Source organism: Bidens hawaiensis, unplaced genomic scaffold, assembly GCF_021521415.1.
Source record: "Bidens hawaiensis isolate Kalapana, Puna unplaced genomic scaffold, B.hawaiensis_p1.1 tig00003182_1, whole genome shotgun sequence".
Lineage (NCBI taxonomy): Eukaryota > Viridiplantae > Streptophyta > Magnoliopsida > Asterales > Asteraceae > Bidens > Bidens hawaiensis.
In genome coordinates, this window is record NW_027491173.1 from 2161213 (window position 1) to 2233301 (window position 72089).

Below are 72089 nucleotides of genomic sequence, written 5' to 3' on the forward strand. Positions count from 1 at the left end.
TGGAGTATGCGTTTTTGGACAAGGAGAGGAAGTTGCCGGTTATTATTGCATCTGCGTTGACGGAGGTCGAGAGAGAGAAGTTGTTGAGGGTGCTGAGAGAGCACAAAGAGGCCGTTGCATGGAAGATTATCGACATTAAGGGTATCAACCCTTTGGTTTGCACTCACAAAATCCTCATGGAGGATAATTATAGGACTGTCGTTCAGCCGCAGCGGCGGCTTAATCTGAAGATGCAGGAGGTCGTGAAGAAGGAGATTATCAAACTCCTTGATGCAGGGATCATTTTCCCCATTTCTGATAGTTCTTGGGTTAGTCCAGTCCAAGTGGTTCCTAAAAAGGGTGGCATGACTGTTGTCACCAATGAGAGGAACGAGCTCATTCCCACTAGGACTGTGACCGGTTGGAGAGTCTACATTGATTACCGCAGACTGAATGATGCCACTAGTAAAGACCACTTTCCTTTACCTTTCATTGATCAGATGCTGGAGCGTTTGGCAGGTCAGCAGTATTACTGCTTCTTGGATGGTTTCTCCGGGTATTTTCAGATTCCGATTGCTCCCGAGGACCAGGAGAAAACCATGTTTACCTGCCCATACGGAACGTTTGCCTATAGACGTATGCCGTTCGGACTGTGTAACGCTCCAGCCACATTTCAGAGGTGCATGGTGGCTATATTTCATGACATGATCGAGGACTCCATGGAGGTATTCATCGTTTTGGGGCATCGTATTTCGAGTGCAGGAATAGAGGTCGACTGAGAGAAGGTTGAGACCATTTCTAATCTTCTCCCACCCACCTCTGTGAGATCCATCCGGAGTTTCTTGGGTCACTCTGGGTTCTACCGTCTGTTCATTAAAGATTTTTCTAAGATCGCGAGACCCATGACCAAACTTCTGCAGAAGGATGCCTCGTTTGTGTTTTCTGAGCAGTGTATCGAGGCGTTTGATCTTTTAAAAGACAAACTCGTTAACGCCCCGATCATGATTGCTCCTGACTGATCGCTTCCTTTTGAGTTGATGTGTGATACCAGTGACTTCGCAGTCGAAGCGGTTCTTGGATAGCGGAAGGATAAGCACTTCCATCCGATTTACTATGCTAGCCGGACCTTGAATGGTGCACAGGAGAGTTACACCACCACCGAGAAAGAGCTTTTAGCTGTGGTGTTCGCGTTTGATAAATTCAGGTCCTATCTAGTTCTGTCCAAGACAATTGTGTACATGGATCATTCTACCATTCGTTATCTCTTTAGCAAACAGGATGCTAAGCCGCGTCTTATCCGATTGATCCTGTTGCTTCAAGAGTTTGATATTGAAATCCGTGATAAAAAGGGGGCCGAGAATGTGGCGGCCGATCATCTTTCGCGTCTTGAGGGAGCTGAGTTAGGAGGGCCGGGGGTCAGGATTAATGACCACTTTCCGACAGAGAGTCTCATGTTTGTTTCAGCTCAGGATGAAGGTTTTTCATGGTTCGCCAACTTCGCGAACTATCTTGCAGACGGGTACTACCAGAAGATGTCTTACCAGCAAAAGAAGAAATTCTTTGCTGATGTCAAGTTTTACATATGGGACCACCCGTATCTCTTTCGGATAGGTGCTGACCAGTTGATCAGGAGGTGTGTTGACGTTAAGGAGGGATGGCAGATTCTGAGCCATTGCCATGTTGGACCGACAGGAGGTTTTGACGGCAAAAAAGGTCTTTGATTGTGGTTTTTATTGGCCTTCGATTTTTAAGGATGCACACGCGTTCGTTAGGAGTTGTGATCATTGCCAGTGTGTCGGCAACATTTCGTCGTGAAATGAAATGCCCCATAATGCTATTCAGGTTTGTGAGGTTTTTGATATGTGGGGCATTGATTTCATGGGGCCGTTTCCATCTTCGCGTGGGAACAAGTACATAATCGTGGTTATGGATTATGTTTCAAAATGGGTTGAGGCCAAGGCCTTACCCACTAATGATGCCCGAGTTGTACTCCATTTTCTCAAGATCCTTTTTGCTCGTTTTGGTGTCCCGAAGGCGTTGATCAGTTATAGAGGTACTCACTTCTGCAATGTGCAGATGGAGAAGGCATTGCGACGATATGGGGTCACCCATCGGCTTGCAACCACCTACCACCCACAGACTAGTAGGCAGGTGGAAATGAGTAATCGGGGGATCAAACGTATTCTTGAGAAAACAGTTGGTTCGAATCGTCGGGATTGGTCTGACAAGTTGGATGATGCGTTGTAGGCCTTCCGTACAGCCTACAAAACTCCGACCGGTTCCACACCGTTTCGGATGATTTATGGGAAGGCCTGCCACCTGCCTGTTGATGGAGCACCATGCGTCGTAGGCCCTACAGAGGGTCCATTTTTATATGTCCGCCGCAGAGAGCACTCGTTTCCACCAGTTGCACGAGTTAGAGGAGCTGAGAGATCACGCCTACGCACAGTCGTTTAGGTATAAGGAGCGGACGAAGGAACTGCACGATAGGAAGTTGAAGGGGGACAAGAAATTCAAGTGTGGGGATTTGGTCTTATTGTATAATTCCCGATTGAGGTTATTCCTGGGAAAGTTGAGTTCCCGATGGTCGGGACCGTTCACGGTCACTGAGGTTTTCCCGTATGGCACTATTGAGAGAGAGGATAAAAGCGGGAAGTTTAAGGTGAACGGTCATAGACTGAAGCACTACATTGGTGAGCCGATAGCTGGTATTCTACCTTGACTCGCTCACCGAGACGTAGACGTGCTGGATGAATCACTCGAGACTGCCCGAGTTGTAGAGTTTGTATTTCTGTTATTTGTGTGTGTTATTTTTTTATATGTTTTTGTCTATTTCAGGATGTTCCAAAATGAAACCGCTCGTACTCAATCTCCATTCAAGTCGGTCGATTTAAGAGGTGTTCTATTATTAATATAAAAAATAAAAAAAATAAAAATTATAAAAACCAAAAACACAAAAATACGTTTATTTCTTTATGTTTTTGTTTTCCGTTTTGTACGCCGCTACATGCGAGAGAGTTTGAGTTTTTGCAGGTTATATTATGCGCATGGTAGCTACGATGGCGTTTTGGAACAGGTTCTCCCGAGGTTGCGGCCACGAATGAAATAATATACGGTCGCTTGGTTGCTACTCAGCTATTGAGGATTCTGCACACAAACCAAAGGAGTAACCCGTTCTTTGTTTTATTTTTGTATACTATATTTTTATTTTTTGTTTTATTTTTATTTTATTTTATTTCTTTTCCTTGTTCTCATCGAGGACGATTTCGTTCTAAGTGTGGGGATGGGGTTTATTTTACTTAGTTGTAGAAAATTTTTGAAAAAATAAATAAATAAATAAAAAACAAAAAAAAATTGTAAATTTTGAAAAAAAAAAATTGTTGTTCCTTGAAATTTGTTTTCTCTACGTTAAACAGGAAATGATATTATTACCGAGTAGTGTTTGTTTCATAACTTCTTGGTGTTTTCAATATATATATATATATATAATATATATATATTTAATATATATATATATATAATAAATAAGAAGAGTGCCCATTAGACCCGCACGTAATGTTTTGTAACCGAATGGTTTAGACTCAGTAATCGATGTGCTGGTAGGCTCAACCTCCAAGAATGAAAGGGCGGTTTGGTTGTTGACTTGACTATATAAAACGGATTGAAAAGGCGGGTCATGCTCAAGCCTTATGTTTAGTTTGATCGTAAAAATTAAAAATTTTATAGAAATTGGAATAGACTAATCATACGATGCTTGGATAGGTTTAACATTAAGGTATGCCAACGTAGCCTGTGATATAAACATAAATTTCATGCTTCTAGTTTTAGTGGTAAACACTTCATAGGCGTAAGGTTTTATAACCTTAAATCCTGTATTGATGGGATGCCCCGGGGGACGATCACCATGGGTCTTTATGCGATTTATCATCTGGGTATTCACATCTCCTAAGTGGAGTTATGAATATTAAAAGAGCACAAAGAGCAAACCCGAAGTTTATCTGCCAAACATAAGTCAATAAACATGATCACCTCGTACTTCAAAGTACAAATACACTACTGACTTGATCATCCATGTTGTTAGTCATATAGGGTCCCCTTGCTTGCGCCCTATTACCATTAAGAAACGGGCCACAAGGGACACGTCATATGTAAGCCCTACAGATGAATTTGTGCATACTCACCCTTGGAGATGAACTCTGGGGTATTGCTTGATAACATGGGTATGTCATGTAGTGGGGAACACTTACTAGTTAGCTACTGAAACATACATTAATCATATCTAATGGCTGCTAAGTAGACCTTAATGCTTAAGCTTAGGTGGATAAACAATACCCTTGATTGTCTTTAGCTATTCTTAAAAACATTGTACATCATGTTTTGATCAACTAGATATAAGGTTTAAGTCAAATTGGTGGCTCGGGTCCGGTATGGTTCTTAATTGTGGGTCCCACTGTCATTCAAACCGATAAAATTGTCACGCCTTATTTTCCTCGGTAAGTATTGGGGGCATGGGTTTAAGTGGACAGCAATACCGGCAATCAACCTAATCTAACTTATTAGGTGAAATTTGGAAGAAATATTTGGGTAATGGGTCACTTGTTCTAATACTTTAAAAAAATGTATATAATAATAATAATAAATAAATAATTAAAACCAAGAGTGGTCGGATAAACTTGGTTATGATCCTGTGTAAAATTATTTTTCAGGGACGAAAAAGTCTTAAGCGTGGGGATGTTTGATGTGTTGTAAAACACACTTATTTTCCGCACCTTTTGTCTACGTTATTATATTATATTTTATGTATTTTAACTTGTTTTATATAGGTTTTACATAGTTTTAATTATCTTGTAGGTTTCGGGTTAAAGAAAGAAAAACCGAGCTTCGTGAGCAGTTTAAAGGCCTTGGATGCATACGATGTCAAGTAAAATCACAAGCCCGGCCCATATTCATCTTGGAAAACCCCATTCCTTTCATTATATTATAATACAAAAAAGAAAAAAAAAAACCCAAAGCCTTGGACAGAAGTTGCGATCAGCAGAACTAGGGCAAGAGAAAAAGATTTTTTGTGCAAGGTTCTTGGACTTGTGGCGGCTAGGGAAGGAAGAAGGAGTCAAGAACACGCCTCGGGATCATTCACCATCATTTGTTGCAGCCGAGAACAGCCCCAAAACATCTTATATCCTTTCGTTCATTACTTTGTTCAATCACTTTATTTTTCTTGTTCAATTGATACATAGTTTTGCAATTGATTGAGAGATTGAATTGTTTATGATTAGTATTTATCATTGAATGATTGTTATGATGATTGGAATGGTTTATGTTATGTTTTTATTAATCAATAGCTGTTGTCCAAAAATTATGCTAGGCTAAACTTGTTGGTTCTACCTAGGAATGATGATAATTGATAGAGTTTGATGAGTTTTATGGATTGTTTGATTAATAGACTTTAATTGTTATTGTAAAGTTTGATTTAGACATGAAATAGGTTTTGCTTAAGGGCTGGAAATTTTGGTAATTCATTGCTTAAACTCCTTGCGTTGGTTGATTAGTTTTGTATTGATTGATCGGTGCTTGTTTGATTCTAGACTTTGTGTTTAGGGTTTGTTTGCGGTAGGTACAACCGTAGGGTTTTGTTGCATGAATTTGTGGTTAAAGTACAGCAGTTACGCACCTTCTTAGAGACCGAGAGGTGATAAGAAGTTAGGGTTGTCTCATTGCCTTTGCATGCTATAATAAGAATTGCGCGAGAGCGAGTTCGTTTCTTGTCCGGTTTAGGTGTTTTGAGCGACTAGTTGATCTATTTTGGTTTAAGTTGAATTGTTCCTCTATCCTTGGTTGTGTAGTATTCAATACCATTAGGGTCGAGTGTTGGTGAGACCGAGAGGTGAGTCAACATTAGAACATGTTAACAATTGTTTCCCGGTTTGGTTGTTCTAGCCGATTAAGAGTAGTTAGGGTTTGTTGAGTGAGACCGAGAGGTAATCCAGTGAGCCTGAGCGATCCTTAGTCATGTCATCTTTAGGGACCGGTTTCTAGATATCATCCAATCCATTTGCTTGTTAGGCCTGCAGTTTGATTCAGACCTAGGAAGACGTTTTTCTCCATCCAAAGTTAACACAGTCAGTTTTCTGTTAAGTTTTCTATTTTTGGTAACTTGTGTCAGTCAGTCCAGTTAGTCCAGTTAAGTCATTTTATAAAAACCAAAATTAAACATTAATGAATTATTATTCTTAGGTTGGTCTTGTCTAGGGTTAGTGATCATTAGCGTTCTTACGTGTCTTTGTGTTCGATACTCGGACTTCCTAGGTCTATACTACTTGCGACTGGTACACTTTTCGGTTGTGTGTGGTTAGGATTTTCGTTTTAATTTTAAAGCTTAGTTGTGAGGGTCAGTTATAGATATATCATTGCGGTGATCGATATGATGGAGATCTTCAATTCATGCATCCTCAAGATCTTCAGGACATAGTTGATGCAGAATTCCCCATTGACTCCTTGGATGCTGTTGAACTAGACATGATCAAGCAGAAGGCCGCTCTTGTCAAACTGCAAAAAGAAAAATCTAACACAAGGAGCAGGAGGAGGAGATAGTAGAATAGTTACTTAATGATGATTTATCTAATTCTGTTTATCTTTGTAATTTTTGTTTCAGTTGAATTTTGATGTAAAAATTTAATGTGTAATGCCCACGAGGCAGAATTCCTATTTATGTAATGAAATGACATGTTCTTGAATGATATATCTTTGATGTCTGATACATGTGTAACTCTATACAGGTGTGTTTTGGTGCATCTGAGCTTGTTCCAATGTAGGGGGAGATTATTGGGTCGGATTTTTGATAAGGAAGATTGGAATCTTCTCAACCTCCTCAGAAAACGGCTAAGTATGGACTTCGAGCAAGCCTAAACTATCGAGCATGGTTTTACTACTTCGAGCAAGGTCTTCATAACCTTAAATGGTTAATTCTTCTAAGTGTTAAGGCTTCGAGCAAGCTACACTTCAACGAGCAAGAGTATTCTTCTATCGAGCATGGATTGCCAATGGAGCAAACAGCTTGATCATACAAGTTTTAACCAAGTGTTACTAGCATAGGATGGTCGAGCACATGGGGACAAGCATGGATGCAATAAGAAGATGTCATGTGTTCAAAGCATGGACTTCGAGCACAGTTCAATTCCCCGAGCAAGATTTACATCCGAGCATGCTAAAGATTGTTCAATAAGTCTTAAGGACAAGACTGAAGACATCAAGAAGAATGAGCTTGCTCGATGGACTAGTTCGAGCAAAGCAAGGATTGGTCAAGAGGAATGAAGCTTGCTGGAGGAGAATATCTTCACTGAAGATATTTTAAGTAAAGTATGCTCGAAGACACTTGATATAACGTTTATTATACGTAAATCCCGTGTATATTTTATATAATATTTTATTAGTTTTGGTCGGTTTCTTGAAAGATTTGTATACTACTAACTTAGTTTTATGTTTTAGGTTTCGGGTTATAATTCCAGTGAAAAAAGGGCAAAAAACGAGCAAAAACAAACCGAACTGGAGAACCGACGCGTCAGGAAATGAACTGGACCGAACCAGGAATGAACCGGACCAGCATAGTGGACCAGACCCCCCCTAGGGCCGGTGCGCCGCGCGACGAGGGAGGGGGAGTCCGCCGCGCGGGGCGGCGGGTGTTTGACGGTGCCAGATTCCAGAAACTTCCATGTTTAACCGTCTACCTATTTTTGGACCCTTGTTGCCTATATAAAGACCCCTAAACTCACCATTAATCATACCTTAACCCCACATCCGAATTTGGTGAATCCCGAGGCAACCGAGAAGAGTTTTCAGCAGCTTTGGAGTCGAAGAATCAGCTGGTGTTGAGCGCATTGGTTGAAGACGAAGAACACGGGTTTTATCTTTTGTTTCTTTCGTTTTCGTTTATTTTACACCATGAATTCTTGTTTGTTTGTTTCGTTTAATTTTAAGATGCTAGGCTAAACGTTATAGACTGCCTAGGCTTATGATAAACCTATCTTGACGTTTTGATTTGATTTGGGATTATTTACGTTATGGTTTTTATGATTTAGTAAAAGATTTGCTTATAATTAAATGATGCGTATGATTGCTTAGGATTGTTTGATGAGTTTTATTCCATAGTTTTCCTTGATTATTGTTTGTCATCTGATAGGATTGCTATTAGGTCAATTACTTTGTGTTCTTGATTATTTTATGATTTGATTTCATGATAAGATCATAGGAATAATATTGTTAAATAAACCTAAGTGAGCTGCTAACCTAAAATCTGTAAAGTGCTAGGTTATTGATAAGTATTTACTATTTAATCTTGCTAGACTTAGTTCTTCGTAAGGAGACCGTCTAGGGTTGATTATTTATTATTGTTTATCAAATCAATTAATCATATTAAATTGCCTTTGATTTCCGCGCTGTATGGTAGGATTTCGTTTAAAAGAACTAAATTGTAAACAAATTGGGTGACCGTAAGCGGACTTGATTTTTAATACTTGTGTGCATTAAAACATGTTAGAAATCCATAGGTTTTCTCTTGAGAAGGGTCAGGGGTCCTATTTGGTTTTTCTTTTAAGTGTCTATTTTACGATCCCAGTCCATAACTAAATATTTTCCCAAGTCAATTCATTACCGAAATTTAGGGGAGTCTAGCCTAGGTAGTTTTCTCATCATCATCTTATTTTCATAACAAACTTTGTTTTCGTTTAATTTACTTGTTTTCTTAATTAGTTTTAATTATAGTATTAATTTAGTATTTTAAATAAAAACCCCCTTAAACAACTATACATAATAAGTCGTGTTTTGTAGTCGAGTCTAATTAGCTAGTAAACGTAATTTAAAGAGTCTCGTGGGTTCGATATCCGGACTTACTTAGCTGTACTAGAGTCGACCGGTTCACTTGCCGGTTAGTAGTTTAGTTAAGTTTAAGAGTCTAGAATTTATTACTTAGTGTCTAGATTAGCGTAATTTTAGTCAATAATATTAAACTACTTTAAGCACATCAACACTCATCGAGCATACCCTACATAGTGAGTATGCTCGAGCAAGATTGTTACCTTGCTCAAGGACTCTTACACTTGTATTTATTTTGTCTTTCATTATGTAATGATTAGGAACTTCTAAAAGGAATGTCAGGGTCTATAAATAGGGTCCTAGGTTTCCATTTAGGGACGGATAACGACGCACGCAATACGAGAAACATTCCAAAGAATATTCTATTTATTTCCTTGTACCACCGCCGTCACGAAACCCTAGACATTCCTTTCACTATTGTATTAAATGATATATTAAATGCAGTGAATCTTTGTCTTTGATTGTGTTCTTATTGATTACGTGTTATTGTTTCGTGTTTGCTATATCACACCTTCGTTCCCACTTGTTGAATATCTTGATTCTGCCGGGATATTCAATAGGCCTTTGGGTAACTGAGTCAGTGTGTTCTTGTCAACCTTTCTAAGGTTTCACCCGACTCACGGTCCTAACAACTTTTGACCTGATTTTCATTAGACGTCCTTTATCGAAAGAAATAGCAGAAAGCATACTTCATGTTTCAAATCCCTTTCAAATTACGTCCTTTGACACTAACCTAGTTAATTTGTCTTGTTAAATCAGAACATGTGCAAGGCACATGAGGGTAGTATTGTAACTTTACTCTCTATTTAATAAATAAAAGTAAAATAACACCCAAACTCTTTCAACTCTCTCTCTCTATCTCTCTCTCTCTAAACCACCATCAACAACCCCCTTCTCTCTACACCACAGAACCACCACCGCACTGTCGCAGCTGCAACCACCGACGACAGTGGTTCCCTATACCCAACCGTTTTGACGGAGGATGAAGCCGTCGAGTATTTTCCGGCGATGTGAAGGTTACGGCAACACACCCGAAACCCAGATACGAAGAAAACAGTGGTAGCCGACGATTTGAAGACCACAACCCCATTAAAGATCTTTAATTTTTCTTAAAAAAGTGTTTTCACACTGTGATTTGTTCTTCAGATCTAATCCATTCTTCCGATCTATTCCCCACAGTGGCGGTGGCGGTCGTAGATCTATGTACGTCGAGGAAAGAGAAAGAAAGAGATAGAGAAAGTTTAAGGAGAGAGAGAGGGGGTGGTGATGTTGCTATGTTACCAGAATAAATAACGACGCCACTAGTGGCGGTAGTGTGGTGGAGCAGAGAGAGTGAGTGAGGGGTAGTATTAACCCTAATATGGTTGCTCAAATTGGGGATTTATGATGTACGACCTAGAATGAATATGTATCTGAATTGAAAGAAAAATATAGTGGTGTCGATCGATTTTAACTTGGGGTTAGGGTTTCGGTAGGGACTGAACTTGGGTTGGAATTCTGATGAAAGGAAAGGGGTGGTGGCAGCGCCTGATAGAGAGGGGGAGAGACAGGTGGAAGCAGTAGGTAAGCAAGAGGTTGTATGATGGTGTTTTTGGTTGTTGCAGGTGGTGGTCGAGGGAGAGAGAGAGAGAGAGAGAGAGAGAGAGAGAGAGAGGTGGTGGTGAATGCTATTTTAGTTTTTTTCCCAAACTTAGTAATATACACAAATAGTCCCTTAAGGAGTAGAAAGACAAATATACCCTCGTGTGCCTTGCACATGACTATATTTAACAAAAAAAATTAACTTGGTTAATGCCAAAGGACGTAACGTGAAACAAATTTGAAACACAAAGTATGTTTTCTGCTATTTCTTTCGATAAATGACGTCTAATGAAAATCAGGTCAAACGTAAAGGACGTCTTTTGCCATTTTGTCTTATTTAAATTAGACAAAATTACAGAGATTGTCCTTTATGTATGTCGCAAATTTCAGTGCTTGTCCTTTATCTTTAAAATTGATCGGATTTATACTTAACGTTTCCCAATTGCCCTTTAGCCTTAACCTAGTTAGTTTTTATCGTTAAATGGAGCGGCGGTAGCGCTAGTGGCAGTAGGTCCGGTGGTGGCGACGCTAGGGTTAGGTGTGGCAAATCCAGTGGTAGGCTATGATAGTTGCAGTTATGGTGTTCAGTGGTGATGTTGAATGATGGTATGTGGTGGTGGGAGGGTTGGTGGAGAGAGAGAGAGAGACTAACTTCTTAATCTAATGTTAATTATTAAAATGTTTTTAAAATAAATGGGCAAAATGACCAACTTGCCCTCATGTGAAAGACACATGATCATATTTAATTCTGTAAAGAAAGAATCTGACTCAAAAGGATCACTGATGGGCCAACATAATCGCATTTCTCAATCTGACTCTGTAATTCTGTTTTTAAATTACCAACAAAGTCTGGCCACTATAAAATACTCATAAGCAAAAGGTTACTCACGTTCACGATCATAGACATGTGACCTGCCCCGCCACCAATTCCGGAGAAAACCCACCGTCTAGGCCAAGTATGGTAAAACCCCCGGCTCATGTATGGCAAACTCAGTGCCAACCTTAGGAGGAATAAATTAAAGCTAGTGCTTTAGGCCCCATTTGAATATGGTCTTCAACTTAAACCAAAGTTTGACAAAAAAAAAAAAAACTAATTGATGAAAACGAGCCTCAATTTATTTACAAAAACAAACATATTCGTTGTTAGTTATTTTGATTTGTAACAATAAATTTCGTAAAATGCCTCAAATTCTCTTGTTTCGTTTTAGGCCTTCAAAAGCGTTAATCACGGCCATGTGCAAACTCTATCGAAAAGACAGATATCTAAATTTTCATAGTCCCTCCCGGAAATCCATCTAAGATCTTTTGGCGGACGAGTGTGTAGCCTGCCGTTAAAGGGGGAACAACACAACAGCTAGAAACGCCTGCTTATACCCAATAGTTTTTTGTCACAAATGAAACTGGAATCAACGACTTCCTCTAGAGAAAGCCACGTGGGTAACACGTACTACTAAGACGCCAAAATCTCATCCATCATCAACATTTTACATACTCAGTATATCCCACAACAGTAAAGTTATGCTAGGATTTGAGAAGGGTAAGGTGTAGACGGTATTAACTATGTTGAAATAGAAATAGAGAGATGGTGCTTCTTGTTTTCCATAAAGACGAGGTCTGTATAAGTTGATTCATCAGCCACCTATATATTCACGCCAAATACGCTACATATAGTCAGTCTTTGTGAGATTTGGATCAGTCCGAGGCTTTAAACAAGATCAAAAACACAATGTAAACCAGTCGAATGCTTTAAAAAAAAATTGATGTAGAACAAAGGAAAATAAAATGAGACAAAAATACAGAACTATCATTAGCTACCATTAAATACTAACAAAACTAACTGATCTCCTATTCTTTCTCGATCCATGCAGCTCCACAACGTCCATGATTCCCCAACGTTCTCATTCCTGTTTACTCGTTCTAATCTGGTATGCCACATGCTGCTATTTTCTTGCTGCATTCTGTTTTGATCCATCACCGCAGTATCCTTGGCCCAAGTTCTGCAAATGGGTCAGTCCATCAAGTTCCTGGGTCTTGGTCAATATTAGCCCAACATTCTCCCCCGTAATGTTGACATCCAAGACCCCTATTAACCTTCTCATCTCAGTGAACTTGACCCGCGGTAATGCCTTCGTAAGAATATCTGCCTTTTGCCACTCTCCTCGAACATGCTCAACATTAACATCACCTCTTTCAACACATTCCCGAATGAAGTGATACTTTGTGTCAATGTGCTTGCTTCGGTTGTGAAAAACGGGGTTCTTCATGAGTGCTATGGCTGAAACATTATCCACACTCAAAGTTAACTGTTTCACCTTCCTGCCCATCAACTCGGACAACAGGTTTTTCAGCCACAACCCTTGGCATGTGGCTGCAGCTGCAGCCATATATTCAGCCTCACAAGAGCTCAATGCCACGGTTCTTTGCTTCTGCGAAGCCCAGGTGATCAAGTTACCCGCATAATAAAATACCACACCCGTGGTTCCTCGTCTATCCTCCAAGTCCATACCGTAACTGCTGTCACTATACCCGTGCAGCTCACCTTTACCTTCTCGGCTGTACATCAGCCCATACCCTTTTGTACCCTTAAGATACCTCAAAATCTGTTTAATTGCAGCCATGTGACTTTCTTTCGGCTCCTGCATGAATCGGCTCACAACACCAACTGCATATGTGATGTCGGGTCGAGTGTGCATAAGATACCGGAGACACCCAACCATTCTTCTGTATTCGGTTTGGTCAACAGGCTTACCTTCTTCATCTTTCGTCAATTGCAGCTTGTTCTTCATAGGTAGCTTGGATGCATTGCACCTCTCCATACCCACCATATTTAAGATTTTACTAGAATACCCTTCTTGCTTCAAAGTAATGCCATCTTTACTTTGATTAACTTCAATACCAAGATAATAAGATAACTTGCCCAAATCACTCATTTCAAAAATCATCATCATCTTGGCTTTGAACTCGGTTATACTTTCTTCACTTGAACCGGTTACAATCAAGTCATCCACATAAACACCTACAATAAGAGCACAATCTTGTTTGTGTACCTTGTAGATGGCTTGCTCGTGAATGCACCTACTAAAACCGAGGGCCTTGAGTTCTTTATCTAGCCGTGCATTCCAAGCTCTCGGAGCTTGCCTCAAACCATAGAGGGCTTTATGCAACCGATACACCATCCTTTCTTTGCCTTTGACTTCAAACCCGACCGGTTGTGTTACATAGACTTCCTCTTTGAGTTCCCCGTTCAAGAAAGCGGATTTTACATCTAAGTGATGCACAATCCAGCCCTCTTTGGCGGCTATGCTCAACAGAAGCCTCACGGATTCGATACGAGCAACCGGTGCAAAGGCATCTTCATAGTCGACTCCTTGTTTTTGCACGTACCCCTTTGCAACCAACCGGGCTTTATGTTTGGTTATACTACCCTTTGCATCTTTCTTCAACTTGTATACCCACTTTAAACCAATTGGCCTGTGGCCCGTTGGAAGTTCGGTTAGAGTCCAAGTCTCGTTTCGTTCTATAGACTTTAACTCATCTTCCATGGCCTCGAGCCAAGCTCTATCTTCTGCAGCCTCTTCGAATGAAGTTGGTTCCTCATCAATCAACATCAACTCGCCATATAACTCTTGTACCCGTTCATCCGACATCGGTTCGGTCTCTTGATAGAGCTCATTTAATGATCGTTGGCCTCTTGTAGGAGTGTGATCGAACGTATCAACACCTTCATTTGAATCACCATCATCATCTTCATTTTGCACCTGTTCTGTTGTTGAGTTATTCCCTCTGTGTTCTTTACTTTGGCCACTGTGATTACTTTCACCAACATCTCCAAATTCATCGGCACACCAAGACACTATTGGGCCTTTCACATTAAGCTCACTGCTCCAGGCCCACTTCTTTCCCTCATCAAATACAACTTCACTTGGGGAAGCTATTACCACCTTCATATCAGCCGGATTTAGTAGCCTATACCCTTTGCTCTTTTCTGCTATTCCCAAATGAACCATCGGGATACCTCGATCACTTAACTTGGCTGGCTTCTTACTCACATCTTTGACATAAGCAACACACCCAAACACCTTTAAGTGTGACACTTTTGGCCTTTTGTTCTTCCACACTTCATACGGGGTTGCATTCTTTACCGACTTTGTTGCCATACGATTGAGCAAGTATACAGAGTGTCTAACCGCTTCTCCCCATAATTGATCCGGGACTCCCATAGACTTTAATATCGATCGGGTCATCTCCACCACGGTTCTATTTCTACGCTCCACCACCCCGTTTTGATGAGGAGTGTAGGGCGTAGTTATTTGTCTTCTAATCTTCATTCTTTGACAAAAGTCATCAAATTGATGTGAAGTAAACTCGCCTCCTCGATCTGTTCTCAACATCTTTACATGGTATGAACTATCTTGTTCCATTTGCAATTTGAACTTCTTAAACATAATAAATGCTTCATCTTTTGTTTTTAGAAGATAAACCCACATAAAACGTGTGTAATCATCAACAAGTAATAAGAAATACCGATTACCTCCATGAGTTTGAGGTGAAATGGGTCCACATAAATCTGCATGAATTAACTCCAGTGGCTTGGTTGCTCTCCAAGTTGACTCTTTTGGAAATGACCCTCTTGTTTGCTTTGCAATCATACACCCTCCACATACTTGTCTTGGGTGTACTATGTGAGGTAAACCCTTTACCAAACATCTTCTGGACATTGATTCCAGTACATCAAAGTTCACGTGCCCCATTCTTGCATGCCATATCCAAGCTTCTTCACTCAACTTGGTTAACATGCAAACGGGTTTGGTAATTTGCAAAGCAATCTTATACAACGATTTTGTGACCTTTGTATCTTCATAACCAGCCTCTGAGATTCATTATACATCTTTAGGGTTGCTCCATGCAGACGGATATCATAGCCTTCTTCAGTCATTTGACCCAAGCTTAAAATGTTGCTTTTTAGTGCTGGAATGTAGTAGACATTTGAGATCACCAACTGCTCACCATTCTTTGATTCAATTAATAGTGTACCCTTTCCAACTACTTGTACCTTTGACCCGTCACCAAACTTCACTTCTCCGGTTACGTTTGTATCTAGTTCTGCGAAGAACTCTTTAACCCCGGTCATATGGTTGCTAGCACCATTATCAAGATACCATGTATCTCTTGTGTCTGGGACAGCAGCTTGGGTTGGAATGACCTTATCTGCATTTAATAACACCATGTTTGTTGCTTCTACTCCACAAATACTCAAGAGCACTGCTGGCTCATCTTCTTGAGTTAAGTGTGCCTCTTCTTTCTTCTCCTTTGGTTCTTTGCATTCGGATGCAAAGTGACCATATTGATTACAATTGAAACACATTATGTGTTTCTTATCCCTTCCTTTCACATTGTTCCTTTGATCTTGATTCCCCGCATCTCCACCACGGTTACCCCTACCACGGCCTCGACCTCGGAATCCTCCTCGACCACCCCGGTCGCCTCTGCTTCGCCCTCCATGTTGCTGCTGACGCACACTGCCCTTTGCATTTTGTACTCCATTAAACCGAGAGAGTAACAAACTGCTCTCGTTGTTTTGGTAAGTTTGACGAAGCTTCAACCGATCTTCGTACGCCTTCAAATGAGCAACTGCCTCTTCAAACGCCATTGAATCTACAGTAGCACTTTGTTCAATGGATGCTACTAGATTGATGAACCGGTCGGGGACGGTGTCAAACAACTTCCGAACCATCTCTTCGTCACCGAGTGTCCCTCCGACACTATTGAACTTTGACACCATACCCGACAATTTTCCTGCATATTCATCGATCGACTCTCCATCCTTCATGTGGATAGCTTCAAACTCACTCTTCAATATCCTCAACCGGGCCTTCTGTACTCGTTCTGCCCCGATATAGCGAGACTTCAGCGAGTCCCATACCTCCTTGGCAGTCTTCTTCTTTGCTGCCTGGGCCAACACCTCCTCTGGGATCGATTGGAAAATAAAGGCTCGAGCTTGTTTGGACTTCTTCTCGTCTACGGTCACGCCGGCCGCTGGCTCGATGGCTTCCCACAACCCGTGGGCATCCATTATTGCCTCCATCTTGATTGCCCAGGTGTTATAATTTGTGGATGTGAGAACTGGACACTGGAATGGAAAGGAGCTATCTTTTGAGGGGTTTGAGGTAGTTGCTATGGCTGACATGGTTTCGAATCGAAGGTATTTAGGCATACGAACGGATCAGAACAACCTGGCTCTGATACCAAATGTGAGATTTGGATCAGTCCGAGGCTTTAAACAAGATCAAAAACACAATGTAAACCAGTCGAATGCTTTAAAAAAAAATTGATGTAGAACAAAGGAAAATAAAATGAGACAAAAATACAGAACTATCATTAGCTACCATTAAATACTAACAAAACTAACTGATCTCCTATTCTTTCTCGATCCATGCAGCTCCACAACGTCCATGATTCCCCAACGTTCTCATTCCTGTTTACTCGTTCTAATCTGGTATGCCACATGCTGCTATTTTCTTGCTGCATTCTGTTTTGATCCATCACCGCAGTATCCTTGGCCCAAGTTCTGCAAATGGGTCAGTCCATCAAGTTCCTGGGTCTTGGTCAATATTAGCCCAACAGTCTTGTTCTTGTCTCTCACTCACATGCAATAACTCTTGTTACTTTTTTTAACATCAGAGCTACCTATGGCTTCCCCTAGGCTTTCTAATCTCTTCTTCTTCTTCTTCTTCTATATTTTCACACTCGTTTCATCAAACGTACTACTCATCTCTTCTGCTGCTACTGAGAAAGAATACGTGCTCACTTTAGACCACTCTAACTTCTCAGAAGTTGTGTCTAAACACAAGTTCATCGTCGTTGAGTTCTATGCTCCGTGGTCCGTACGAGCTTCACTTCCTTCGTTTCTATATTCAGTTCTCGTATATGCTATGTTGATTCCAAGTTTAAACTATTGTGAATCTTATTCTTCAATTTGAAATTTTAGGCGTTGCATGCGTTTTTATATTGGTGAATTTTGTTTATTGCTTGTTGTTTATTGTTTATGAGAAATTTGTTTGTTTTGTTTTGTTTTGTTTAGAGTCTAGGCGTGCAAAAAAAACCTTAAACCCAACCGTATCTGTAACAAAAAAAAAAAAAAAAAAAAAAAAAAAAAACCTATTGTGAATTCGGTTTTCGGATTTGAAAGGATTTGAATACTTGAATTCAGTTTGGATGAAAGAATTCCTAATTCGGATCAGTTTGGATTTCGGACATGGGAAAAAAATTTCAAATCTGAACAAACCGAATATCTGTAGTTTAAACACAGATCAAACTTTGTAGGTGTGATTCATGCAAGGAGATGGGTGGTTTAGGAATATTTTGATAAAGTTGTTATGATTTGGGAATTTTTTTTTTATGATATTAATTTCTGTGCCTTTATTTTAAACATAGTGGATGCTACATGCATTTGCCAGATCAGGTTTATAAATTCTATTGAATATAATAGCCAGATTTTATTTGATGCTTCTGGATTTGTTTTTGTTATAATACAAAGATACACAGTTAATTGATTATTTAAAGATGTACATGGAGTATTAAAAGACACTTACCTTTAGTAGTTGTTTTCAGATTTTACAATGTGAAAACAACTATCATAGAAATTGCCAGTAATATTTAATTGTACATGATCAATGGTAAATACATGTTAGAATCCATTGTAACAATCTAACATTTGTGAATTGTATCGTCTTACAGGTGCGGTCACTGTAAGAATCTTGCTCCGGAGGTACCCGATTGTCAAATCAGAAGATAAATTGTTTGTTATGAAATGCAGCATTTCAAATAGTTATGATTTTCGCTTTATGTTGTATACATGCAGTATGAAAAGGCGGCAGCTGTGTTATCAAGCCATGATCCTATGGTTACTTTGGCAAAGGTCGATGCCAATGCCGAGGAAAACAAAGGACTTGCAGAACAATTTGGGATACAAGGGTTTCCCACAATCAAGATCTTGAAAAACGGAGGAGAAATCGTTCAAGACTACAAAGGTCCCCGAGAAGCTGACGGTATAGTAGAATACTTAAAGAAACAGGTCGGTCCTGCATCGTTTGAGATCAAAACTCCTGAAGATGCAAGCAGCCTTATAGATGACAAGAAGGTCATTGTGGTAAGCCTTTTAAACTCTCTCCCTCACTACCTTTAAACTTGCTTGCTTTTAGGCCTTTAAACGAATCGAAAATTCAGTCTAGGGTTCGTGAACCGTCCGGCAGAAAGTCCTTTTATGTTCTTTTATTTAATAAATGAAATAACATGAATAAAAAAATTGTTCACTCAGTTAAATGAACGAGCGTGGACACACGCTTCATTCATTCGTTTATGTTCGTTCATTTAAATTTGCTTATGTTAGTTCGTTTAAATTCATTTGTATTCGTTAGTTTACATTTGATTAGGTTCTTTCATTTACGTTCATTCATGTAATCATTTAATGTTTTTTGGCCTATTTCAACTTAGTCTAGTTTTAAAAAGTTTTTGGCCCAAGACATTGTTCATAACATTACTTTTAACTTTTAGCTTAGTTATGTTTTTTCAGTTATGTTCGTGCGTTTACGTTCATGAACCGTTTGACATAAACAAAGACAAGCACGCTCATTTTCTAAACGGACGAACCTGAGCAACATAAACCTATTCACTTAACTGTTCTTATTCATTTGTTTGTTTGATTAAAGCTAGCGAACGGACATAAACATGCTCCGTTAGTGTTCGTTTGGTTCATTTACAAGCCTACTAACTTTGATATGATTAAGAACTCCCACATTAGCCGACAAGCTGCGTTCAATATATCACTGATTGCAGGTAGGAATTTTTCCCACATTGTCTGGAGAAGAATTTACAAATTTCACCACGTTAGCCGACAAGCTGCGTTCGGATTATGACTTTTTGCACACCACAAAAGCTGAACTTCTTCCTCATGGGGAATCAACTGTTACCGCCCCAACCGTTCGGTTACTGAAGCCATTTGATGAACTGTCTGTTGATTTCCAGGTGAAATTTGTGATTCTTTTTTAACTTCCGTTATTCGTTTTGTAAAATATCAAGTCTCGTGATCGATCCATTAACACTTTGTTGGTGATTTTTCAGAAATTTGATATTGAATCTTTGGAGAAGTTCATTCAAGATTCCAGCATTCCACTTGTGACACTCTTTGACCAAAGTCCAACTAACCAACCATTCCTAGTCAAATACTTTGAAAGTGTCAATGCAAAGGTTATACATGTCCTACTTATTTTATTTTGAGAAAATTGCACAAATGGTCTTGTCGTTTGACTGTATTGCAATATTGGTCCACAGATTTTAAAAATTGCAAACTTTGTCCAAAGTTTTGTGAGGGGGTTGCACATTTAGTCCCCACCCGTTAATCCCAGTTAGTTTTAACGGAAGTGATGTCAAGTGTCATTCCATGTGAGGAGTATTTGTGTCTTTTCAAATTTTGAACACTAGTAAAATACTCTCTCAAATTTGAAAAGACACAAATACCCCTCACTTGAATTGCACATGACGTCACTTGACATCACTTTTCTAGTTAAAAACTAACTGAGATTAACAGTGGGGACTAAACGTCTCACAATGTTTGGACTAAGTCTGCAATTTTAAAAATCCGAGGATACACTTGCAATATGGTCAAACCACAGGAACCATTTTTCGAATTCCCGCTTTTACTATCTTCGCGACGTTTGAGATGTTTTACAAGATTTTTGTGTGTTTATATGTTTCCTGTGCCTAGGCTATGCTGTTTTTGGATTTCGGTCATGAACATATTGATGCTTTCAAGTCAAAATACACGGATGTTGCTGGTGCATACAAAGGAAAAGCATTAGATTTTCTTCTTGGTGATGTTAAAGCTAGTCAAGCTGCCTTGCAGGTAAAGTTATGCTTCATCGTTTGAAGTTATGTTAATTCTTTCATAATCCTGAACTTACCTAAATGTGCAGTTTTTTGGGCTTAAAGAGGACCAAACGCCTGTTATCGTTGTACAAAACAGTGACGGTCTCAAGTTTATCAACTCAAATGTTGAAGTTGATCAAATTGCTCCTTGGGTGAAGGACTACGTGGTATGATTATAACTGTAGTTACTTTTAAGTATGAGTCATATCAAGCCAAGCTGCATCGGATTGATAAAAATCTCGAAATGAGCCGAGCCTCAAATAAAACTCGTTTATTAATCGAGCTCAAGCCTACGGGGAGATCATTAGGCTCGTTGAGCCTTAACGAGCCTTGTGTATTTTTTAAGTTTTAAAACTCTATTGTACTTCTATGTACTAATTTCAATCTGCATAGTCGAGCTCGAGCCTAGCTTTGGCTCGTTGAAGGTACCTACAAACAAGCTCAAGCCGAGCTTAGGCTCGCTTAAGGGTTTTTTTTTATTTTTTTCTCAAAATATATGAAAAAAATTAGAAATACATATAAACTATTAAATAAAAAACAAGCCGAACTCGAGCTTGAAAAAATAGCTTGAACCAATCTCAAGCTTTAGAAAAATAGCTTGAATCGAGCCGAGCTCAGCTCGGCTCGTTTACACCCCTACTGTATGACTTTGATCATTTGAATTCTGTAAATAACTAATGTATTAATTTAATACAAACTAGGATGGAAAAGTGAAGCCGTTTATAAAGTCGGAACCTATTCCAGAAACGAACAATGAGCCCGTCAAGGTGGTGGTTGCTGATAGCCTTAAAGACATGGTTTTGGACTTCAAAAAGAACAGTAAGATTTTGCATTTTTGTCCATCTTTTACTTTGATTTTTCATAATTTCCTAAGCTTATAAAAGTTTAATTTTTTCACAGTTCTACTAGAGTTCTATGCACCATGGTGTGGCCACTGCAAGAAACTGGCTCCAGTCTTGGACGAAGTCGCAGTCTTGTTTAAAAATGATGACGCTGTCATGATTGCAAAGCTCGTAAGTTCCCACTTATAACAATCTATCTGTTTCATAATAATAAAATGAACGATTTGCAACTTGTATGTATGCAGGATGGATCAAACAATGACATTCCAGGTGACATGTTTGAGGTTCAAGGGTACCCGACTTTATACTTCAAATCCTCAAGTGGGAAAGTGGTCGCGTATGAAGGGAATAGGTCGAAGCAGGATATTATTGACTTCATCCAAAAGCATCGTGAGGAGGAGACCATAACCGCAACTGTAACCGATGCTGAACCAGGCAGAGACGAGCTATGAAGGGTCGTCTGTCAGGTTTTAGTTTCGTGTACTCTTTTAAGTTAAGTTTTGGATTTTGTCTTTGTATTGCGTGCACCATCAATCACGCCCACTGCCATCGTGTTGGCGGATCCAGCATACAAACGGGTGGTTCCCCGGAACCACCCGAGTTTCGAAATAATAGTGTACGGATATATAGAAGACGCGTAGGAACCACCTTATAAATTAAGAGGGAACCACCTAAAAAAAATTCCTGGATCCGCCACCGGTTGTTTACAAGTTTTGTAGTGCATGAGATGAATAAATGAATGGCTAGAATGAATGAAGATAAATAAATTTGAAGCTCTGCATTGCATTAGCTCAACGCTTTTGAACATTTAATAGCATCAGCAGTCGAGATCTGTCTGCAGACACGACTAAGCTTTACCATAGGATGAATATGTTTTACTAAGTACCTATACCAAACTAATACCAACCAAACATCATCGGTACAGATACCTGTATTCCTTCTTCTTGTTTTCGGTTTAATTACCCTTCGGTTTCAATACTTTTTGATATTTTCAATGATACCGATACCAAAGGGACAAAATGATCAGTACGGTATTCGGTTTATACCTTCCTTTGTTTTCGGATCCTTAAGGTCAAGCAAGCTCAAAAGACATTATTAAAAAATCCAAACAACCTTTTCCATTAATAGAAAGAATAAATAAAAATAACAACTTATTTTGAGGTAATTATATATAGTATTTTAATTTAAAAAAAAAAACTCCTTGGATTAGAGGTGGGCAAATAAACCGGTTAACCAAACCGACCCGAAAATCGAACAGAAACCTAACCGGTTTGAAACCGATTATGTAGAAACCGCTTAGAACCGATTGAAACCGTAGGTTCGGACCCGGTTTGTAATTTTCACCATCAAAACCGGTTCCAAACTGGCTAACCGAAACCGATCAAAACTCGAACTGTAACCAATCGTAACCTGGTCAAGAAACTGGTTTCAACCCGAACCGAAACCGATCATAAACCGTTTTTGACTTTGTTGGCTAAACTGAACTGGTTTTAACCCAAACCGTTTTGAGTTTAACCCGTTTCTGCACCACCACCTTGGGTTCATCACTAAAAATACTTCCTTTAATTAAATTTAAAATCAAATCAAATAGTTAAAAATAGAGGCTAAAATGTGAAATAAATTAAGTAATTATACATTTTGGCCTAATAAATTAATTTCATTAACTAGTAAATAACTAAATAACAAATACTACTATTGATCACATATATTATGCTCATGCAACATGCAAACCAGTGGCAAGGTTATGAGTTCCACTGGTACTAACAGCCTTCATATCTCTCTTCTTTCCCCATTCATGCAGCCGAAGATGCAGCTCCGCGGCCGCGATCAAGAAATGCACCGCCTGTATCGGTGTCAGTATCGAAATAACCGCCTTTAATGTCTTCAACCTCAAATCATCGGCCATATGCAACAACTCCTCCATACCCTCCTTCTTCGACTCCACCTTCTCATCATTCACATCTCTTTCGTCCCTGATCATCTCCGATACTGCATTCGGCAGCTCCACCATCGACCTGTCCGCCACCGACTCCTGTTGCTTCGCCAGCTTTTCGGTTAACACTCGTGGATTGTTTTCTTTTGCAACGTGTCGATTTGTTCGATCTGAGTTGACGACAACTCTGCGAGATCTTCGTATTCTCGTGTAGTTGTCAACCCGCGAATGAGATCGCCCATTTTAGCCTCCAGCTGTATTCCGGATTTGGAATACAGCAAATGGATGGCTAACGTTGGGTGCTGAAGAGGTATGTACCCGCCTCAACATCGAGCGAGGCGGGTCAACCCACAAGATATAGACAAAAGGCTTGAAATCAAGATATTATGAAGGCACAAAGCCAAAACCTATGCGCATGGCGCATATCACATATGCTCACGCATATCACATATGCTCAAGCATCACATATGCTCACGCATCACATATGCTCACGCGTATCACATGCTCACGCACCATATATGCTCACGCATATCACATCTGCGCGTGGCGCATATCACATGCTCACGCATCATACATGCTCACGCATATCACATCTGCGCGTGGCGCATCCGCGCGTGGCGCATATTACATATGCTTGTGCATATCACATCTGCGCATGAAACATCTGCGCGTGAGAATAAAGAGAAGACCTCGCGCATCCTCAGGATAGGCGCATATCACACATGCACATAATCAACCTCGTCCTTATCCAAATCAGGATAAGGACAACCTTGATTGTGCACGTCAGACAACCTTCCAGAAGGTATCCTTTTAAGGAATAAGAATATGCTGATGTTGACAGCTGCCAATGAAAGGTGGACAACTCAGCAAAACCCATGTGCTACCACGTGATTGCACATGGGTCAGGTAAAATACCTGGGTCAGAGAATAATCAATGAAAAAGCACCAGGTGTCCTAAGGACACGTGGCGCAAAGCAATAGGAGGAGGCCAAAAAGGCCCTAATGGGATCTGAGCCCAATCATTGGAAACCCTAGCACTATAAATACCACACCACCTCCACAAGGAGAGGTAAGCAATACTAAGCAACAGTAAGCAAGAACAAGCTAGAAAATACATTCCAATTCCTTACTCACACTCAGATTATTATTATCTTCTCCTACAATCTCTTATTCTCACACCGGAGGGTTACCCCAAAGAGGACCCCTCTGTCCCTTTCTGAGGGGTAAGTTTACGGTGCTGTTCATTTTGTAGGTGGAAGGATTCAGTCTCCGGAGAACCATCGGTGAAATAGCATAATCATACCCGAGGAAAGTTGATCGTCTACCAGCGAGCCGATCCACGTTTCTTCATTGGCGCCATCACCTGTTACAACGGCAACAAAATCTCATCAGTTCTCTCTAAAAAATTTCACCATGGTTTCTGGTGTTCGTAACAGCGATCAAGTTCTGGAGGATATTGAACGTGAGGATGTTAATGAGGGACAGCAGTTTCTGAGGGTGCCGCGTGATTCTGCGCGCACCACCAGTAACCATCCCTTCATCACAACTCCTCATAGCCAGACTGAAACTCCTCCAGACGATCTCACGTTCCAAAATCTTACTGGCGCGAAACAAAAAGGACCAATGGGTCCAGAGGATGAAACCAATGATCCTAAAGAATGGCTCATAAACGAGCAACGACGTCTAATGGACAAGTACAATGAGCTGGTCAAACACAAAAGGTTAGCCGACTTAACACAAAGGCTCGCGTTTGATAAGCAAACCAATCAAGGAACAACAAAAAGGGCCCGCGCGCCGGAAGATGGTCACTCTGTTCACACTGAACACGCTGAGTTTAGTGATGAAGAAGTGCACAGCATGAGGAAAACGCGAGATACTCATGCAGGAGGCTCACAGCTCCGAGCGCACATGAACATGGCGCCTGGAGCAAAAGCCGATATGGATCTGTACACACCGTACAGCCCACCAGTGAGAGGGCAAGTGGACGTAACCACACCGTACAGGCCAGCCATCTTGGTGAAGCATTCAAAATTCACTGAGCGCATCGCGAAGGCTCCCATTCAGCATAAAACCAAGATGCCAAGTGGTTTGGGCAAATACGACGGCACAACAGATCCAGACGATTTCTTGCAAGGTTTCTATAACACTGAAAACCTAGAAAGCTGGACGATGCCAACATGGTGTCACATGTTTGCCCGCTGCCTCACGGGCGCGGCGCGTGTCTGGTTCGAAAGCTTGCCGACCGGGCAAATCGATGGGTTCGAAGAGCTATTGGAAAAGTTCCAAGCTCACTTCGTACAGTAGCGCAGACACACGCGCGACCCTGATGACATCATGCACTGCGTGCGCAGGAATGATGAAACGATTGAAGACTACATAACTCGTTTCAATCAGGAGTCTCTGGCAATTGGAGGTATCACTGAGCAACTCTTGCGCGTGGCCTTTATACAAGGTGCGCGCAGTGATCAACTCCGCAGAGCTCTCGTGAGCAGAGATGGCATGCCAACCACTTGGGCCAAGCTAATGGAAGCATCGCGAGTCTTCGCGCGAAATGAAAAACAAATTGCCCAAGATAGAGCAAGAGAAAGAGGGCATCAAGCAGAAGCACCACGCAACAACGAGAGAAGGGGCAAACAAAACTCTGTATGGTCCAGGTTGCAACAAACCAGTTTTTCTCCCGCAGAAAAGCAGGCGCAACCAAGCTCACCCCAGCCCCAAAAAGACATTCGTAATCGCGGATAGGGTGACAAGAGGGAAGGCGGCAGAGATCCTAACAGACCTCTACCAAGAATATGGACTCCCCTCACTAAAACGCCTTCACAAGTGTTAAGCACTGAGAATGTCCAGTTCAAAAGCCCCAAGCCACTACATTATAAGGGACCATCAAACAGTGGCAAGTATTGTGAGTTTCACAAGTCCACAGGGCACAACACCGATGCATGCCACCATTTGAAGGATGCAATTGAAAAAGATGTGAAATCAGGCAAGTTGGCTCACCTGGAGAAAAACCCAAGACCAGAAAATGAACAACCAGATGGAGCCTCAGCTAGCAAAAAGTTCAAAAGAATCTGTGTAGCCGAGGGAGGAAGGCAAGGGCAAAGATCAAGAAAGAGAAGCGAGCAAGTCCAAGGAGATTGGCGCGAGCAACAAGTAATCTTCCCAAGAATCAGGGGAGGCCCTTCTATCAGCAGTCCTCTAGTCATCACTACACACATTGCTCATTATGAAGTGTCAAAAGTCCTGGTGGACACTGGCAGCGAATCAGACATCATGTATGAGCAATGTTTCAGGAAGTTGGATCCAGCAGACCAAGCAAGGCTCAAAATTGTGAATGCACCAATCTCTGGTGTTTCAAATGAAATCATTCATCCCCTAGGTCAAATACAATTTGAACTAACCATGGGGGATGAGAAACACAAGCGAGCCGAAGTTGTCAACTTCTTGGTCTTGCCCACCACTTCATGCCACAATATGATCTTGGGTAGAGGAACGATTGCCCAATTCAACGCCATACCGTCGCCAGCGCACGGCGCGTTGGGGTTCCCAACACCAACAGGTGTAACATTTGTATACCGAGATCATTTGTGTGCAGTGACAAGTACACCACGGGAAGGGAGAATGAAACTTCCAATGGCAGACAACGCGCCAGAGGAATGGATTCTCAACCCAAAATTCCCAGAGCAAACAATCACAATTGGCGCTACGATATCAGACGACACGAGGTTGAGAATGAAAAGATTGCTCACAACATATATGTCGGTCTTCGCGTGGCAACATTCTGATATGACTGGGGTTCCGCGAGACCTGGCGCAACATTCTCTCAACACGTTCAAGTCTGTAGAGCCAATTGCTCAAAAGAAGAGAGTCATGGGGGATGAGAAGGCGAAGGCCATGAATGAGCAAGTTGAGGATCTATTGCGCGCAAACATCATCCGCCCGATACGATACCAGACATGGGTAGCCAATCCTGTGATGGTAAAGAAGAGTAACGGGTCATGGAGGATGTGCATTGACTTCAAGGACCTCAACAAAGCATGTCCAAAAGATTGTTACCCCCTCCCAAACATCGACGCAAAGGTGGACTCTGTGGCGCCATTCAAGTTCAAATGTTTCCTGGATGCCTACAAGGGCTATCACCAAATTCAAATGGCACCACAAGATGAGGACAAGACTGCCTTCAGAACCGACAAGGGTGTTTTTTGTTACACAAAAATGCCCTTTGGTTTGAAGAATGCGGGAGCCACCTACCAAAGACTTATGGATGCGGTTTTCAACGAGCAAATTGGAAGAAACCTAGAAGTCTACGTGGATGATTTGGTGATCAAAAGCAGGGAGGAAAAACAAATGCTCAAAGACATCGAATAAACCCTTTCGCGCCTAAAGGAAGTAAACATGAAGCTCAACCCGAGCAAATGCACTTTCGGCGTACAAGAAGGGAAATTTCTAGGTGTAATGGTCACCAAGGATGGGTTCAAGGTGAACCTAGAGAAGGTGGAGGCCATCCTTGACATGCCCTCACCATCCACCATAAAGGAAGTTCAAAAGTTGAATGGTAGATTGGTATCAATCAACAGGTTCCTAGCGAACCATGCAAGCAAATCTACCCCATTCGTTAACACATTGAGAAATTGCCTAAAGAAAAGCCAATTCAAGTGGACGCCTGAGGCCAAGCAAGCTTTCAATGAGATAAAAGAATGTCTGATAAATCTGCCCGCGGTCACAGCTCCACTTCCTGGCGAAACTCTAACATTGTACCTATCAGCAGGAGAGCGCGCCATCGGCGCAGTGTTGTTGGTGGATCGCAAGGGAATTCAAACACCGATATATTATGTGAGTCGGGTGCTGACAGATCCTGAGACGCGCTACTCCATCATGGAAAAGTTAGTTTTGTCACTAACACACGCGTCGCGCAAGCTTCATAGATATTTCAATGGTCATCCTATTGAAGTTCTGACTGGTTACAACATCCAGCAAGTCTTGCGGCATCCCGCGCTCTCAGGAAGGCTGACAAAATGGGCGCTGGAATTAGGAGAGCACACGATCGCCTATAAGCCCCGTCCAGCAATAAAGAGACAAGTCTTAGCTGATTTCATCGCAGAAATCCCCGAAGGAAAAATTGAAGAGGCTCAGCGCGAGGTAGACCCTCCGCGAGCCAATGATGAAGAAAATGTTTGGAGATTATTCACTGATGGAGCTTCAAACAACGAAGGGTCCGGCGCAGGCCTCAAACTGGTGGATCCAGAAAATCATGAGTATACTTATGCAATCAGGTTGGATTTCAAGAGCACCAACAACGAGGCTGAGTATGAAGCCCTGCTGGCTGGCCTGCGCATCGCGCACAAGTTTGGAGTTAAAAAGCTAGAGGCCCATGTTGATTCATACTTGGTAGCAGCACAGGTCAATGGCCTTTATGATGCCAAGGAGAACACCATGCCTCTGTATCTAGAGCAGGCGAAAAAGCTCATCGAGCAATTTGACTGCTTCAGAATCATACATATTCCGCGCAGTGAAAACAAATCTGCCGACGCGCTAAGCAAGATGGCATCAACCAGCTTCGATCACTTTGGCAAAGATGTCAGGGTAGAAGTAATGAGCAACCCGTCGGTGGGAGCGAAGTCTGTCCTTGTAATTCATACAACACCTTCATCATGGATAACTCCAATAATGGAATTCTTGAAGGAGGGAAAGGTACCGGACGATCGCGCACAGGCGAGGAAGATAAGACACAAGTCGCAGAACTATGAACTGCTTGATGGTACATTATATCGACGCTCTTATCTTGGACCACTCATGAAATGCCTAGATGCTGAGGAAGCAAGCTATGTGATCAGAGAGATACACGAAGGAATCTGTGGAATACACGCTGGCCCGCGCATGGTGGTTGCCAAGGCAATGAGCGCAGGCTACTATTGGCCAGGCATGTACTTGGACGCGTTAAAAGAAATCCAAAAATGCAAGGCGTGTCAGAGCTATGCACCAAACACCATGCGGCCAAAGAACAACTTGATTCCAGTGACCTCCGCATGGCCTTTCCACAAATGGGCAATCGATATTGTGGGTCCCCTACCGCAAGCGCAAGGGCGAGTAAAATTTTTGGTAGTGGCAGTAGACTATTTCACAAAATGGGTTGAAGCCAAGCCACTAGCAAAAATCACAGCCGAGGCGATGAAGCAATTTATCTGGAGCCACATCATATGCCGTTTTGGCCTTCCCATGGAAATTGTGAGCGACAATGGCAAACAATTCACCGACAGGAAGATATCCAGTTGGCTCAAGGAATTGCGCATCAACCAAATCTTCACTTCAGTATACCACCCTCAGGGGAATGGCCAAGTGGAGCGCGCGAACCAAAGCTTGCTAAATGGGCTGAAGAAAAGGTTGGAGGGAGAATCCCATTCTTGGGTCGAAGAGCTACCTAATGTCCTGTGGGCGCACAGGACATTAAGCAAAGCCAGCAATGGCGAATCCCCGTTCAGCCTAACCTATGGAACGGAGGCTATGATTCCAGCAGAAATTGGATGCTCATCCCATAGAGTGCTCATGATGAGTAAGATTGATAACGAGCGCGAAAGGAGGTTGGATCTCAACTTACTTGAAGGGTGCAGATAGGCGGCTATCATCAGTGAAGCCAAATACAAGAAAAAACTGGAAAAATATTACAATCAGCGCGTTAAAGAATGCCACTTCAAGAAGAATGATTTTGTCCTTCGAAACAATGAAGCTAGCCGCGCGATACCCCCGGGAAAGATGTCCCCCAATTGGGAGGGGCCTTATCAAGTCTCGGAAGAATTGGGAAAAGGCGCATACACTTTAAAAGATTTGAATGGAAAGAAGATCCCGCGCGCATGGAACGCAGCACAGCTTAGAAAATGTTTCATGTAAAAATTGTCAAGTTTGTAATCAAGGCTTTTTAAGCCATTATGAATAATGATACGCGCTATCTTCTCTTAATATGTGTTCTATTACCTTTTGCATACATGTTTCACACTTCCCTTTATTAATTTTGAGCAATATGACAACATTGTATTGACATCAAAACAAAAAATAAAACGAAGTAAAACATACATGCGCGAGCTTCAAGCTCAAACGCGTTAACGAGTTTTAACTCTAAAACGTCAGGGCCTTAGCCCAATAATATGAGCCTTAGCTCAGGGCCTCAGCCCAATAATATGAGCCTTAGCTCAGGGCCTTAGCCCAATAATACGAGCCTTAGCTCAAAACACTCAAAACATCCATCCTACATGCTGCGCAGCCTGACCATAAAAATACCTAAGCACAACTAAGGCAAAGCACATGCCAAAACATAGTTGTTAAGGTCTCAGGTCGAGGTCGCGCATGGAATTGTAATGGATATCTGAGTAACACATACTGACACGTAAAGGCTAAAAAACTCATAATTCCCTATAATAAATGCGCGATAACGTCGCGCAAAAGAGGAATAATGAAACGCCAAGGCACGTATCAACATAATCAGGATATTGCAAAATCACTTACAATATGACAAGGATTAAGTAAAATAATTTCCTTACAACCTTGTTCTTATTTCAACGTGCAAGCATATCTTATACTCAACAAGCAAACATGCAATATAAAGAGATGAATGGGGAATGCGCAAGATGCGAATAAGGGAAAAACAAAATTTCATTCCAAAGCATTGAAGTTTACAAGTTTACAATATGATGAGATACAAACTACAAATAAAAAAAAAAAAAAAAAAAAAAACATGAAGGGCTTCTCAAGTCTCCACGTCGACGTCAGCCTCTTCATCGCCCTCATCATCACCTCCCTCAGCATCTGGCGCAGCCCGCTCCTCGTCATCTCCAAATTGACCATAGTCAAGTTGTTCGTCCTGAATGGAGTCGTCTTCTATCACAATAGTGTCAGGAGCGGGTCCTTTGGCCACGCCAGAGCCGCTAGCAGGGGCAGCATTCCCCGCGCCATCATCGCCGCCACCAGCCCCTTCGCACTCGTCAAGTAATTTCTTTAGCGCGCCGAGATCGGGCTGGTCAGCAAGCGCGGCTATCTGCAAATCATAAGGAAAAGTATGAGTACAAAAAGACTAGGAAAATAAGTCAAGGTAAACTCATTAAGGTTAAAATACCTGCTCAAGGATGGGAATGGGAGTATTCAAATACTTCTCCCCCATCTCGGCCATGTCCGCGCAGACAACGTCGAGCTGATAAGGGTAGTCGGATGGGTTCTTCTTCAGCAAGCTATATTCACAGCCATCCTTAAACCCTTCAGCTCGACCCACCAAGCGCGAGGCAGCGTTGCAATCCATCACAAGGGTCTGAAACTCGTCTGAGTATTTCATCGTATAAGCGCAACGAGTCATACCCTGTGAGATTAGCCATTGGCGATCCTGCGCGAGGGAAGAAACAGACGTCTCAAGAGCAGGAATCTGAGAGTTTAACAACAGTTTCCTTGGTCTGTTTCAGCTCCTCTCTGTCGGACGCTGCTGCTGCCAAGGCCTCTTCCCTTTCCGCTCGCGCAGCATCGAGCGCTTCTTGGCTAGACGCTGCCGTCGCCAAGGCTTCATCTTTCTCTGCCCGCGCGGCCTCAAGCTTCTTCTTCAGGCGCGCAACCTCACTCTCCAATGAAGATTTGTCAGTGATAGACTGCACAAGAGCTTGGTCACGCGCCTCTGCGTCCAGCTCCAAGTCGCGCACTCGCCGCGCGTACATGGCCGCGTCCGCCTCGGCCGCCTGCAGCTTCTCCCGCGCAGCCTGTAGCTCATGCCCGCGCTTCACGAAGGCAGCGTTGGCACTTGCTCGGTTCTCGCTGAGCTCTGCTTGGAGTTTCTCAGCTCTCTCTCGAGCATCAGAAAGATTCCAAGCAGATACTTTAGCCTCTTGCTTGGCTTCCGCAAGAGCATCACGTACCTTTACGTAATCATAGCGAAGCTCTTGGGAGGCAGCAAAGAAAGCCGACCCAGCGAAAAGATGGTCATTGAGCAAGTCCACGCGAGCGCGGTCCTCCTGAAACCTCCTTTCAGCTGGAGGCACAGAATGAGCCCAGAAGTCTTCACAAACACCCATGGACTGAAATGAGTTATCCTCAGTAATATTCCATCTCGGGCGGTAAATGTGATCGGCTTCCTGCAAACACAAAGTAATGTTCTAAGTCATCTAAACACTAATATGGAAGTCCGCGCAGCGGAGCAAAACGAACTTATACATGCGGGGAGCAAGCAGAAAAGTCAGCGCCAGCCCCACGAGAAGACTGCGCCGCGAAATCTCGTGGCGCTACAGGGCTTGCGCGGCCGCCGTCGGAGTCTTCAAGTTGAACCTCCTCATCTTCCTCTGAAACAGGCCTTTTCTCCTGCGACCTGGAAGAATCAAAACCAGTCTCGCGAGGAGGGCTGCGCGTAGGAGGAGGTGAGGGAGGTCTCGACGCCGCCAGATCAGCGCGTAAAACGGCCTCCTGCTCCTTAGTAATCCCGATGAGGGGAGATTCAGCGCTTGCAGGAGCAGGAACAGAACCAACGGCGCTGGCACCGGCGCCAGCAGTGCCGCCAGCAGCTTGTACGCCAGCTATGACTCCTATGAAAAAATCAACAAAAAGAAATGGTTCATGACTTGATCTAAAAGAAAAAAGTCAGAAAATAAAAGCGCAATACATACCTTGGCGCACCGCCGTTCGCGAGTTAAACATCGCCATGAAGTCCATTCTCCCCTTTTTTGAGGGTAAAACAGGGGACTTCGAAGCAACCTCCGGCGCAGCCTCAGTACCTTGTTGCGCCTGAGGTTGATCCACCAAGGTCGCCGGCTCTACAAACATTTGAGTGAGCAAAGATTCATTAATAATTCTATCAGAATCGCGCTCATAAAACCATAAAGTATAAACAAAGTATACCTGTTGAAGAGGAAACAGCAGGCGCAGCGCCGCTTCCCTTTTCCGCCGCGCGAAGGGAGGAGGTGGCGGCACCATACCTCGTGTGGACAGGAGGTCTGCCCACATTTTGAGGCAAGGAAGACAAGGAAAACTTGGAGGTAAACTCCTGGGTTTTCTCAAGTCTCTTCGCCTGAGTAGGAGGATCCTGAGCAACAGGGGCATCATTTTTCTTCTTTTTTTTACTGGCCCCTGCGCCAGTTTTCCCTTTAGCTTTACGCTTTAGTTGGGGCACCTCAGCTTCCTCCTCCACCTCCTCTTCCGCGAGCTCCAGCTCGTAGTTCTCGAGCGCATCTACAATACGTGCAACAGAAATGTTAACCAAATTTGGTATTCTAAAGGCATAAGCATAAGTACAAAGGCTTACCAGGCGCATCGCTGTCAAAGCAAAATCCCAAATCAACAGGGATGAACATGTCATCAAAGCGATCGGGGAAGCCAACCTCCCCAGCGCCCAGCGCGACAGAGCCACCCTCCATATGCTCATCATAGGCGGCGTGGACATACTCCTTGCTTACTGCACAAAACAAGACAAATGATATTAGCAAAACGAATTATATTCGCGCAGAGATAATGCAATGAGTTAATAACTTACACAAGCCGTCAACTTGGATAACAGGCTCAGTCGCGCTGTCGGCCCACCTCCTGCTCATACCAACCCCCACCAGCGCCTCCTCGCAAATGTTCTTGGCGGGGGATGGTTCAGCAGTCAACTTATTAACCCAAGCGCCAGTTGGGTTCTTGAGGACATCCACATCCGCGGGCGCAGAAGAGATCGCGCGCATGGTCATGTGGATGGGAATCACACCAGCCTTAATATAAAAAAATCTCTCAAACCAGTCGTGAAGGCTCTTGAAGGAAACAGTGCAACACTTGACCTTCTGACTGCGAGGAACGAATGAGAACCAAGAATCTTGGATCTTTGGCTTATAAAAATACTGAAAGCGCCGAGGGGTGGGCTCCTCGCGCTGAGATTTGCACATGAACTCAAAATGAGTCATGCGCACAAGTCCAAACGGATGGACTTGGGATATGTGAATCCCATAGAATCGAAGCAGCGCACCCACAAACCTTGTCATCGGGAGACGAAGGTTGCAGTGGGTGAAAAAGTGGCAGTACAGGGAGATATGGCCGGTGGGCGGATCCGCCGCCGTTTGCCCGGCCGCCGGGAGCAAACAGCCATACTCAGGGAGAAAACCCTGAGAGGCGATGAGACTGTCAAAATCGGACTGTCTCAACTTGCAAGGGATCTCATCCCACCTCTTCACTACCTTGACCTTCCCCACCTCCTCCGATGAGGCCTCAGCAGCCCGTTTCCCCTTGCCGGTCTTCTTCAAAGTTGACATCACTAATGACTTTACACGGCGTTTGCTGGGGGAGATTGTGTTGTCTGGGCTATCAGACATACAACTGAGAGTCAGACACAGGTTACTTCAAGAACGAAAATCTGGAAGATAGGCACTTAATCGGAACAAAATGGAAGGAAAAAGCTCTGAAATAACAAGGAAGATGAAGGATAATAACTCAAAGGGCTTGCTTTTATAGGCCCAGGAGAGAGAGAAACTGGTACTTATCAGAGTGCACGCGCCCCCACTCGCAGGCGTAGGCCAACGCGAGCGCGACACGTGTCCCTGACACTGTGTGAGGGGACACGAAAGGGAACGAAACAGGTACTGCCAGAGTTCACGCGCCACCACTCGCAGGTGCAGGCCAACACGAGCGCGACACGTGTTCCTGACACTGTGTGAGGGGACATGAAAGGCAACTGTAGCGCCTCGAGCACACAAAAAGTCTGACACGTCTCCATCTCTGACGCATGTCAATACCAACCAACCACGTACATGGACGATTCATTTCAACCAAAGGATAGAATTTCACGCAACGATGAGAAATAAAAAGAAAAGACAAACCCTATTAAAAGAGCAAACTATTAAGTCTAATATCTATCTTACCTCGCTCGCGCGAGACAAGACACACATTAGACTGGGGGGCTTGAAGAGGTATGTACCCGCCTCAACATCGAGCGAGGCGGGTCAACCCACAAGATATAGACAAGAGGCTTGAAATCAAGATATTATGAAGGCACAAAGCCAAAACCTATGCGCATGGCGCATATCACATATGCTCACGCGTATCACATGCTCACGCACCATATATGCTCACGCATATCACATCTGCGCGTGGCGCATATCACATGCTCACGCATCATACATGCTCACGCATATCACATCTGCGCGTGGCGCATCCGCGCGTGGCGCATATTACATATGCTTGTGCATATCACATCTGCGCATGAAACATCTGCGCGTGAGAATAAAGAGAAGACCTCTCGCATCCTCAGGATAGGCGCATATCACACATGCACATAATCAACCTCGTCCTTATCCAAATCAGGATAAGGACAACCTTGATTGTGCACGTCAGACAACCTTCCAGAAGGTATCCTTTTAAGGAATAAGAATATGCTGATGTTGACAGCTGCCAATGAAAGGTGGACAACTCAGCAAAACCCATGTGCTACCACGTGATTGCACATGGGTCAGGTAAAATACCTGGGTCAGAGAATAATCAATGAAAAAGCACCAGGTGTCCTAAGGACACGTGGCGCAAAGCAATAGGAGGAGGCCAAAAAGGCACTAATGGGATCTGAGCCCAATCATTGGAAACCCTAGCACTATAAATACCACACCACCTCCACAAGGAGAGGTAAGCAATACTAAGCAACAGTAAGCAAGAACAAGCTAGAAAATACATTCCAATTCCTTACTCACACTCAGATTATTATTATCTTCTCCTACAATCTCTTATTCTCACACCGGAGGGTTACCCCAAAGAGGACCCCTCTGTCCCTTTCTGAGGGGTAAGTTTACGGTGCTGTTCATTTTGTAGGTGGAAGGATTCAGTCTTCGGAGAACCATCGGTGAAATAGCATAATCATACCCGAGGAAAGTTGATCGTCTACCAGTGAGCCGATCCACGTTTCTTCAGGCGCCATCCGCCTATCCATAAAAACGCGTCCTCGAGTTTGCTTCGCCATGCGGGAGAGAACATAGACATTGTGTCTAGCCTCTCCCAGCTGGATTTTGTCTGGTAATACAATTCGTAGTGTCGTACGACCTTCTTGATGAGTGGAATCAAAACTTCGTAGTTGTTGTTGTTGTGACTCTGAATGTGATTGTGATTGTTAGCGACTGATACTAGTTCTTCGAGGTACGAGTTCTGGTCGCGGAGCCAGCACTCGAAGAATTTACGGAAGGTTTCGCGGGGAGGTTTATCAGCGGTACACATAGTTTGAGCCATGATATGATGAATGGTGTTGTGTTAGGCAAAGGTGAATAAATAGAGGGTGCAAGTTGGAATGAAAGATCGAAAGAGTTTGATTTTGTAGAGATAACTTGATTCATGTATTAGATTTGTGGCTGCAACTTGAACACATGGGGATAATATAAAAATCTTTGAAATCTTAAACTTTACAGATTTGCCCTTTACATTTTGTATATGACGTTTTCGGTTTTTGGTTTTTAGTAAATAAAAACGGTTTAAAGACGACGTCGTTGTAATTCATTCAATCATACGTTTTTAGGAAAGAAGAAAAAAAGGAAAAGATATATTATTGTAGCGCGTGCAATACAAGAGGCACCTACAACATCCTTTTAAGTTTCAGGGCCAAGGCAAGTTAAAAAATGGATTTGAACCAAAAACCTTTGTTTGATGGCAGTGGCCTCCATACCCTAGATGTGGTAAGTGACGAGCAGCGGTGGTGGTGCCCCGTACTCCCTAGTCTAAGGATGCGTCATAATTGAATTTATTTGTTTTCTCATATTGGTCTGATGAAGCAAACTTTTTATCATCTGCGATAAAGATATGGTTTGTATACATCTAACCCTTTTCAGACCATAATAATAATTCTACTATGAATGAGAGTTTACCGAGGGCATATGCTATTGAGGGAAAAAATAAAATCAATTATAGTAAGAAAATGTGTTTAAAATGTAACCCTACTAAAAGTGTAAGAGTTTTTATATCGTATGAAAACACATGAGTGATGTGTTTATGGTATTATTCGAGTCCTATGGACATTCTATGAATATGGTAATGGAGATAATCGTATATATGGATCATTTGAGCGTATTTAAATAGACACTATGTTTACATATGAATTCTTGCGTCGTTACATTTCACTTAGGATTAGGAATTATAAGTTCTTTGAACGAGTGGTGGTAAACAAGCAAAGTTCTAAACTTAAATTGTGTTACTGGAAGAAGCATGAAACATGAAGGGATTAAAATGTAAAAACTCTGCAAGTTGGATGAAACTTAAGAGAGAAGGGTCAAAACATTTTGTGGGTCCCATTTTAAGTTTGAAGGAAAAGGTTTTTTAACGTTTAGTGCAAGTGGCCCCCTTTTTCATTCATGGACAGTTATGTTTCTTGTTTTGTCATGGGGAACATATACTTGCTACTATTATCAAGTATTAAACTACATATTTTATATATTTAATAATAATAATAATAATGATATGAAAACTATACTAATAAATATTGTTAAAAAATAATAATAATAATAATGAGTATATAGTAATAATAATATAAATTAAACAAGTATGAGTTGTTTTACTTTTAGGATATAAAGAATGTTTTCAAATTTACGAAAATGATAGTAACTTGTGATATTTTTATAGCAAGTTTGTATAATTACATGTAATATAAGAACCAGAAGAAATTAAAAAGCGATTAAAGGCAAGAAAAATAGGATTCTTTCAATTAAAAAGAATTTGGTGATTAAAAGTTGTATATTTATTAGTAAAATTTTGGTTCACGCGACCTGTTACGGAAAAGACGAACAGCGAGCATCAAGCGTCAGGCATCAGCAAAAGAGGTTGGCATCGACTAAGTGAAATCGCCAGGTGGCTCGCTCCAGGTGCATGAGTGGCTTTGCTGGCTCTTGTACGATGGTTTTGGTTTATTATTAGGCATTTTGGGGTTTTATTGGATAACGTTGAGTTTCAAATTTCGTGATTTATTTCAAATATTCAATAACTTGATTTATAATAATAATAATAATAATAATAAAGTCAGTTTTGTATTTGTTATTGTGTGCTTTTTTATTATTTGCCGATGCAATTGCTAAATCTACACAATTTCCCATTCATGTATGGTTACCGAAGTGTACAAAGTGATTAGTGTGAAGAAAAATATAATTTAAGCTTGTAACTTAAAATGTAGAGGCATTAATCCACCATTTGATTTTTCTTCAAATAAAATATCTATTAAAATTTCAAAATAAGTTCATCAGAAACTATAATCATGTTAAACCATATTACTCATTATAACATCTTCCCCACTTTCGTATGGCCAAATCAAGAACATATCATTATAGGTGTCAACCATATCTAGTTGGCAGGTAATAGGTTTCAGGTTGACGAGTGGAAGTCTTCAACCCCAACCCGGCTTATATACTGTGTGTCAGATCCACTTAAAATCGTGTTGTGTTGAAAGTGACCCATATTATGTATATTTGTGATTATGAGTAATAATCGTGACTTAGTAACAATTTTTACAATTAATTACTAAATCAAATAAACAATTAAAAGTATAGCCAAGGCCAGAGTCAAAGCTAAACATAATCTATACACTCCCTAGAAGTTCATAACCTTACCTCTTATATCCCTGATCATGTGTCTTCGTCTAGGTGCAAATGTATATATCTATCTATAGATTAAAACTTTTCATTTTTGGTTATATCATTGATAAAATCAACAAAAAAATTTGGAAGAGTAATTTTAGGGAAAAAAAATATTTAAGAACAAATTTTGAGATGAACTTGAACATCTTGAAGAAAAATAAACAATTGAAGTGTAGATAATAAATCTCATTAAACTCATATGGTAAGAGTAAATAAATGAATCCAAATGAAAGAATTGAGCCTAAAAGGTGAAAGTGTAGACCTACCTAAAATGCTGAGGAAAATAAGATATACTAAATTATGAACCTTAAAATCCATGAGGGTATTACAATGGCATCTTTACTAGTAATTTATGAAATCTTACAATATACAAGTTACAATTTCTGTAACAGCAACAGCATTCTCAAGAGAATGCATCTGGTTTGCGTGTTCTGAGCTAATGTGAATATCGCCTTGTTCTCTGCATAAACAACACCAAATTCAATTTTTAATATGAGCTAATTCAGCGGGTAAAAATGATTTAATACATTAATAATTATGTGTGAATTACCTCAAAACCGCCTTGATTTCTGTTGTGGGTATCCGGGCATCCCCATTCCGTCCTTCCTTCTTAACTGGTTTTACAAATAAAAAAAAAAGAAAAAAATACATAAAAAGTTGTAGGAAAGTGAGGGAAATAATAAATATAATAAAATATTCATTTGAAGTAAACCTGGTTCTGCTGTTGTTGCTGTGCAACACCGCGCTGCATTGGAATATTTCCAGGATTCATTGCAGCAGCCTGCGAGGCGATATTATAAGCAGCCAGATTATTCTGCTGCTGCTGCTGTTGCATCCTTTGCATGCCCCCAACCATATGAACTGGTCGTGGAACGTTTCTGTTTCCCATTAAATGCGTGCCTCCCATACCCCCCGACATTTGGTTTCCTGATGCCTAATCAAGTAATATTTAAAAAACTTGATTATTAGTCCAACTATGAAACTTTTAGGCAGACAATTAGCGATTAGAATACCATAGATGCATATGATCTAACTTTCTAGCACATTATAATTAGGTTTATTATCTTTATTTGTTATGGGGCCTTGTCGCCTCAAAAATTACATGGCGGTAAAACAGAGCATCTGCTATTATGGCATACGGTATTTTGTTATCGATATTATCCGAATATGTACAAGTATTCATTTTTATGGTTTTTGCAGTTGTGATTATTCTTTTTTCTCAACGTTCCAGCAGAAATTTTGTTCAAAAACGAAGTTGGGCTCAAAATAGAGTTTTTTTCTTTCTTTCTTTTTTTTTTGTATAGTACGTTATACGAGTGCGGTATCATATCACGGTATCAGTACAATGATGAACTGGGCCGACGTCAATTTTACCGCCGCAACACGCACCCGCCACCAGCCCACCACCTAGACCTTAGCATTTTCTATCGAGTACCGGTACCGTATTGATACCGGCCAAACAACATTCTGGTACCGGTATTCACTTACATGTTTTTTTGGTTTTGGTATTTTTTTTTAGTACTGAACCGGTGTTGTACCGCCATGTTCGGTACGATATTCAGTTTATTTTTATTCTACAAGCAAAATATTTTAATAAGTGGTTGCACGACTCAGAAGACTATCCGGCCATTACAAAATCAAAGAAAACTACGACACACACACATATATATACGTGTGTGATATAGGGAGAGGATCAAGAGAAAACTATATATATATATATTAGGATAATAAGTAATAAAAAGAGGAATGCCGATGGATTAATCAGTGAACTCGTTAGGTTGGTTTTGACTACAGAAAACGTGTTACATAGCCAACATGTAATTATTAATTGAACTCTTTAGGTTGACTCTGACCAGGTAATACGTGCTACGAAGCCAACATGTAATTCTTAATATTATTTTAAACTATTTATTTCTCTTAGAAGAATAAAATCACTCTGTACGTTCTTTGCCAAGGCCATATTTATTCCTTTGTTATATTCAACATTCATTTGCAAAATGTATTCCGATCAATCAACCTCTTCTTCTTCATCGGAGGGGACAACCGTATCAAGTCGTGCGTCGAGGACTATTGCATCTAGTCGTGCATCGTTATTGTCGAGGAATACTGTATCAAGTCGCGTCTCGTCATTGACAAGGACTGCTGTACCAAGTCGTTCTTCGTCATTAGCGAGGACGACCATATCAAGCCGTTCTTCAGCATTGACGAGGATTACAAAATCAAGTCATTCTTCGTCATCTCAAACTAAAGGATATAGTCAAGCACCGGCGCTAACCTCTGTAGCTCGACAGTTAGCAACTCTATCCCAAGGGTCAACCACCTCCACTCAAAGATATAGTCAAGCGCCAACGTTGACCTCTATAGCTCGACGAGATGAAACTCTTTCCCACCAATCGACCATCGTCACTGAAACATATAGTCAAGCACCGTCACGAACTGCTATAGGTCGACCAGGAGCAACTATATCCCAACATCCAAGTACATTTAATGGAAGATATAGTCATGCACCGTCGCGAACCGCTATAGCTCGACCAGGAGCAACTCTATCCCAACATCCAAGTACCTTCGATGGAAGATATAGTCAACCACCGACGCTAACCGCTTTAGCTCGACCTAAAGCAAATCTATCTCACAAGCCAATCACCTTCATGGGAAGATATAGTCAAGCACCAGTGCTAACCGCTACAGCTCGACCAGAAGCAAATCTATCTCGCCAGCCACTGACCTTCAATGAAGAATATAGTCAAGCACCGATGTTGGCCTCTATAATTCCACCAGAAGCAACTCAAACCCACTGGCCACCCATCTTCACCGGAAGCAGTCAGGCACCTATGTTAACTGTTGTAGCTTCACAAATAGCATCTCAAACCCACTGGCCGCCCACCTTCACCGGGAGCAGTCAAGCACCCATGTTAAATGTTGTAGCTCCACAAAATGCAACTCAAATCCACTGGCCGCCCACCTTCACCGGGAGCAGTCAAGCACCGATGTCAAATGTTGTAGCTCCACAAAATGCAACTCAAATCCACTGGCCACCCACCTTCACCGGAAGAAGTCAAGCATCGAGGCCAACTGTTGTAGCTCCCCAAGAAGCAACTCAAACCCACTGGGCAACCACCTTCACCGGAACATATAGTCAAGCATCGATGCCAACTGTTGTAGCTCCACAAGAAGCAGCTCAAACCCATTATCCAACTGCATCTAGTGAAAGATCCTCTACTAAAAGATATAGCAAAGCACGAAAGTTAACGACTATATCTCCACAAGAAGCAACTCAAACCCACTGTCCAACCACCTCTACTGAAAGATCCTATACCAAAAGATATAGTCAGGCAAAGTTAACGGCTATATCTCCACAGAAAGCAACTCAAACCCACGATCCAACCATCTCTACTGAAAGATACAAACAAGCACCGACGTTGACAACTATAGCTCAACGAGTAGCAACTCATACCCACTGGCCAACCACTTTATTAAAGCTATTATTAGTCATTACTATTTTATCAATTTATTATGTATTTATTTAGCATTCATGCTCCATTATAACCAACTATCTCTGTAATGTTTGCTTTGAAGTGTCTTAATATTGCCGTCATAGGTAGAAGGAGTTGGACACAAACTCATGTGTTCTATTTCTACATAAAAATGTCCTTTGAAATTCAAAGTCGATTGTTAAAGGTGTGCTAATGCATTGTATTAGTCTCTACTCTCTCCCTCTATATATATATATGCATATATCGTATATAATTATATATTTATACACTTTAATATATATGTATGTGTGTGCTCACGCGCGTACGTATGTATATATCACTAGTAAGAAATACAGCCATATTAGCATTTGAGAGGGCAAATGTGCAAGAACAATAAAAAGAAGTGTACAATCATACCTGTTGAACAGGCTGAAGACTTGCTGTGCCTTCAAAATCTGTGTTTGTGTCCACCGGACGCGTTGGGTAATTCACTATTTTCTCCCCAGGTTGAGGCGGTACCAGTGCACTGCCCATTCAAGTTCAAAATCACCCATCAAATATGACGGTTAACCTCAATTCAAGTTCAAGGATATAAACATTAACATCAGTTCATACCAGAAGTATGTAGCAATGTAGCATTATAAATGTATAGCATGATATAAAAACAAAATCCTTTAAAGAAAGAAAGTTTACTTGCGTCCCGGTAAAGGCTCTATCCGAAAATACCTGCATATAAAACTCATTATGATAAGAAAATGTACAAGATATGTTTTGTGCTGCTCTTATATGAGAGAAAGAGAGAACTCACTCATGATCAAGAGCTTGTTCTGCTGTTATACGTTTTCGAGGATCATATCTGCAATAAAAAATGGACGAAGAAAATAATAAAACATATTTCAAAAGATTTGTTATCTGAATCAAAAAGCTTCAACTTGAGAGGCAATACATACTCCAACATTTTAGAAAGAAGATCATATGCAGGATGTTTCAAAGGAAGATGAACAACACTGTAAAGACCGGGACTATCGCTGTAATGAGCATGCACAGCTGACACGTGTTAGATGCTGACCACAAAAAGAAAATTAAAAGAGAGAAAACAGAATATAGGAACGAAACCTACTATTTGTGCCCTTGAATGTGCTGCTGATCCGATTGCCAATGTGGTAGATGAGCGAGTGTCGGCCACTTGTCCACAGTTGGATGACCTAAAATTGTGATTGCAGTAACTATATCAGTATACATTAATAATAATAATAATAATAATAATAATAATAAATAAATAAATAAAAAAGCATACAAAAAAGAAACTATTGAATTAAAATCCATCTTTTTTCTTACCTAAAACCTTGAAAATTTTATCTAGCTGATCAAGCTGAACAGATAACAACCAATATTATGACATAATACTATTATGAAGAAATATTAGTGAATTTAATAATATATAATACAGGTATGATTGTCACCTGAAATGGGTTTGGTGTGGCCTTTACTTCTTGTCCTTGAAATAATGGCTTTAACGTCAAAAGCTCCGCGAATATACACCCAACAGCCCACATATCTAATAATAATCAAGCGTGCTTCAAAATTATTATAACAAAAATAATAATTCTAGTAAGGCAGAAATTGTAGCAATATTTTGTACCAACAGCACTAGTATAGTGCTTTGACCCAAGAAGCAACTCTGGTGCGCGATACCAAATGGTTACAACAACCTGCCAATAATTATTCACACCATATCAGAACTAGATATTATAAATATCATAAAGTAAAATAAAAAAACATTACCCCGTTATCGGACAATGGCTTCAGTGGCGCTTGATATATTCTAGCAAGTCCAAAATCAGCAATCTTAACAACTCCTTGTTCTTCTCCGTCGCCCATCACCTGTGATGTAAAGTACACAAATTTGAAAAACAAAAAAAAAGGTTAACAACTACGCATTATATTATTAACCAACTAATACTGAGACATCTATGATGATTATCTTACCAGAATATTGGAGGGTTTCAAATCTCGATGCATAATCCAGTTGCTGCATCGGTTTATTATTTAAACATAAGTGTTTTACAGACGATGATTACGTAATCAAAATGTACGGACGATGATTATTACCTGTGAAGATAATTTAACCCATTAAGCAACTGCCATAATATTGACTTGACGGTGTATGGGTTGATAGCTTGGTTAACCTTGTCTCTATGATGTCTAATAATTTCCTGGAGCACACAAAAAAGTAAACAAGGTGGTAACCTAGCATAGGTTAATATGTTCATATCAAATTTTCAATAGTTTAACATAAACGTTGGCAAAATAATCAGGTACGCTCACATAGAGGTCGTGTTCAGCATAATCAAAAGCCAGATAGAGTGACATGTCTATATGATTGATGTGCACGTTCACCAGCTTTACCACGTTCTCGTGGGATATTTCCCTAAGCAACTGCGCCCATATTGTAATGTGTTCAGTAAAACATGAAAGCATATACAATGCATATATATATATAAATCTAGCATCAAAGGGTTGGTAAATTAATCTATCAGCTAGCTAAAAAGCAGAAAATGAAGATAAAAGAAAGTAAAATATGTCCTTCAGAAGTAATAACCAGGTATTGTATGTTGATTGTGTAGGGGTGTGCAACAAACCGGAAAAATAGATCCAAAACCAAAAAAAACTAATCCGAAACCGAAAAACCAAACTGATATAACCAAACCGAAACCTAACGGTTTTTAAAAACTCAAAAACCAAAATTTCAGTTTTTGATTCAGTTCTAGCCCAAAACCGAACCAACCCATGCACACCCCTAAATTTTTGTGTATGATAAAATAGACTCAGAAAATAATGTTACACTTCCAGATATCATTATCATTATAACTAGTCTAATAATAATATTTTCGAGTCCCAAATGGCAGAACCGAACCCAGCCAAACTAAAAAAGCTTTTGGTTTTTGGTTCAGTTTTAACGGACCCATGCCCACCCCTAATTGTGTGTATGTATAAATGTTACACCAGAACACCTTCAAGATATGATAATTATATAACTAGTCTAATCAAACAATAATGTTAACCCTAAATTGAGCTCGAATTATATTATAGAAAAACCATGATTTCGCGAATGGCGGTCGGGGATACGCCATCTCCATCTTTGGATTGCTTGAATTTCTTGATGGCAATAGACTTGCTCCGGTTGGATTTGATCTTGGCTAAGAACACAAGACCGTAAGTCCCCTCACCAATTTTGCCGATCAAATCGTACTGTTGCAACCAGTCAGGCCGATTGCTGCTGCTGTTGTTGCCTCCTCCTCCTCCTCCTCCTCTGTTACTCATGTTGTATGTTTGTTGTCTCAGAGTCTAGTAAAGTGGTTTAGGGCAGTAGATGTTGGTGGTTGTCATTGTTGGTAAGTTTCGGTTAGGAGAAATTTGTTTAGTTTGGGACCAAATATGTTGTCTTGGTTTAGATTTTAAATGTTTTGTGCTTTTGGGTAGACGTGTGTAAGTGGGGTATTTTTAAGAACCGATGTTTATGGGTACGGTGAATAAAAGTTAACAATCCGAGCTTTCTCAACCCATTCCTTATATTTTTATGAGAGGATTTGTAAATTATATGGTATGGTTATAAGCGGTTGTGAGTAGAGGAGAGGGAAAATGTTATAGAGAAAAGTTAAATTTGGGGATTTACTGTACATACCGTATAATTTTTTAATATTTTCTAAAAGTGGTTGTGAGTGAAGGAAAGAGAAAAAATAATGATAAAGATATAAAAAGTATTATTTAATTAAATAGAAGAGAAAAAAACAGTGATTTTTAGTGTAATTATATGATATATATGAATATAGGGTTGGGAACGCTCTCAGATTGGGATAGAAACCCAGGTGTCACTACCCTTGTCCCTATACTCTAGGCAGGGGCCAATACGAGCGGTGGTATCAGTGCTTATTAAAATATTTGGCAACGGAAAAATTCATCAAAACCGTAGTTAGGAAATATCATCAGAGTTTAAAACACCGTGATTTTTATTTTATAACTGGGGATAAAACCCACGTTTATACAATGAAACCTTTTATAGCGATAAACCCTAATTTATAAAAAGAAAATATTTATTTATTATAGTGGCAAATCACTTATTTAAGTTGTGACATTCGTCGTTCTCGGTTCACATTTGCACTCCTTTTGTATTATAAACCCAACCCATTTTAGCTTTCAGGTCATTGGATATTAAGAAAACAAAGAATTTTGTCTTATAATCATGTTTCATACTTTTCGTTTTGTTCCAAAGTCTTTAACGGTGCTTAAAATGCTTATTTTGTGTTTAAAACGACCTAAAACGGACTATAGGGACTAAAATTTCCAAAAAAAACAAAGTTTGGCCAAGAACCCCACATCACGTGACGCGTAGGGCTGGCCTCGGCCTGCTGCGTAGCATGCCACAGTTCATTTAAGCAAAAAAAACAGTGTTTAGCGTTTTTCAGGTTTGTTTAAGCTCGTTTAAGACATGAACTCGTGTTGTAACCATCCAACCCAACCAAGACTCAACCCATAATTATTCTAGAACCCTCCAAACATGTTTTTATCTCTAGTTATAATTTATTTAAATCAAAACTCATTTTTAAATAAAGCATCAAAGTGTACCGACAATTAATTGGATAAAGGTTTTATCCAACCCCTCAAACCCTAATCCTCCCCCGTATATACCACATTATCTCATCTATTTTCTCTTGCTCATTTTCATCTTCTTCTCCAAAGTTTTTGATCTTGCAAGTTGTTCTAACTAGTTTTGCTTAAGTTTGACTTTAAAAGTCAACAGAAATGATTCTTACATTTTAATCTTTTTCGGGTATATGTTTTTGATATTTTCAGTTGTTCTAAGTTAATCTATGTTAAGAAAACTATTTCGTCTTTGTTTAAGGTTTTTGGACCTTCAAACACATATTTATGCATTTTAGGCCCGTTTGGGTCGTTTTTGGGAATTTACTCGCTTAACTTTCTTGTTTGAGTTTAGATCTGGAAATTTTACATTATTTTAGTTCTATGGTTTTGGACATGTGGTAACCATTCTCGGTCTGATACCGAGTCAAGGACTGAATCAAACCAAACCAAACACTCGTTTTACTTCAATTAACTTTTAAGCAACCATACTGCATGAAACATTCTAGATTTGAGTTTCCTTTATATTTTAGTTCTGTGTTGTTGTACATGTGGTAGTCATCCTCGGTTTCATACCTAGTCAAGGACCGAACCAAATATAACACTCGTTTAAGCACTTTAATTAACTTTTAAGCAACCATGTTGCATCAAACACTTTAGATATGAGTTTTTCTTCATATTTTAGTTATTAAATGGTTGATATGGAAGTGTAGAACAAATCTAAGTTTCGGGTAAAAACCGAGTAAAACTGAAAACTTGTTAAGTTAGTTAATGTTCAAACCACCAAAAGTGCAACTTATCTTTTTAATTATGTTTTATTTTATATTACTCATGTTACTTAAGATTTTGGAAGTATGAGAACAAATTTTGGCTTAAACCAAGTTTCGGGTAAAAACCGAGTAAAAGTCAAACTACTCGTCTTAACAAGCTAGACACCGTTCAAACCACCAAAAATCTTTCCAAACCTTTTTAACTCATGTGCACTTTATATTATTTATATTTATAAGATTATGGTGTGTCAAAACCAAACTTGGTTTTATACCGAGATCAGACCGACTTACACTCGCTTAAACCCGAGTTTGGGACTTTAATTGATAAAAATCCTCAAACTTGTTTAAGCTACTGATTTTATTGAAGTTATTCATATATTTAAAATGTTTGGTAAGCTGGATGTGGATTTGCTACTTTATCAAGTCCCGAACCGACTAAACTGAACAAATCTTAAAAGTCGGATCTTGATGCTTACATTAGCGGGATCGTGCACACTAGCACTAAACCAACTCCCCTATGTAAAACTTAACAGAGGTTGAGTAAAACTAGACATTAAAGGCCCGGTTTCATGTAAAACTTATTTCACGTTATGCTTACTTTATCTAATCGCGTTTTGTAAAATATAACTTAAACTCCCGAAAACCCAAGCCTTGTTTCTATGAACTTTTATACCATTTATATCTCATCTTCAAAACTCAATATTAACTCAAGTCTTTTAATCTAGGGCGCGCACATTAAACTGTCGGCTCGCTTTCTTGAAGATTATTATTATTATTCTAAGTTTTCTTCATCGACATCACTATTTTCCAAGTGAGTAATTTCATCCCCATTTTCGATTTTATACATTGGAGGTAGCTTGCATACTTACTTAAACAAAAATGTTCTAAGACTCGAATTCTCAAACCGCGAACTCTAGTTTATGTGCTACTTAGAATAATTGCTCGATTGTGTGTTATATGTCTCATATGATTAAATGTTAAATGTTTATTGCTTTTGTTGGTTGACCTCATGCTCATCCTCAATAACTATGATCATATGTTCCTCCTTGTAATTTGGTATTTTTACCTATTAGAAAGAAGCCTCATTTATTTATGATTTATATACCGCAATTGTTGTTATTACTTACAATTTCGCATAAGAGTTGTAGATTTTGGCTCATATTATATATATACACAAAAATCATGGAATTTCTCACCAACATTCGTGTTGTCAAAATATATTTATGCAATGTTACAGGTTTGATTATTGGTTGATTGAAGATTTGAAGACGTTAGTTTATTTTGGACCGTTAGGTTATTAAAAAATGAACTATTTATTTTCTTGTACTTTGTTTATTTGTAATAAACATGTTGTGTTGTATTTAATGTTAAATGAAATGAATGAGTTGCTTAAATATTGTCACTTTAATAGTGTTGTGTGCATTGAAACAATCATGTCGTGCCCCAGCATGTTCCGCCGCTTTTGGTCGGGGTGTGACATAAGCTAAGGTACCTAATGACACTATTCATGTTTTCTTCACAACAAGTCACCTAAAACATGTTTAAAAATATTTGATCAGCGTTAAACCCATGCTTGGATGTTGATATAAGGCTAAATATATATAAATCCCTTGTATATTTAATATAATATTTTATTAGTTTTCGTTCGGTTTTTATTAGAATTTGTATATTACTAATTCATTTGAATATTTTAGGTTCCGGGTTACAATCATGTCAAAAAGAGGGGGAAAATAGGTAAAATGGGAGAAGGCCGTTGCGCGGCACTTTGGGCTCAGTTTTCTAGAATCTCCTACAAATATTAAGTCTATAGGCTAAGATTTCTAGAATCTTCTACAAGTATTAAATTTATGGGCTCAGATTTCCAGAATCTTCTACTAATTTTAAGTTTATGGGCCTTGAAAGTCTATATAAACACCCATAAACTTAACCCTAATCATAACCTGAATAACCTGAAAGCCATAGACAAAATTTGGAGCTCAAGAGGTGATCTTTTGGAGGTTTTGAAGGCTTGGAATCATACAGTGGCGTGCTTATCATCCAAGAACGAAGACCACGGGTTTTATCGCCTTTAATCTTCCGTTCTTATTTATTTTTGCCATGAATTCCTTTACTATTGTTTTGCTTGAATTTATGATGTTACGATAAACATTATGGACTGCCTAGGCTTATGATGAACCTATTTTGACGTTGTGTTTTGACTTGGGATTTATTTATCGTTATGGTTTTTATGATTTAGTAAAAGGTTTAATCATATTAAATTGATGCATATGGATATTTAGGATTGTTTGATTAATTGTTATTATTTCATAGTGGCCTAGATTATTGTCTGTCATTATGATTGGTTGCTATTAGGTCATCTACTTTGTGTTTTTGACTATTTTAAGATTGATATGCACTAAGATCATAGGAATAATAATAATTAATTAATTAAACCTAAGTGTGCTGCTAACCTAAATCCGTAAAGTGCTAGGTTATTGATAGATCTTTATTATTTGATCTTGATAGATTTAGTTCTTCGTAAGGAGTCCATCTAGGTTTGATTATTTAATTATTGTCTATTGAATCAATTAAATATATTAAACTGCCTTTGATTTCCGCACTGTAAGGTAGGATTTCGTATAAAGGAACTAAGTCATAAATAATTAGGTGACCGTAAGGAAACTTGATTTTTAATAATGGTGTGCATTAAAACTTATTAGAAACTCATAGGTGTCTCTTGAGAAGGGTCATGGTCCTGTTCGGGTTTTCTCTTAAGCGTCTGTTTTACGATTCCAGTCCATAACTTAATATTTTCCCGGTTAATTTATAACTAAAATTTAGGGGATTCTATCCTAGGTAGTTGACGTAGGCTGTCGCGGTCTACTCAAAATCAATTAGTTAAAGACTTAAAGACCTATAACTAATACGGATAAGTAAGGTCGTCTCCACAAGGACTCAAGGAAAGTGCTAATTTAATATGACTAAATTAATTAATTAACTAAGGCGGACAGACGATTTCAAACGGTTTTTAGAAAAAGATTTAATTAAAACTAATTATTACTTAAATAGATTTGTAAACAATATTAATTAAAAAGCATTCATTCTAGGTTCGGGTAATGTGACATTCAACTTAATCACGGATTTACTTGTCTTGATTGCGCAGTAATTACTAGACCTAGTAGTTTGATTGTGATGACCAACGATACCCTAGCCGAATTGTTGACACAATTGAACTCGATCTACACAATTACCAATTTATGTTTTATGACAACTAATTAAGTAGCATGAACCGATGATTATAAGTTCAATGACACAAGAGCCTAACCCTAAGTGTTGATGAAGAAAACCAAACAAGTGATGCACTAATCAATAATCGCAAATATAAATTGTTTAAACAACCAAGCAATCAATTTAAACAAGATAAAAGCAATAACTCAAATCAAGTTCATAACTTTATGTCTAGCAAATCTGATCTCAAGAGGAATTACACAAAACCCTAGCCTAGAATGAACAAAGGACTTAGCCGAACATAATCATAATGTCAAAACACTTATCTTTGATGAACATGCAAACCCTGAGATGAACCGGAAGACTTGGAATGGTGAGAAGTCGTCTAACACAGCCTCCTTTGCCTCTGGAAATCGTTATTAGCCGAATGGGGAGGTTAAGGGGTTTATATAAGGCAAAACCTAAATTTTTGGCCGACTTAAGCATCTTCGCGTATCGCGAAGATGTAAAAGGGTGCTTCTTCGCGTATCGCGAAGGACAAAATAGTCACGACCGAGTTCCTGCAACTTCGCGTATCGCGAAGTTGCCCTTCTTTGCATCTTCGCGTATCGCGAAGATGTAAAATATCAAATTTTCATTTTTTCTTTTCTTGAATGCCTCGTGATGCGTGCACTTCCAATCTTTCACTTCTCGATCTTCATTCCAAGCCCGCAAATATCCTCCTTAAGTTCCATAGCTTTCAATATCCTGAAAACACGTAAACAATGCTTGAAGTACCAATGTTCATTCGTTTATTAACCTAAATATAACTAATTAATATATAATAATAACTAACTTTTACCCAACCATTAGTAGTTTTCTTATCATCTGATTTACTCAAACTTGTGCTTTCGTTTATTTTACTTGTTTTCTTTAATTAGTCTTCAATTAGTATTTTAAATAAAAACCCACTTTAAACAAACAAATAGTCGTGTCAGTATTAGTTGAGTCTAATTAGCTAGTTACGTAATTTAAAGAGTCTTGTGGGTTCGATATCCGGACTTACTTACCGGTACTAGAGTCGACCGGTTCACTTGCCGGTTAGTAGTTTTAGTTAAGTTAAGAATCTAGAATTTATTACTTAGTGTCTAGATTAGTGTAGTTTTAGTTAATAATATTAAGACTACTTTTAGCACATCAAGTTTTTGGCGCCGTTGCTGGGGATTATTGGCAATTGCGTTATTAGCTTTGATTAGACTTACTTGCTATATACGTGCTATTTGTATTTTGTTTTGTTTTTGAGTCGTAGGAGTCTAAGTAGTTTTTATTTTATTTTATTAGGTTAATATAGTTTAGTTTAATTGATTTAAATTAATTAGGTTTTTCTATAATATATTGTTTATTTCACTATTATCTGGTGCCCGTGATCCTTTTCCGTTTAAGTTTATCTTTGCAATGATCTTCATGGAGTGCTACTATGAGCCCAAACTTTGCCCGATATATGATAGGATGGGGAATGTTGTTGGTTCTAAGGACTCATCTGGTGCAATGATGGATTACGTACCACATCCAGAAGAGATATTCATTGATTTCATGCGTGTCGTCCATAACATTAATCCAAGTACACCACTTTGGAATTTTATGGATGAGTTTGGTGAAGATTTAGTGGGTTTAGCTGATATTGATGAGAGAGATTTTAACCCCGAAAGAGATATTAAGGAGCTTGAAGTATTGTTATTCGGGGAGCCGGTTGAGAAGCTAATTGTCAAAGAGGAATCGCATGAGATATCCGAAGGGTTGGAGAAGAAAGAACCGCATCTCATTGTGAAACATCATCCGCGTGTGCGCGGTAAAACTGGCAGGAGGACGACAAGAGTTAGGAATCAAAGTATGCCAAATTTGTCACATCCTCAGAATTTCAATAATTGGTGGATCAAGTTGAATGCTTATTATTGGGCCCACATGAATTTGAAAACTAGTTTCTTCCCAACTAGTTGTAAAAGGAGAGTGTTGAAGAGCACTGATGGGAAGAGGATAAAGGAGAAGCCTCCTGATTGAGGTTTTGGGAACGAGTCCGGCTGAAGACTCTTTTATAAACTTAGTGCTTCACGAGAGGCAACCCGGTACTATGTTTTCATTTTAATTTAATTTTTATTTTGGTTTTACTTCTTTGCTTTACCGGGTGTTTCTTCTCTTACTTGCAGGTTGTTCCAGGGTTGCTTATGAGATGTTTGATGAGTTATGGTTTTAAACAAGTATGGGGATGCCACTTGCTTCAGGATTTTTTGTTTTTGGCCATGAGAGATGACGTTATTTGAAGTTAGTTTGATGTTCACGTTCGAATTGGAGTGCATGGAATACGACTGTCACACCCCGACTAGCACAATGCGGAAGCGTAAAACGGGAATGTAACAGACACCTCTGATATCAATACATTGTTTATAAAGAAACATTACAAACTAATTTACAATATATTACATTTCTTTGTTCTATCATTGTTTAATAGTCTAAGCGATACAAACAAAACTAGTTCGTTAACTAAACGCTCTTACTACTATCGCCCTTGCTTCTATTCACGTAGTATCAACCACACACTTCAGTCAAGTAACAGGTCACCAAATCATTCCAATTTAGGTACACCTGAAAAGCAGTTTAAAACGGGTCAACTACTAGAGTTGGTGAGTTTCACGAGTTTCAAGAAATCAGTAATGAGTATTCACAAGTTAACACTTGTAATCATGAAACAAGTATGTATGTATGTAAATGATGTATGTGATGTAATTATGCTAAGCTACAGTGAAGCCTGGACTGTTCGTGCTGCGTGCCTCCATTTCCCACGCTCAATCAACCACTGTGGCCCCTTTCCGCCCACAACATGCCCCGGTAGCTATGTCTAACACTACATAGCCTGTTTGTATAAATATGGTCATGTGCAAACGGCGCTATGTGACACGGCAACCAGGCCGATTCCGTTTGGGTTTGTCAAACCAATAGTACTATTCACAAGCCACCGGCTCGAAGTTAATCACTGTGATCGTGGGGACTTTCGTGTGTTAGCACTTAGATAATTCACATCAGTACATGTTTCAGGTATGTATATGTAATCAAACATGCTTTTCACCCAAAAAGTTCGTAAAACAGTTTAAAAGTGGGGTCATGAAACTCACGGTTTTCTAGATATTCCGTACTGTATCAACTCGTGGTTTGTTCAGTCCGCTATCAGTAGTTCCTATAATTAATATTATAATAATATTAATATTTTAATATTATTATAATCTCAATACTAAACTGGGCTGTATAACTAATCTGGGTGTAGCTGGAACGCCCAGAAAGTGGCAATAGGCTTAGGTTGTGATGTTGTTCAATGTCTAATACTTAAAACTGAACTTGGCTCAGATTCCCGTTTTCCCAGCTGGGCCAAGTTGTTCGTTTACGCGTTCAGAAAACAGTTATGGGAAAATAAGCTTGGGTAAATGTATTGGTTAATAAAATGATTAAGTTATAAAGAAAGATCACACACTGGGGTCCCGGATTAGCCATGGGGCCCGTTTCCGCTTATTCAGTTTGATTTGAGAAGAAACGCGCACAGTCCACCCGGATTGTCCAGGTTTCTCATAGAAAAGTTCATTTTCACTTAACTAGTCCAAATATATGATTTTTGATCACTCTTGGTGTTTTGATATTCCCGCAGACTCACTAGTCGCGAACTTGCCGGTTTTTATAAAAACTAAATTTGTTTAATATTCAGATTAGCATAATTAATTAATCGTTAATCATTAAATTATGAAAATTTAACCACTTATCAATTAAAATATGTAGATTTTAATAAAAATATTTCTGGAATTTATTTACTGATTTATTAATTTATAAAAATTCATTTTATCAGCTATATTTCGTCTGAAAATCGTCCGTTTACCCCAAACAATTTCCAAAAATTCACCAAAAATTCCTGAATACTCAAATCATATCCCAAAACAACCTGTATCAATTCCAGAATGTAAAAAGCTCGTGCGATATTCTTTTCGGCCCAAATTCGGCTGTAAAAATTCACACGAACGCAAATAAACAAAACACCTTTAAACTTCTTCAAATGATCCCAAAATACATCAAATCTGAGTTCCCAGAAAAATTTCATAATTTTTGAAGTATTTTAGCTATTTTTCCCAAATAAACGTCCCAATTAAGTAATAAATTCGCCAAATATTCTCGGATGGTCGAAAAATTACCAAATTTAAACAGGGACTCATTGACATGGTCCCTGATGTCCCTAAAAAATTTCAAGTCCTAAAAATAATCACATCACAACCTTAACCTAAATAGCCCGTAAGCGAGTGTTTCGGCATTACCTCAGCGGTTTTGGCTCGTTTCCGACCTTTTAATCAAGTTTTCAGGTTCTTGTGCTTCTAAGCAAGCTATGTACAAGTCCTATATCACAAACCAAGCAATATTTCATCAACATAACAGCCCTTAAGTTAGGGTTTCGGCTAGTGCACAAAAACGAACTTTTAAACCGTAAAAACGTCGTTTCAACCCTTTAATACGTGTTTATGGCCAAAAAAAATTATCAAAACAGGTTCCTTACCATGTGTATGATCAAAACATGTTTATGGACCATTTTTAGGATTTTTACACGGTTAGGAATGATTTTTAGTAACCAAGACATGTTTTTATGGTATTAAACAAGTTCAAACAAGTAAAAAAGCTACTTATTTAAGCTCTTACCTTAGGGTTTTGGAAGTTTTCTGGCTGAAACAGAAGGGGTGTCTTGAGTTTTCCAAGAAATGATGTTAAAATGGCTTTAACCTAGTTTAAATGTGAAAGAATAAACAAGGGGGGGGGGGGTGGCGGCGGCTGTGATCGGACCATCATGGGCCCCCTTTGGGCCCATTTTGGCCCAATTTTCTGATTTCTCAAGCCCAAATACGAAAAGCCCGGTCCAAATTTAGTTCGGGTTCGGTTTTTGGCGTGAAAAACTTTTCGGGTGCGTTAAACAGCGCGAAAACAAGTGTTTTTCGGCTAGTTTTGTGTAAAATTATAATAACATACTATATATTTGTAAAAATCAAAAATATTTCCACAGATCGCTTAAAACATTTCAAATAAGTGTTTGGTAAGTCTTTTTCGGCTTAACGGATGATACAATGCTTGGTTTGTAACTATCTTTCGCGTTTAAATCTATAGCGGGTGGTTAAACGAGCATGTTTTCGTTTAACTTGTTTGCTATCAAACTAAGGCCATATTTCTAATATTTTAGCTTCTATAGATCGTATATCACTTATAAATGGCCCCCCGAGATATCTGGGTCATAACCCGACCCGTTCGGTTAATCGTTCGTTTGTTATGCAAAAGGCGTTTATTTGCTTAATCGGTAAATACGTACTGAGGTGTACCTTGTTTTGGCTCAAATGTCACAACGACTCACGAGGCATATCGTCAATTTACCAGGGGAGTCTGTTCCAATTCATTAATTCATTTTTATTTTTTATTTTTTTTGCATAATCTTAATTGTAATTTCCTTTTTCTCACATTGAGGAATGTGAAATTTAAGTGTGGGGATGGGAAATTGACGTTTTTTTGGCAAAAATAAAAATATGAAAAAAAATAAAAAAGAATAAAAAAAACTAATAAAAAGTTTTGAAGAATTTAAAAATGTCCCAAGAATTTAATGAATATTTTTGCACTAAAATGGAAAATGATAGTATAATCGGGAATTGGTTTTTCAAACTACTAATATATAAGAGATAAAATAAAAAGAAAGCGTACTAAGGTTGGGATGTGTCGGTAGGCCCAACTAGTCTTGAAAGGTTTCCCATTGCATATTCTAAATAAACCTAATTAATCTTAGATTTTGTGGGTTCTCATCCTAGGGGGGATAGTGAAGCTGAAATTCGATAAGGCATAGGGGTGTATTACTAGAAGCTGACTAACCTAAGATAGTGAGAATTGAATGCACTTTAAAATTAGCTAAAATTCGATAAGGCATAGGGATTCGCCACTCCGTTTTATGAAAATAAATAAAGAGTGGTGGCGCCCCGCAAATGTCCAATTTTATACGAGCTTTAGTTTTTAGTTATATATTTATAGGTTAAAGATGCCTAAGTGCAAAATGAAAAAATAAATAAATAAATAAATAAGAAAAGAAAAAGTGAGAAAATTTATCTAATGAGAAATGCCAAAGAAGTATTCTCAAAAATAGAAAAAGAGGCCAAAGTGTACAAACTAGAAGAGAGAGGGTTTATGTGTTACCAAGGGGATGGCGACTCTGAGGATACACTATTGGGGCTCGAAGTTTTTAGTTAATAAATATTATTTTAGGAATATATAGGACAAAGTCCAATAATATTTAGGGCATGCTCGTACGACCTCACTTGACCTATCATCCATAAATTTCATCATAGTGTATTTTCTTCTTACCATTTAGGGGTTGTTATCTTACGGTGATATGTTGAACCAGTTTGCTTCAACTCGATTATTTTTAATTGTCTTTGTTATGCTTGAGATGGGGTAAGTTGATCTTAACTCCAAAGGTGTGAGACCCATAGGTTTTTGATATCACATGAACTTAAATGTTTAATATGCGTGGGGGCTTGATAGGCTGGTGGCCGGGTTTAAGTGGACAACAATATCGGCAATCGCGATTTTTACATTTATCTGAGCTTTAAGATAACCTTATATGTTTTTAAGACTGTATTTCTTCGATTCTGATCCCATTGCAATTAGACTTTTTCAGGGACGAAAAAGGGATAAGTGTGGGGATATTTGATATAAGGCTAAATACATATAAATCCCTTGTATATTTAATATAATATTTTATTAGTTTTCGTTTGGTTTTTATTAGGATTTGTATATTACTAATTCATTTGAATATTTTAGGTTCCGGGTTACAATCATGTCGAAAAGAGGGCGAAAATAAGCAGAATGGGAGAAGGCCCGTCACGCGGCACTTTGGCTTAGTTTTCTAGAATCTTCTACAAATATTAAGTCTATAGGCTAAGATTTCTAGAATCTTCTACAAGTATTAAATTTATGGGCTCAGATTTCTAGAATCTTCTACTAATTTTAAGTTTATAGGCCTTGAAAGTCTATATAAACACCCATAAACTTAACCCTAATCATAACCTGAAAGCCATAGACAAAATTTGGAGCTCAAGAGGTGATCTTTTGGAGGTTTTGAAGGCTTGGAATCATACAGTGGCGTGCTTGTCATCCAAGAACGAAGATCACGGGTTTTATCGCCTTTAATCTTCCGTTCTTATTTATTTTTGCCATGAATTCCTTTACTATTGTTTTGCTTGAATTTATGATGTTACGATAAACATTATAGACTGCCTAGGCTTATGATGAACCTATTTTGACGTTGTGTTTTGACTTGGGATTTATTTGTTATTATGGTTTTTATGATTTAGTAAAAGGTTTAATCATATTAAATTGATGCATATGGATATTTAGGATTGTTTGATTAATTGTTATTATTTCATAGTGGCCTAGATTATTGTCTGTCATTATGATTGGTTGCTATTAGGTCATCTACTTTGTGTTTTTAACTATTTTAAGATTGATATGCATTAAGATCATAGGAATAATAATTATTAATTAATTAAACCTAAGTGTGCTGCTAACCTAAATTCGTAAAGTGCTAGGTTATTGATAGATCTTTATTATTTGATCTTGCTAGATTTAGTTCTTCGTAAGGAGTCCATCTAGGTTTGATTATTTAATTATTGTCTATTGAATCAATTAAATATATTAAACTGCCTTTGACTTCCGCACTGTAAGGTAGGATTTCGTATAAAGGAACTAAGTCATAAATAATTAGGTGACCGTAAGGAAACTTGATTTAAAATATTGGTGTGCGTTAAAACTTATTAGAAACTCATAGGTGTCTCTTGAGAAGGGTGAGGGTCCTGTTCGGGTTTTCTCTTAAGCGTCTATTTTACGATCCCAGTCCATAACTTAATATTTTCCCGGTTAATTTATAACTAAAATTTAGGGGATTCTAGCCTAGGTAGTTTTCTCATCATCTGATTTACTCAAACTTCTGCTTTCGTTTATTTTACTTGTTTTCTTTAATAAGTCGTAAATTAGTATTGTAAATAAAAACCCAATTTAAACAAACAAATAGTTGTGTCAGTATTAGTTGAGTCTAATTAGCTAGTTACGTAATTTAAAGAGTCTTGTGGGTTCGATATCTGAACTTACTTAGCTGTACTAGAGTCGACCGGTTCACTTGCCGGTTAGTAGTTTTAGTTAAGTTAAGAGTCTAGAATTTATTACTTAGTGTCTAGATTAGCGTAATTTTAGTTAATAATATTAAGACCACTTTTAGCACATCAGATGTCCCATATCATTCACAAACATACTCCAAGCATCCCTTAACCTATTACACTCCAAATCAAGAGAAACAAAGTGTTCTCAATGATTTTTCAAAGCTCTTAACTAGCTTATTCATGAAGTAACTTTGATTCATCAATCAAGGACATAAATACCAGTGAGGAAGTTCTGTCCAAGACCTAAAAGAGTGTATAATAACCATATCCCAAAATCCCCACACAGTCTCACAATAAAAAACCTTGTTTTAGCTTGTTTCTTGGTGTTCTAAAGGTTTCTTCATCACAAAGAAAAGTGTTAAAAAGGCCTAGTCTTCATAACCAAGTGCTAACATTCTAGGGAGGTTATGTCCAATTGATATTACATTATAGGAGTGTTGATGTTATAGCTTGGAAGTAAGGTAAAGGCTTGTTTAAAGTTCGCTTATTTCATTTTAGTGAGTATCCAAGCATTTATCGATCAAACCTCGATGTAAATTAGTAAGTAAAGTATCATAAGTGTTTTAAGCATGACTAAGGCCTTATAACACTTAAACGGATATTGGAAAGTTGTTAAAATAATTTTTAGCCTTAACAGGCCAACGCAGAATGCTAGACTGACCGTCTAACCAATGATACGGTCTGTCTCAACCCATTTTCATACTAGTCAAGGTCATAAGGTTAGACGGACTGCCACACGCTTATACGAACCGTCTCATCATGATACGGTCTATTTCATTAAAAAGGACCGTCTAATCTATTTGACTCCCCATCACATTAAAGGTTCGGTCAACGAGGTCAAAGGCGGTTCACACGGATCGTCTTATTTTCATATGATCTGTCTCAACATAAAATTTGATATGCTATTTAAAATTAAGTTTTAAACCTATAAACCCAACCGATACTTAGAAACAAGGTTTGAAACGATAAAACCGCTGGTCACAAGAGATACGATACAAGAATTTATGTAAACCTATTTAATTATAGGTCTCTGAAGGTTTTTTAATGAATAAACACACAAACAAAACAGGTGAATTCGTAAAACCTTTATAAACAATCAAACATATTTTACTCTATAAGATAAACAAGTTGTTTATCTTAAAGAGTCAGTCAAGCGTTTACATGAGATTGCGTGATCTCTGAAAGCATCATAATACAAAATAGAAAATAAAAGCAACTCAGACAGATTATACATGTGTTTGGATCCAAACATAATTGTCCAAGTAGGTATGCTATATGGTAGTCTCAACCATTTACCCAACGAGCATAGGGAACCATTAATTTGTGTATGTGGTACAAATCTCGGGAGATATACAAAAAATTATCTTTGTATTTAATGAAAATTTTATTAAATAACTATTTTAGAGTCAGTCCACGATTCACCAGCATATCGCTGATGTATTTTCAAAACTGTTTTATAGGAAATCAGACAGATTAGATCAGGCAGGAAGACGATTGGTGACAGATAGTCATTAGATTGCTATCTGATGACTCAACAAAAGACTCTCGCTATCAGAAGGCAGCTTTGATATATTTACAAAATCGGCATTAACTATCGGTCATGCATCAATGCCCCCGAGGCCGGGTGTGACATGCACATTCCTAATAATTTGAATATGTGGAATCAGATTGATATATAAAATATAATTGAACGATTAAAAGTGGATCCATCTCATAAAATAAGATAAAGCCTTATATAGGTTGATTATAACATAAATAAAAATAACAAACTGATCTACATAATAGGTAAACTAAGCGTGCAGAAATCAAAAACAAAATACAGGGTAAAGATCCAGACTCATTTATTTACTTGATATACTTCATCAGGAGATATACAAAATCCCGGTTCCATAACTTAGCATTATCCTATCATTTGATAATTGATGCATTAGGGATTCTAGTCTAGGTGGTTGTTTGTCATCATCTGAAGTAAGTTCAAGGTTTAAGTTGAGTCGCCTTCAGTTTTATTAATTAATTCTAATTTTCGTTTAATTTTTGTTCTTTAGTAAAACCCCTTAAAATAAATATAAATAAATAGTCATGTCAGTTTAGTTGAGTCTAATTAGCTAGTTAACGTAATTTAAAGAGTCTTGTGGATTCAATATAAGGACTTATTTAGTTGTACTAAAGTTGGCCGGTTCACTTGCCGATTAGTAGTTTTAGTTAAGTTAAGAGTCTAGAATTATTACTTAGTGTTTAGATTGGTGTAATTCTAGTTGATAAATGTATAACTACTTTTAGCACATCAGTATGTATGACGATAGATTAGTATGCTCAATTCTTGTGTAGGTATGCTCGACTTGATGTGTAGGTATGATGATAGATTAGTATGCTCGACTCATGTGTATGTATGATGTTAGATTTATATTCTCTATTTCTATGAAACAAATAAAGTTCTTGCTTATATAACTGCCTTGAGAAATGCACTCTACAATTATCTGATGGTAAATATCGTTGGGAGATATGGAACGTTATCATAATAGCAGGTGCAAAGTTAACCAGGTTTTCCATGGCATGCCGTGATTGAAGAATCCTAGAAGTCTTGGTCTAGCCCGACAGACTGACCCAACTGAACAGGTCCATACCGGTACCCATTGATTTAAAACTGGCCCAGCCATCCATTTACTTTTATGTTATCAGGTTTGTTAATTTTTTATTATTTGCATAAAATTTGCCAAATTATGCCTCAACACAAAAATGAGATCAGATTCTTTAAAATAACTCATTAGAATGCAATCTTTTAGTATAATAATTAGTAACTACCACATGGTTAGTTACTAATTTGCCACTTATGTTTATTAAAGTTGTAACTCTTTTTAGATCAACCCGGATCTTTATAGTGATAATAGCATGAGACTGTTGCAACTCTTTTTATATTTTAGCATTGATTGTTAGTTTAAAATTCTGAATAGCAATTTTTCATTGTTGAATTTGTTATACATGCTTTGTTTCAGTATGTTGTCTTTTATTTTTTACCTGTAAAGCGTGAATTTTTATTGCAGGTCATACTTATTAATTCATCCTTGAACAAGATTATGCTTCCAGACATAAAGACGAAAAGCTCACATATTTTGGAGGTTATAAAATCTTAATGAATGTTTGGCTAATCCAAGAGTAGTAAGATAATAAGATACTGGTTGGTTAAGTGTTTTGGTGTTTAAACCATTTTCTTATTCACATTTTCTTTTTGTTTAAGCTAAATTAGTTGGTCAAGTGTTTATGACCCGTTTATGGAAGTTGGATAAAGTCTAAGAAATAATGTGATTCATGAAATTATTTTACAAACTATTTTACTCAATATTGTGTAAATTCATATATGTACTAGGCAGTTGATATCATGAATGTGTATGTGAGCATTTTACAAGTGTAGGTTATTAGCATGATCTGTTATTTATTATATGTAGTTTAATGTAAAAAATAAAAAAAAATATATTTTGTAGTATGTAGGTTCATATATGTACTGTGTAAGTAGTATTTCGAATTATGTATGTGTAAATTATATCTTGTGTAGGTTCATATATACTGTATAGGTTCGTATAATAGTAAAACTGGTTCGTTCTTGTAACATCAAAGTACAAATCGAATATGGTGAACTTGAACTCATGTCTGTATTGTTGTTTCATTTAATTAAAATCATGGATGACTAAGGAGGCGAAGTATCTGAATCTTGAATTGGGTGATGGAGGCAAAATCAATCTCTAGGTTAATGCAATAACATTATTGAGATTATTTGATCAAAGTATTTAACTTCTAATTCAATGGATAATGCGTGCAAATTTGCAGTAATATGTAAGGCCCCGAACCCGGTAGCCCTACTTTAGCGTCGGATTTACTCATAAACACAGTTCTTGCAATCAGAGTTAATTAAAACTTTCGCGGAAACGTTTACTTGAAGCATTCGTTACAAAACATTCAATCTCTTCTCTGATACTATAAAACAAATCATTATATTTAAAACATCTTTTCTTCCATCTTAAGATGCCAGCCGTTCAATCCATGCCATGTGCCATTCTCATGCTAGTTCTTTGGTCTGATCACCTGCGTGCATACTAAAAGTCAGCTACGCTGAGTGAGTTCTAGTTAATCAAACAACTTATCATACAACCACTACATGCATCATATACGTATCCGCAGACACGTAGTCCACTATCTAACCTGCTTACCTTACCACTTAGCCTCTTATTTACACCTACCACCTTGCCACTTTGCCACTTTAATAACGTATAACGTTATGCCACTTTGCCACTTTAATAACGTATAACGTTATGCCACTTTGCCACTTTAATAACGTATAACGTTATGCCACTTTGCCACTTTGCCGCTTTAATAACGTAGTCACGTATAGGCTTACCCTACCACGTACTATCGTCGTGCCACTAACACTCTTACTACACTCTTGCCACTTCTAACACGCTCTACATCTACTTGTCTACAACATGCTTCATATCATTTACATAATAAGCAAGTCACATCATAGCATTCATACACACTAATAACCACTTGGCAATCACTATCCTTGGCGATGCGTGCAATATCCGAAGATCGTTCACGCACCAACAAGTATTATATAATAGCTACCTCGTATAACATCTATAGCATACACTTACCACTTAAGGTAAGTGTATTCACACTTCACATCGAGTATGCACACAGCCCCGAAAACATAACAAGGAAATGGGGCTAGAAACTCACCTAAACACGGTTACGTTCACCGTTAATCGTAATCTCTTTCTTCAGTTGTGCACGGCTGACTGTATAACAAGTATACGTATCAATTAACTATCACTACTCATATTGTATTTCTATCTTCATATGACCCACAACGAACGGGGGTCCGGGGGCAGCGCCCCTGGCAGCGGGGTCTAGGAGCGGCAGCCCCTAGTAGGGTCCAAGGGGCAGAGCCCCTGGCTGGGGTCGAGCTGCCAGGTCAGCTTGGAAAAATTTAATTTCCATTAACTGTCTTAACACATTTTTCATTAGGTTTTTAATTTATTTTCTAAGCGAACTTAACTTTAGGCGAAGTTAAACCTTAGGCGAACTTAGCTTTAGGCGAAGTTAAACCTTAGGCGAACTTAGCTTTAGGCGAAGTTAAACCTTAGGCGAACTTAGCTTTAGGCGAAGTTAAACCTTAGGCGAACTTAACTTTAGGCGAAGTTGTCATCAGGCGAACTTAGCTTTGCAGGCGAAGTTCATCAGGCGAACTTAGCTTGCAGGCGAAGTTGTCGGCTGCAGCTACTGTTCGTCCTTAATCATCTTCGTTTCTTAACCAAATAACTCGATTTAGGTATCCACGGAATCGTCTGACCAGCGCCTACAAACCCCAACCATCAAATCGACCTAACATCGATGTTTAAAGGGTGCGATTTAGGCATATAGGTTACGGGTTCTTTTATCAATCGATTAACCCATCAAATCGTAACCATTTTCAGTAAGTTTAGCTTTGTTGGATTCGTTTTTACCACACAAACACAGATCTATCATTTCTATACTAATCCAAACCTAAACGAACAAGTTCTCGATATAAACGTACAGTAAATGAGTTGAACTACGAACACGAGCTGGTCTTGTTGCTTTGGTTAGTCACGACGATCTAGCACCAACGAGCTCGGGTCCTCGCCTTTGGATCTTGGTTCGGGTTGTGTGTTTTGGGGTGTGTAGAGATGAGGATGGATAAATGGATGGAATGGAAATGATTGGGGTTTAAGGGGGTATTTATACCCCCTTAAGCCCATGGACCGAAGGCCCATATTTCCTTTTGGTCCCTATCTAATCCCATCTAACTATCCTACTAAGTCTTCATATTTTGCTATTATTATTATCGTTCCACTAACTCGTTTATTTCACCCGACAAAATAATATATTAAATATTACTTTAGAAATTTCGGGATGTTGCATAATATCTTAAGTAAAGTGGATTGATTAATAATAAGAAAAATAGAATTAAAGATCAAATAAGTATTTTCGAATTCAAATAAATATTAATGAATTGTAACTTACATATAATTTAATTACTATTAGTTACAAAAAAAAGAGTAAATCATATTTACTAATATACCCTTGCATTTAAATAATCAAAAATTAGAAAGAAATAACGTGATTGGTTAGAATCACGTTATCGCACATCTCACATTAAGAAAAACTTCTGAAATGAACCTAGTCATATATATATATATATATATATATATATATATATATATCCTCGTATTACGGGGGTTGTTTTACATTTTTTGTATTTTAATATTTATTTTTAAAATTTAATTTTCTTTAGTCTAAGAAAGTTAATAATATACTTCGGGTTTGATGATGAAAAGATTTCATAAATATATAATATGTTATAACCCCTTTAAAAGTGTTGGTGCATAATGTCAGTAGTTCATAGTCTAGTGTCTGTAATCGAGTCTGTAATGTTAATTATGTTTTATATATGTCTTAAGCGAAGTTACTGACAAGTTCGCTGTTTAGGCGAACTTGTTAGTCAAGCGAAGTTATGGACAACTTCGCCTGAACATGCCAGGCGAAGTTGTCGTGTATTTATATACCTAGGTTACGACTTGGTTTTGAGTCGAGTTCCAGTTAGTTGTTCGTGTTAGTTTGTTCGAGTTGTTACGAGAGCTGTAACGTGTGTCTGTAATAGTGATATCGTATCACGTGTTTGAGTTATTATATAACGTGTGTTCGTGTGATTCGTGTTCTATACTCGTAACGATCTACGCAGGGATTCCGCACTTGAGTTGATCGAGATATCTCGTGCGATCCGTCCAGGGAACCTACAATTGGTATCAGAGCATTTGCTCGATTGTGTGGTTCGGGATATTCACGCCGGTGTAGAAATCGTCCCGTTTCGACTATTCGCGGGACGTGTTTTCTGTGTTTTTGAGTCAATCTTACCTCCTACCATCGTATTCAACCCTTTGCACCGTCAAAAACCTCGTAAAATCCAGATTTCAGATCTGCAAAAACGTCCGTGTTCATCAGGCGAAGTTGCCGTCAGGATACGTAGGGTTTCGGCGAAGATATAAGGTTAAGCGAAGTTATCCACAACTTCGCCTACCTTCTCAAGTTCGCCTAACTCAGCGAAGTTCTCTACAACTCCGCCTACCTCCTAAGTTCGCTTACCTTAAGCGAAGTTAATCATCTGCGAAGTTCTTCAGTGAAGTTAATCAGCGGCGAAGTTAAGGCTTAAGCGAAGTTATCCGTAACTTCGCCTACAGTACTTTTCAGAAATTTTTTTTTTGATTTTTTTTTCGGGTTTCTTTGTTTTCGAGAAAGATGTCGTCAATTAACATCTCTGAGTTAGTAAAGATGGAAGTAGAAGCAGGGTCAGCTACTAAGGCCCCAAGGTTGCTGAAGGGAACCGATTTCGTTGCGTGGAAGGATCGGTTCATACAATATGTCAAATACCAGGATGCGAAGATGTGGGTATGCATCCAGGATGGTTATATTCCACCAGTTATGGAGTATGAAGGTCGTGATCAAATCAAAAAGTATAGCAAAATGGAAGAAGAAGAGAAAAAGATGTATGAGGCCGAGAGCAAGGCTCATGCTGCTATTACTATGGCTCTTCCACAAGAGATCCTTCATACGTTTAGAAAGTATACGTCAGCAAGAGAGCTTTGGGAAGCTCTTGAGAACAGATTTGAAGGGAATGTAGGAATCCGTGCTTCAAAGATAAAATTGCTCAAAACCCAGTTCTCAGTCTTCAAGTATTTGAAGAATGAATCTTTAGATGATATTATCACTCGATATTACCATCTGATGACTGAATTGAGCAACTATTCAATTTCCTACCGAGAAGAAGAAATAGTTGAGAAGCTTCTAGATGCTCTCCCACCAAAATGGGAGATGTACACTGTGCTGATGAGGGAAGACAAAGACTTTCCCACATATGATCTAGAAACGGCAGTCAACAAGCTCAGAACCTTTGAGCTTAACATGGTCAGAAAAGAGACACCTATGGATCAGGTTCAAGATCCAGGTATGTATGGAGCTAAAGTCAACACTAGCTCAGGATCGAAGACTGAATCTGCTGCCTACTACTCGAAGGGAGAGTCGGGCGCAAACTCATCACATGAGGGTCATGTGTCAGTCAACACAAATGGTGATGTTTGCTATGTAGCAGGTGGATCGAGTGGTTCTCAACCCCAGGTAAGTAAGAGTAGTTACTCTCCAAGTATTCCCAGCAACAACTACTCCAAGATGCCTATGAGTGTCAAGTCTGCTGAAGAGCAGTTTGGTCTCTATGCTTCTTTTATTGCTTCCTATGAGAACTACATTCAAGGGAAGATTGTTGATCCAGCTGTGTTGGATGAAAACTATGACCAGATTGATGCTGATGATCTGGAGGAAATGGATTTGCAATGGCAGATGGCTATGATCGTAAGAAGAGTGAAGCGGTTTATGAGAAAGACCGGAAGAAAGTTTGTCGGTGGAAAGCCAGGGTTTGACAAGACGAAGGTGAGATGCTACAACTGTCAGCAAAACGACCACTTTGCTAAGGAGTGCAGGAATGAGCATGTAGAACGTGGTCAAGGAAAGTCTACACAACATAATGAGGGTAGAAAAGATTATAGTGCCATGATGTCCAGAGAAGATGGTGAATACAACTGGAACCTGCATTCTAAAGAAACTTTTGAGCAGGCAAATTTGGCGAAGGTTGAAATTGAAGAAAGTGAGAAGGTTACCGGAGAAGAAAAAGCTTTCATGGCAGATGTTAAAGACCAGCTCTCCGAGGTATGTTCTAAACCTACATGTTCTAAATGTGAAAACTTGTCTGAGCAATTAGCAACTATAACCGATCAGTATGTTAGGTTGGATGCTGAATTTAAAACCCTAAAAGAAGATCATCATTTTACAAAAGCAAGAGAAAATAGCTATAAAGTCAAAATAAAAGCCTGTGAAAAAGATGTTTAAAGTCTAAAAACAAAACTTGCTGAAAAAATTGAAGTGATTGATTTAAGCTATGAAGTTTTGGAAGAAAAAACCAAACTAATTGCTGATAGAGAAAAACAGATTGCTGATCACCAGGTAAAAGTGGTGGAACTGAATAGAAAACTAGAGCAGTTCAGAAATTCCTCTGCTATTCTTGATCACCTTGTTAGTGATCAAGGTTCCTCTGCTAAGAGAGGAGGAATCGGTTATCATGAGGTTCCACCACCTTATAATCACAATTACACTTTTAACCCTAGTGTTCAGAAATCTGTTGACTTTGAGGTTGCTCAGACAGTACCAGTTAAAGTAACTTGTAAAGAACCAAATGTTAGTGGAGGCGAAACAAGTTCGCCTGTTTCAAGTGTTAAAATTTCTGATCCAAGTCCAGTCTCATCGGATTCGGATAAGTCATCCGAGTCTGGTAAGGCAAAAGAGGAGGTGGTATTACCCAATGGTGGAGAGAAAGATAAGACGAATAAAAAGAGTACTCCACTAAACCCGTACGTCCCACCATATGTGAGACGAACGGGCAGTAATAAAGCCTCGACATCTAAAACACCGGTTGATAAAAAGGTTGAGCATAGGTGTTGTTTTAGGTGTAATCAATTAGGGCACCTAGTTGCAGATTGCCCTCTGAAGCAGCGATTCAGAGGTGTAAGGCCTACTAAAACTGAGAATAAGCCTAATAGTAATTATCATGCTGCTAAAAATGAAAACCATTCAAAATTCAAAAATGTGACTAATTCAGGTTTTCATAGAAACAAATCTCAGTTTTACACTGCTAATAACCAAACCACAAGCTATAATTCTTTCAATTCACAAAGGTTTGGAAGGCCTCACAATCAATCTTCAAGGAGATATCCTAATAGGACTTACAGGAATTATCCAGAGACTAACTTTGGAAAGCCAAAGTTTGGGATGTATAGATCCAAGACCAATTGGTCTTGGGTCCCTAAATTCTAATCTTTTGCTTTATTGTGCAGGAACAGTTGAACAGGGCTGCCAACAATCTTTGGGTTGTGGATAGCGGCTGTTCCCGGCACATGACGGGTAACAAATACTTGTTACACGATTTGAAACCTGTTCAAGGAGGGAGAGTGAGCTTTGCCGGTGAAAGTGGAGGCAAGATTACAGGAATGGGAACGGTGTCGAAAGGAAAGATGACATTGGAGAAAGTTAACTTTGTGGAAGAATTGAAGCACAATCTGCTGAGTGTGTCGCAGATCTGTGATAAGGAGTACACCGTTCATTTTACAAAGAATGAGGCGATTGTGTTGCAACCTGGTTTTCAGATACCAGAGGAGTGGATTGTGATGAAGGCTCCACGTGAGAGGAATACGTACATTATGGATATGAGGTCGACTGAAATGGCCACGGAAGAATCATGCCTTATGACAAAAGCGAGCGAATCGGAGTCCGAATTGTGGCATAAGAGAATGGGGCACATTCATCTTCGAAAGATGAACCACATTGTCAAGAATGGACTTGTGCTGGGCGTTCCCTTGAAGAGTTTCAATTTTGAAGATAAATGTATAGCGTGCAAGAAGGGAAAGCAGCACAAGAAATCCCATCTCACCAAGAAAGTCAATTCAATTACCAGTACCCTAGAATTGCTTCACATGGATCTCTTCGGTCCCGTGAATGCAAAAAGTCTAGGAGGTACTTCTTACTGCTTGGTGATCACTGATGATTACTCACGATATTCGTGGGTATATTTCCTGAAATCAAAAGATGAAACGGCTCAGATGGTGAAGAATTTGATTACCAAAGTTGAGAACGTTATGGATAAAAGGGTTAAGTTCATCAGGAGTGACAATGGAACGGAGTTCAAGAATTTTGAGATGGAGATCTTCTGCCTTCAGAAAGGGATCGAACACCAATACAGCGCTCCGTATACACCGCAACAGAATGGAGTGGCTGAAAGGAAGAACAGAACGTTAATTGAAGGAGCCAGAACTATGCTGGCTGATTCAAAGCTTCCTGTGGTGTTCTGGGCTGAAGCTGTTGCTACAGCCTGCTATATCCTCAATAGAGTCTTGACGGTTAAACGACTTAATAAAACGTTTTATGAGCTTATGCATGGGAGGAAGCCCAACTTGAGTGGTCTTGAACCATTCGGGTCCCCTTGTTCGATTTTAAAGACAAATTCTAAATTTGGTGAAGTAGCCGATGAAGGAATCTTAGTCGGTTATGTTGTTGGGACACCCAACAGACGTGTCTTTAATACATCGACCAGCAAGGTTGAGGTGGTGTGTAACACCGATATCACAAGTTACCAACCGCCAAAACCAAGCAACGGACCTGCTGAGTTTTTCGACTATGTTAAACTTTTTAAGTCTTTTAACATACCGTATTTGGATATTGCTGAAGAAGAAGAGAGAGTTGCTACGAAGATGATCCTTGATGAGGAAGAAAATCTATTGCAAAGACAGCTGATCGATAAATGTCAACCTTCCTCATCAAATGCTATCGATACCCCTGCTGCCTCGACTGAAGAAGAATTTTTCAATCCGTTTCACTCTCAGCAAGAAACAATCATTGACGAGCTCTCTTCTAACTTGGAAGACAATTTGCATGTCGGTTTTGTTCCGACCACGAGAATACATAAAGATCACCCTTTGGAGAATGTGATTGGTGATGTGTCCTCCGGTGTACAAACAAGACGTCGCTTGAATGAGCACACATGTGTTTACACAAGCATTAAGGAGACAGGCATAATCAACGAATGCTTGTACACTTGCTTTATCAGCCAGATTGAACCGAAGAATTATCAAATGGCTCTCAAGGACAGCTCGTGGGTCGAAGCCATGCAAGAAGAGTTGGCTCAGTTTAAGAAAATGGAAGTTTGGACTTTGGTTGAAAAACCAAAGAATGTGCATGCGATAGGCACAAAATGGGTGTTTAAGTGCAAGAGAGATGAGAAAGGGATTATTATAAGAAACAAGGCGAGGCTAGTCGTTAAAGGTTTTAATCAACAAGAGGGGATTGATTATAATGAAGTGTTCGCTCCTGTGGCAAGATTGGAAGCCATTAGATTGTTTTTGGCATTTGCTGCTTATAAAAAGATGAAGGTTTTTTCAGTTGGACGTAAAGAGTGCATTCCTAAATGGGAAAGTTGATGAGGTTGTGTATGTTGAGCAACCTTCGGGTTTTCCTGACCCAGACTTTCCAGACCATGTGTACAAATTAAGCAAGGCGTTGTATGGACTACATCAGGCACCTCGTGCCTGGTACTCAACTTTATCAGATTACTTGCTTGAAAATGGGTTTGAAAGAGGAAAAATTGATAGCACACTGTTCTTCAAGAGAGAAGGAAGCGACTTCCTGCTGGTGCAAGTCTACGTGGATGACATTATTTTTGCTGCATCAAAAGTCTCCATGTGTCAAGATTTTGAGGCCGTCATGAAAAAGAGGTTTGAAATGAGTGCAATGGGTGAACTAACTTTCTTTTTAGGTTTGCAGGTTGATCAGAAGAAGGATGGGATGTTCATTCATCAGACCAAGTATGTCCATGATGTGCTCAAACACTTCAAGATGGAGGACAGCACTCCATTCGATACTCCAATCTGCGTCAACCATAAATTGGGTGCTGATTCTGACAATGACGCAGATGTGGACCCAACTCAGTATCGGGCTATTATAGGTTCTCTAATGTACTTAACTGCTTCTAGGCCTGATATTATGTTTGCAGTTTGTCTTTGTGCTCGTTTTTAGGCAAACCCAAAGGAATCTCACATGAAGGGTGTGAAGAGGATCTTGCGGTATCTCAAAGGCAAACCGAAGCTGGGGTTGTGGTACGCAAAAGTAGGAGACTTGGAGTTGGTCGCTTACACAGATTCTGATTATGGAGGGTGCAATCAGAGTCGGAAGTCAACAACTGGTGGATGTCAGTTTCTTGGTGGCAGATTGGTGTCGTGGCAATGCAAGAAGCAGACTTCAGTCGCAATTTCAACCTGTGAAGCAGAATACATGGCAGCATCCAACTGCTGCTCCCAGGTTCTTTGGATTCAACAACGGTTGCGCGACTATGGTCTGAATTTCTTACTTACTCCTATTTGCATTGATAACACAGCCGCTATCTCA

The 72089-nt window shown here is 39.3% G+C and overlaps 2 protein-coding genes and 1 pseudogene across 2 annotated transcripts; 1 reads left to right on the forward strand and 2 right to left on the reverse strand.

The window, feature by feature from the left end:
- The first annotated feature begins 17117 nt into the window (after positions 1-17117).
- LOC143622534 (protein disulfide-isomerase-like) lies at positions 17118-21745 on the forward strand. The gene is made up of 10 exons (XM_077093652.1): positions 17118-17308; positions 18166-18196; positions 18290-18577; positions 19264-19452; positions 19549-19674; positions 20192-20329; positions 20400-20519; positions 21054-21171; positions 21253-21365; positions 21440-21745. The coding sequence occupies exons 1-10, from the start codon at positions 17118-17120 to the stop codon at positions 21644-21646; spliced, it is 1521 nt and encodes a 506-aa protein (XP_076949767.1). The 3' UTR covers positions 21647-21745.
- Positions 21746-22908: 1163 nt separating this feature from the next.
- LOC143622535 (protein DOG1-like 4) lies at positions 22909-36319 on the reverse strand (annotated as a pseudogene).
- Positions 36320-39253: 2934 nt separating this feature from the next.
- Positions 39254-45499, reverse strand: LOC143622519 (cyclin-dependent kinase E-1-like). The gene is made up of 15 exons (XM_077093640.1): positions 45275-45499; positions 44504-44614; positions 44288-44391; positions 44165-44207; positions 43961-44059; positions 43818-43887; positions 43639-43733; positions 43514-43547; positions 43296-43380; positions 43126-43203; positions 42984-43031; positions 42869-42901; positions 42593-42701; positions 39415-39636; positions 39254-39316 (listed from the first exon to the last, which is right to left on the reverse strand). Exons 1-15 carry the CDS (start codon positions 45497-45499, stop codon positions 39254-39256), a joined length of 1419 nt encoding a protein of 472 aa, XP_076949755.1.
- Between the last annotated feature and the right edge of the window lie 26590 nt (positions 45500-72089).

Excerpts from the sequence above, each read along its gene's own strand:
- LOC143622534 (XM_077093652.1), top strand. The coding sequence starts at position 17,118 with ATGGCTTCCCCTAGGCTTTCTAATCTCTTCTTCTTCTTCTTCTTCTAT. Across the intron at positions 17,309-18,165 it reads GTTGAGTTCTATGCTCCGTG|GTGCGGTCACTGTAAGAATC; the intron begins GTCCGTACGAGC and ends ATCGTCTTACAG. Across the intron at positions 20,330-20,399 it reads CTAGTCAAGCTGCCTTGCAG|TTTTTTGGGCTTAAAGAGGA; the intron begins GTAAAGTTATGC and ends CTAAATGTGCAG.
- LOC143622519 (XM_077093640.1), bottom strand. The coding sequence starts at position 45,499 with ATGAGTAACAGAGGAGGAGGAGGAGGAGGAGGCAACAACAGCAGCAGC. Across the intron at positions 43,204-43,295 it reads CACATTCAAGGGCACAAATA|CGATAGTCCCGGTCTTTACA; the intron begins GTAGGTTTCGTT and ends TGCTCATTACAG. Across the intron at positions 42,702-42,868 it reads GAGCCTTTACCGGGACGCAA|TGCACTGGTACCGCCTCAAC; the intron begins GTAAACTTTCTT and ends TTGAATGGGCAG.